Source organism: Phalangium opilio, unplaced genomic scaffold (assembly GCF_054372755.1).
Source record: "Phalangium opilio isolate 3A_F unplaced genomic scaffold, DU_Popi_V2 ptg000031l_1, whole genome shotgun sequence".
Taxonomy (NCBI): Eukaryota; Metazoa; Arthropoda; class Arachnida; order Opiliones; family Phalangiidae; genus Phalangium; species Phalangium opilio.
Window position 1 is genome coordinate 1980414 of NW_028324158.1, and position 72089 is coordinate 2052502.

The 72089-nt window shown below is 37.9% G+C and overlaps 5 protein-coding genes and 1 long non-coding RNA gene across 9 annotated transcripts in view; 4 read left to right on the plus strand and 2 right to left on the minus strand.

Annotated features, from left to right (window-relative positions):
- Positions 1–2392, plus strand: part of LOC149687463 (sterile alpha motif domain-containing protein 3-like) — a 10528-nt gene extending 8136 nt beyond the window's left edge. For 2 of the 4 annotated variants that reach the window (XM_089869553.1, XM_089869554.1), the window contains 9 exons: positions 60–223; positions 290–573; positions 642–845; positions 933–1026; positions 1107–1280; positions 1335–1532; positions 1592–1772; positions 1837–1916; positions 2092–2392. In XM_089869553.1, the coding sequence (XP_089725679.1) occupies positions 401–573; positions 642–845; positions 933–1026; positions 1107–1280; positions 1335–1532; positions 1592–1772; positions 1837–1916; positions 2092–2367 (1380 nt within the window). In that variant the 5' untranslated portion in view covers positions 60–223; positions 290–400 and the 3' untranslated portion in view covers positions 2368–2392. Of the gene's footprint in view, positions 263–289; positions 574–641; positions 846–932; positions 1027–1106; positions 1281–1334; positions 1533–1591; positions 1773–1836; positions 1917–2091 lie in introns of those variants that run through there. The other 2 variants (XM_089869552.1, XM_089869551.1) reach the window with 1 other exon arrangement.
- Positions 2393–13338: 10946 nt separating this feature from the next.
- On the plus strand, positions 13339–20775 carry LOC149687464 (uncharacterized). The gene is made up of 8 exons (XM_089869555.1): positions 13339–13853; positions 17005–17197; positions 17260–17445; positions 17511–17567; positions 17886–19634; positions 19701–19894; positions 19969–20128; positions 20236–20775. Exons 2-8 carry the CDS (start codon positions 17005–17007, stop codon positions 20532–20534), a joined length of 2838 nt encoding a protein of 945 aa, XP_089725681.1. The 5' UTR covers positions 13339–13853; the 3' UTR covers positions 20535–20775.
- A 3973-nt stretch (positions 20776–24748) lies between these two features.
- LOC149687465 (uncharacterized) lies at positions 24749–26386 on the minus strand. The gene is made up of 3 exons (XR_016383850.1): positions 26105–26386; positions 25733–26000; positions 24749–25607 (listed from the first exon to the last, which is right to left on the minus strand). It is a non-coding gene; the product is annotated as an uncharacterized LOC149687465 (long non-coding RNA).
- Positions 26387–42150: 15764 nt separating this feature from the next.
- Positions 42151–42924, plus strand: LOC149687466 (uncharacterized). The gene has a single exon (XM_089870450.1). It carries the CDS (start codon positions 42151–42153, stop codon positions 42922–42924), a length of 774 nt encoding a protein of 257 aa, XP_089726576.1.
- A 17333-nt stretch (positions 42925–60257) lies between these two features.
- On the plus strand, positions 60258–62286 carry LOC149687467 (uncharacterized). The gene is made up of 4 exons (XM_089870451.1): positions 60258–60655; positions 60715–60905; positions 60966–61087; positions 62268–62286. The coding sequence occupies exons 1-4, from the start codon at positions 60397–60399 to the stop codon at positions 62284–62286; spliced, it is 591 nt and encodes a 196-aa protein (XP_089726577.1). The 5' UTR covers positions 60258–60396.
- Positions 62287–65184: 2898 nt separating this feature from the next.
- LOC149687468 (uncharacterized) lies at positions 65185–66708 on the minus strand. Its single transcript, XM_089870452.1, has 4 exons — positions 66628–66708; positions 66445–66534; positions 65933–66368; positions 65185–65853 (listed from the first exon to the last, which is right to left on the minus strand). The coding sequence occupies exons 2-4, from the start codon at positions 66531–66533 to the stop codon at positions 65185–65187; spliced, it is 1194 nt and encodes a 397-aa protein (XP_089726578.1). The 5' UTR covers position 66534; positions 66628–66708.
- Positions 66709–72089: the final 5381 nt, after the last annotated feature.

Consider the following 72089-nt stretch of genomic DNA (forward strand, 5'->3'; position numbering starts at 1 on the left):
AAAATAAATGATGTGTGGGTAATATGTGGGAAAATCTTCACTGCTATTTCATATTCAAGACATTTCAATGCTTATGAAGTGCAAGATTCAAAGCTCTGGAAAGTCATTAAACCTGGAGACGAAATTGACTTCACCATAATGAACTCATACCTTGTTAATTCCAAACTGTTTATCAGCTTGAAATACAGTATTTGTCAGTAATACTCGTACCAATGTTATAAACGTAAATAATTAGCAGCAAGCATTATTATATAGTCCTTGTTTTAATGTATTTTTATTTGGTTATAAGGCTACTCGCAGTTATTGCGTAACATACGATGACCGTACGAAAGAAGTAACCATTGACGAACCATTCACCATCGATAATCTATCGACTAAGATTAAAAAATCCTTTAAAATTATGGATTTCAAAGGAATCCAAGTACTTTCGACAAAATGGAAGAAGTTTATTGACATCGAGAGTGATGATGAAGATAGTCCACCGGACGGCTCCGAGCTCAATATTCTTGGCGAGAAGAAAGAAGCTAAAACCAACCCCATTGCAGCTCCATTAGCAGTGCCTTCAACATCAACGTGAGCAACCAATCAAAAATTAAATTTGCATCATTGGAATATAATTCAAATATCCAAATAATTTACAGAGCAAATTTATCAGCGCCAATAATATTTGAAGAAGATGAAACTGTGTGTGAGAGCGAAAAAAGAATTCCTCTTGGATACAAAGTTCCCGCTTTACCCCATAACATAATGGAACTAATCAAAGAAAAAAACAGTCTTGTGTTTCACACAAGTAATTCATCAACAATTGTCAGACTTCTCTTTGAGGATATGACAAGATACACAATGTAGGTGTAAATCAAAGGAGAAATGAAATGAATATGAAATAGTCCAAAAAACGTTTTGCTGAGTTAAAATTGAATATTTTATTATAGGTATCCAACTCACGATGAGTATGTGAGAGTGTGCACTGCTCTCGTTAAACAACACCGATTTTTGGTCTGCAGGTGTAAGCTGGGCCCTGAATACGTAAGTACTTATCCTGAACACCATTAATAAAATATATTTTGGTGGCAAACGAAACTAGTATTTATTAATATTCAAAATAGTCTACCTGGCTCTCATCGTTAAAGTCAAAATTCAAAAGGAATAGAAAACCTTTCACGCACCTACGATGTGTTCAAGAGGCAAAAAAAAAACATACGAACAACAAAAGAAAACCTGTGGATAAAGATGAAGTGCCTATTCCCAAAAAGAAAAAAATTAACCGAATTGAACTAGCTGTATGCGTAATTATCTTTTACACTTGCTTTATCTAAACTAATCATCTTTTTCAGGATGACTTTTTGGAGGATCCAACCTCGATAGAGGCACATATCAAGGTGATATGCAGTGAGGCCAAAAAAACCAAGCCAAACGAGGCCATTTTGGACGAAAAAATGTTAAGAACCCTCCATTATCGGCAAAAATGCAACGAAACAAATTCTGTTCCGGAAACCTTGGAAAGCTTTCCAAATTTAAATTGTGGGAAAGAGGTTTGTGTTAACAAATTAAATTTAAAGTAGAACGTAGCCTTACTCCAAAATTTTTCCAGATTTTAAAAGATTTCGCCAGAATTTTGAAGGGGGATATTAATCCAGAGAAAAAGATTTTGGCATACCTGCAACCCCTTGTTCCCAGAATTTTAGCACTAACTAAAAGTTCTGCCCTTTGCAAGAAATTAAATGACCAGATGGAGGCTCGAAAAGATTATATAAATGACGCTGAAATAATAGGTAACGTTTTTTTTATCGTTTACTATATATACCCATAATTAACTAATGTTTAATATCGTTTTAGAAATGGAGCTAAGCGCATGCTTAGTGCTATTGCCGCTCTTATTCAAAGAAAACCCGGACCTTCTTTTCACTTTCAACTATGTAAGACTTTACAGTAATAAATCCCTGGTTCATAAGACTCGCAGTTACGTTTCCTTTCCCCTGTTATGCAGCCAGCATTGTCTGAAATCTTAAATCCGATATTTTATGATTTCCCGAACCAGGGCCTAGGAATGTCGTACATAGGCTAACTAATCTTTAATATTTATTGTTACAGAATAGCGAAAAACATGAAAACGCAGTTCTTAGCATAGAAGAAGATGGATTTTTATCACAGCCAATTAAACTGATGTTCGAAACTGTTGCAATAAAAGCAACAAGCACTGTAAATGGACTATGCTTACTGATGGCTTCATACTATGTGTTTGGGGTTCAGTATCCAGCTGAGCTGGTTAAAACGTTGGAGTTTCTCCAAAAGATTGTTTTCTGCATAGAGCCTGGGTCAAAGAAAATATCTAATGCCGTTAAAAATGTTCTCAACAAGCTATTGTAGTAGTTAATTTAATAAAAAAAATACTTCGGGGAAAATCTGTGAATTAGTTATAATTTGTAGTATATTTTCGGAATTATTTTTAATTCCCTGTGTTGTTCCACAAAATTGCTCCGGTACGGGTAGTATTTTATCATTAGTTTTGGTCTAAAACGTGCTTACTCAGGCCGTATTTCAGTCCTCAAAGGGTCTCAAAAAGGTCTTCATTTGAGGGGTATTTTATAGTTCATACAAGGTATTTTTCAATCATCTTATTGTGGATTTATTTCCATCTTCAAAGAGTACTGTGAAGTACCTCAAGGGGTGTAAAACAGTCCTTCGTTTGGGAGGTATTTTCTAGTTCTTTAAAGGTATTTTTCAATCATCTAAAAGTGCCTTAAACGTGCTTGTTGTGGTTTTATTTCATTCTTCAAAGAGTACTATGAAGTACCTCAAGGGGTGTTAAACAGTCCTTCGTTTGGGAGGTATTTTCTAGTTCTTTAAAGGTATTTTTCAATCATCTAAAAGTGCCTTAAACGTGCTTGTTGTGGTTTTATTTCATTCTTCAAAGAGTACTATGAAGTACCTCAAGGGGTGTGAAACAGTCCTTCGTTTGGGAGGTATTTTCTAGTTCTTTAAAGGTATTTTTCAATCATCTAAAAGTGCCTTAAACGTGCTTATTGTGGTTTTATTTCATTCTTCAAAGAGTACTATGAAGTACCTCAAGGGGTGTTAAACAGTCCTTCGTTTGGGAGGTATTTTCTAGTTCTTTACAAGGTATTTTTCAATCATCTAAAAGTGCCTTAAACGTGCTTATTGTGGTTTTATTTCAATCTTCAAAGGGTGCTATGAAGTACCTTAAGGTATCAAAAAGTTCTTCATTTCGAAGGTATTTTTTGAGAACCTTATTGAGAAGGTATTTTTCGATACCTTTTTTGGGGCTCCTATGGATGCAAAGCAAAATACCTCTTAAGGTCTGGAAAAGACACATTTTTTTTTACTGTGTAGGCTACACAAGCAGTGCTTCTTGACTCGACGGATATAACCTAATACGGTGGTCTCCCCTCCTGTGTGTTTGCATTTGTGGAGGATTTAATGGAATCGTCTATAGCAGAACGGCAGAAAATGGGCATTTTAGCCATATCGTTTGATAGGCATCTAAACAATGAGCCATTAGTTTCACTTGCCCCGTTGTAGAAGTTGTAGAAAATGTATTTTTTTGTCTTTCTACGATGGTGTTAAAATTATATTTTTCTTTCATTTGGGTTTTTTTTGTGATTTTGAAAGGGATGGCGTTAAGGGTTGCGTCTAGGCTCGAGCCTGAGGTAATAATTTTAGCACTGTAAAATAAAGCGCGACTAGTGAGTATTTTCGTTCATTGGTTATTTTCATTGATGCTTCTAAAAGGGATAGGGATTCATTTGAGATTTTCATTGGTAATTGTAGAAGGAATGAGGATTATGGGTTACATCTGGGTTACGGGTAATCATCAACGGGCTACTCAATAAAAAGTAACTCATTGACGATTTAAAAAGAGACTGGGATTAAGGGTTACTTAGGGGTTACGGGTAATCTTCTTAACTCCGTTAAAGGTTGCGCGTCAAGGGTTTACTGAATAAAAAATTGTGGTTTTTCTTTGGTGATTTTAATAGGGATGGGGTTGCGTCTGGGATACGGATAACCATTTTAGCACTGTTAGGGGGGGGGCTAAATCTCTAATGATCAAGTGATTTATTATCGATTCTTCCACTAAAGGCCAGTTTGCATAATGAAACATTCAGGAACTACCTCCGAATGATTTTAAAATTACAATTAGTTTGAAATTTCGTGGATAATTTTAAATAAGTACATGTACCTCCGACCAATCGCGTAACACCCTGCCTTTTTATTAAAAAATTCTCAAGCACGCACCGTGTCGAATGAAATTTATCGAGAGATTCGATAAAATTTGCGCGCGATGTGACAATCGTGGCTCGGGACATGGAGCGTGCCACGAGAATTTTGTTAACAAAAAGGGAGGGAGCTTGTTCTCATTTAGAAATTATTGAAAGATCGATTGATATACGAAAAAAATATTTCGTAGTTAACAAACGAGATCGATTAAAGTTACGCATTTATTATTTATGTTTGAACCTTACTTTTTAGGAATAATTTGTGATTTTTAGGAAAAAATAGAAGCCAGTATTTTTAAGATTAATATTTCATACATAGGTGAAATAATGAATTCTATAACAAGGAGTAATGATTCTTTAGTTAGTATTCTATTCTTTCCACTGAGTTCACTCGTACCCTTTTAGATTAATTTAAAAATTAAATCTTTAACGAAGTTGTGTAATATATGATTCTTTCCACCCTGGCAACCGTTCAATTAAAGCCTAATCAACTAGTAATTTTTGGGGATACACGTACAAACGCTGTAACCGTAAAAATCTCAATAAAAAGATAGGATTCGATTAAAAAGGAGGTTCGAGAAGACGAAGTGGAAAAAAGGGTTAAGTAAGAAAGAAAGAGCAAAGAAAAAGAACTTGAGAAAAGAAAAAAGCGGCTAGGAAGAGAGAAAAACTAATTAAAAGCTGGGGAAAGGATTTAACGCCCCTTTTCAATTCGTTCGCGCTTCTTCCAACTAAGACCGACGCCCTAGCGACCCCCAGTGCCGTTTCTATGAGCAAGGAAAACCTAGTGCAATAGGGTCGTAAATCACAAAACTCTAAATTATTTTTCCAACTTGGCCGTTTTATAATAAGAGTCCAATACAATAGCTGTTTTTAATATCTTATTAAATCGAACCTAACCTTAACTGAACCCTACTTATTGGCACTGTGTAATTGCGAATCTCTTATGGGAAATATCGCCAGGAACTGACTTTTTAGCTACATACCGTCAGAGTTGAGTAAAAACAATTAATTATTATACATAGTAAGTAGTTAAACATCCAATTATCAATAGTTTGATATTGAAATTTTATCAAAGAACTTGAAAATTTGACTTCACCATTAACTTTTAAAATTTTCCAGTTACAATATTTTACCACCGCGTACGTTGTATACTCTCTCTTTCATTCTCTCTCACCCCCGCCTCTTCTTTCAGCCTTCTTTTGCCGGGAAACTCAATTTCGCCCAATTATTGAGCGGGCGCGAACGTTAGCTGAAATACTTCATACAGCACTTTGGCAAATCAAAGAAAAAAGATGAGAGAGAGAGAAGAAAGCAAATCAAACCATCGGATTTCCGCTCACCATTTCTTCCTTATTTCTCTTTTTTCTTTATCGGAACTGGAGGGAGATTTCTCCTATGAGACCCATGAGTCTCAACCACTACATTACGTCGTTGCTGGTCTAAGATGGAACATGTAATGTCTGATAAAATGGTTGAGGATAAGGGACACGGTGTCGAAGTAAATCGTTGATGCACACATTTCTTGGTTTTTTTAAACAATTTATTTATTTAGATTTATTTAAGTGTCTGCATTATAGCAAACCTACTTTGATAGAAAGGTCAGAGTGCATCACGAAATGGGAAAGAATGTGTAAAAGTAATGAAGAATCTTCGTTAAATCCCACACATACAGAAAGTAAATTTATAATCAAAAACCATGAATGGCCCAAAAAGAGGACGAATTTCTTATAATTATTGATAAAAATAAATCTAAATTATCTTTTCATGGTAATGTACTGTTATAAACAGCATTATTAATAATTTGAATTTCCTTGACCATGTATTTTGTTTACACAAATAGCCAATAGTGCCATGGCACATCAAGAATAATAGCTATTTTGATCGAATTTCAAGTTTATTTTCATCAGTACTTTTACAAGAATGATTTACCCCTTAAGAATCTTATCTAGCAAACTGTAGATATAGCAAGACATAGTATAGCGCTAGAGTTAGTAGGTTTGGTAGTGGAAAGGGGCCCATTACACCTTCGTCTTGTCAACGGGAAACAAACGATTCTCCACATCTTCCCCGCCTTAACCATCGCCTCTTTTGGAAAAAGAGCTAGAAAAAAGGCGTTTCACGTCCACCCCTCTAGACGATGCACATTTCTTTGACTCACCTTTTAACCCGTAAATAGAGCTGCCTTTCTACTTCCTAAATACATCTTTTCCGCTCCATAGGCTCTTCTTTTACCGTCTTGAGGTTGAGGCATTGGGTTATAATCGCACTAGAACTACGCCAGTTTGAGAGCTTCCAACATACTCGTTTTGTCGTGTCGAAACACTACGTTTGATGTCAAGCCTAATTTGGAATTCTGATGTTTTGTGAAGTGCGTGACTTTGTAATGCGTAAAATAGAAATATCAAGATTATTTCATGGTAAATGACTCACTTAGATAAGTGTTGATCGAAGACATCACAAACATTCTCAAATATTCCATTTAGAAAGAGGATTTTCTGAAGAAAGTAGTAAGTTATACAGGCTGAATGATGATATTGCTTAAAAAAGAACAGATTAGAATGTTCAACGATTGGCACGAAAGAAATAGTTGTAACTTTTGGTCTTGAAAAGCTCTGTTATTCGACATTTCAAAAGTATTTATTGTTCGGAAATAGGATAATTTACATTCTTCTATTACGTTATTTTCGAATGTAGCCTTGTTCAACCTAATACATAGGGGAAAACAGAGTAGAAAAAGATTATAATTTTAAATCGAAAATAGTTCAGTTTTCCTCGCATTATTACATTAATCATAAATATTATAAATTACCAATGAAAGAGACACTTGTGTGCGAATTAGGCATGATCTGATCTCGGTGAAGCCCGATGGCGATCGATACCGACACCAATACAAACCGACACAGGTCAGTATCGATATTTACTTACTTTGATAAAAGTAAAAACCGATGTGAGTCAATACCTATATTTTAGGTGGCAATGCCATCTAGAATTCTAGATACATGTGAAAATAAACAAATTATTTAAAGAAAAATTGTAATTCCAGAAAAATTATATTTTAATACCTTATGATCACTTAATTGTCTTTAAATGCGTTTTGTTAGTTAGAAAACTCGTATTATCAGGTGTATTTATCAAATTCACCTTAAGTGTTATTTAGTTCATAAGAAATATTTTTAGAAAACCTTCTAGACATCAGAAATGTAAAAGCACCATCTACGTATAATATTAAATCTACATTGAAAAATGTTATGTGGCGCCATGAAACATTTTTTAATGAGTATGATGAGTATGCAATTAAACCAATTTTGCCTTTAATCGGGAAATCAACAACATTGGCACTGGTACCGGTTCTTCCCTCAAAATTACTTGGAACATTTGAATTTCTATTCTGAATTCATCGGAAACCTATTTGCAAAAAATGTATTAGTGGTGCCAAACATATATTTTTTTACTTCTTATTCAATTATAAGCGACGTTTTTGATTTACAAAAAATTGGGGAAAGTCTTATGTTGATGATTTTAACCAGGACATTAAAAGAATATATTCGAACCTTATTTCCACAATTGAAATTCATGAATAATTACTTAATCTAACCTACTAGGTGGTGAGCTTTTTTTGGTGCCTACGTCTTGGATAGCTGGGGCATTTGGAAATCTTTAGAGAGTTTCTGGAACCTTTTATTTAATTGCACAAACGTTCCGTCGGATAGCGTAGACTTGGGTTACCCTGAATTAATCTCTTATTAGCAGAAACTCCCATCATTTCCATTGTACCATCTAGTACCCCAATTGGATAAAAATCTTGGTAATAAAGAAACCTCTTAGTCGTAGCGAGAATGAACAAGACGAAACTAGCTATTCTACATCTAGTTGGGATACAAGGAAATTCCATTAGTAGTATGGGCTTAAGGGTTTGGAGGTCGACATGCAGTCAAACTCCAGACTCTTTTACAACGTGTCTAATTAACCCACTCGTTTTTGGACTTTCATTCGCTTTACAATGTTGCTATGGAAGAACGAACAAGCGTGTCTAAGAATTCTTCAGAGAATGCTATTTTTTAAAGAATATAGACTTCTCCTTAGGGAGAAGTGTCGTTATATTCCGTTTTGTACAAGCTACAATTAGGGGATATTTGAATGACATCGTATTAAAAATTATACTCAAAAACATTAAACAGAAATTGCTAACTCGTTGATTGCAAATATGAACAGTGACTTTGATATTTCAAGTCAATAGCTTCTATGTGCTAGTATATTATTCTTTTATTTTTTATGTTTGCTACTAATAGGTGTTGTTTAGCCAAATATAGCTGTAGAACACATGTCTCTTCTAGCATTTTTTTTGGGGAAATCCGGTTTTCTTGCTTGAGTGACCGTCTTTTTTGAAATAAGGGACGGACTGACATCATGATCATTAGGCGTTGGCGCCATCTATTATTTTGGTAAGTTGTTTTATCACAGCTTCCCTCTTCGTTCGTTTTCTGATTATTATTTTTTTGGCAATTTTTCTCATCCTTAAGGCTGTAAAAATATTGATAATTTTTGAGACGAGTATATTTAAATGGTGATTTCAACCAAGCTCTTGGTCGAACATGTGGTCCTTTAAATATGAGATAAGCTACTCATCTTCCAAACTTATTCTATAGGGAGTAAATAATTTGGCGTAGCGTATCAACGCTTCTAGACAGATAAATTAACCCTCCGTAATTGACATGGCTCTCGAATGGTTTTCCATTCGGTCTAATCTCTTTCCTGATGGACGTTTCCTCTAACCGAGGGGCTAGTCATTCGTTAAAATTTTGTACACCTGGCTTCTGGTTGATAAATTTTTATGTGAATTCCGTTAATTACAGAATGCATTCCTTTATTTCCGCGATTACGATTATTTTGGTGATTTCCATAACCTTTAAACTGATTTCCCGTTATTGCCGCAGATTCCTGTTTGATTTCCAAAGAATTTCGGTGCTTTTTGGTGATTGCAGCGATTATTTCTATTTCAACTGATTACGATTTTTATTTTGCGATTTTCGAATTCCTCATTTCACGAAATGTGTGATTTCCGAGCTGATTACAAAAGATTACTAGTAAATCATGTGATTTTTTCTCGAGATTCCAGTGATTATCGGAGATTTCTGATAACCGTTGAAAACCCACAAAAATGATCGTGATTACTGATGATTTTCTAAGAATTCTTGAAATTAAGTAATCGATTTTTGTGGTTTTGTAATCAAGTGACTAACCCCTCGTCTTTAACATACTAATTAGGAAAAAATACATTTTCCGATTTTTCATTTTATAATGATTTCTTCAAGCATAAATTTTTTATCCTTCGGGTGACTCTTCACTTTGTTAATCTGAAATTCTTTTTCGTTACGCTTCTTCATTTTACTTGACATGCTCTTTTTACCTTCAGATACAGCGTTTCTCCAGCATATGTTCTTTGTTATTTGAATTCACTTGAATGAGGTAAAAGCCATTTAAATTTGTTCCACTTAAAGTTTAGCTTGCTTTCTTATTCAAAGTACACGAAATGTTGACATTGAAAATATGTATTTAGCCTTACACACTCTCTTTTGAGTGTTGCCTTCAGAGCAACTGCGTACGTTGTCAGGGCAACAGAGCTAGGATAGTCACAATACATAGTTTGTGATAAATATTGTTTTTTCCCGATTTGTTGTGAAAAGAGTTTAGAAATGTTGCAAAACCTAATAAACGAAGCGTTACATTTGCATCCATAGGCATAACATCATCATCATTAATTTTAATTTTTTATTTTAAGCAATGTTTTCAATAATTTCATAATCATTAATCTCTATTATGTTTTCTTCTGTTATAATCTCTAATGATAGGTTTTATGACTGGAGTGTTTTTCGGCTGATCCCTTAATTAAATCAAAAAACCATCCTTATACATTAAAGTCGATATGAAGTTTTATTTAAGAGAGATATCGCTCTTTTACAACTAGTATTGTCTCGCAGAAAAATCTGAAATTTCCTTTTCATTAAGGCCCATATGTAAGTTAAGCCGGCGGCAAAATTTTTGATGACAATTTGAAATTGGAAAATTCAAGAAAAACCTTTTTTTTTGTAATTGTATATTTTATTTCGATACTACAAGTAATTTCTTAAAGTAAGGATTGCTAGGCTCGAGTAAAAGAAAACTGATAGTATGGATATTTTTGAAATACTTATCGGCTAAAATTCAACAAAAATTATGAAAATACATATTTTTGAACTCAATCATATAATGACACATGGTTCTAATAAAGGAATTAAAACTATTAACTTCTATGTATATTAAACTTTCGGATCACGCTCAATTGGTCATTCACAAAATCCCGTACGCTACCTGCTAAATCCAACTTAAGCGATCAGAAAACATTGCCATAATTTTAATAACTTTTCAATTAGAACGCTCAACTTTCATAATTAGAGAATTTTTCAACTGGAACTTTACTATAACAAAATAATTAGTTAAAAGCTAAAATCTATGCTTGAACACACTCCTTAAGTACTAACAAGGTAAAAAAAATAAAATAAAACAAATTGAACGAACTACAAAAAACCTAAAATTCTGACTAACTAACGAGCTGAAAATCTTTACTTGGACCAATTATTTAAAAAAATCAAAAATTTAATATTAGTTTCAAGCTTAAAAATATTTTTGAACAAACTGTTCCTAAAAATACTTTCTAAACTAGTGATGCCGCGAATACTGATTTTGCCGAATACCGAATACCGAATATTCGGCCATGCTCTCGGCCGAAGCACCGAATATTCGGGCGTGAGATATGTGCAACTCGCGCGAAACCGGTTATGAGCTGTAACCCGTTCCGCGAAATACGTACATCCCCCGCACGGACCGCAATGGGACAGGTCTCATCATGGAAGAAGAAGGGTATGGAATGGTGTGGTGATTAGGCAGACGGCTACGAGAAATGTAGAGCCGCGTGGGATTACAGCGTGGGAAATAAGGCGGTGGCACAGGGCAAATGACCAGTTTAAAAATTGCCCGGACCAGTTTAAAAATTAAATCGGAGGGGGGTCAGTGGTCCACAGGACCACTAAGAAAATTCAATGGTTTCCAGAGTCCACACATTAGCTTATATATTTTAATCATCCACTTCTTCAATTTAGCAGACGATGCGCCCTGGTCAGTGGTCATGGACCAGTTTATTTATTCCAGGCCAGAGGGGTCGCTGGCCCAATGTCCACTTTAAAAAAATTCCTTATTTCTCACCCTGCGTGGGAAAACTCTCCTCTCCTCTCGGCACTAGCTGTAACGCGATTACTGCTCTGCGCAATATTGGCGCGCAAGCAGAGAGAGGGATACACTGTTTAGATCCGCTCTTTACCGCCTCTGCTACAGCGCGCCTCGGGAAGGAGGGAATGAAAAGGGGGAAGTTACGATTTTTCAACGCGCTCTCTTTAACACTATAGGACCCGTCTATAGCATCTTTAGGTTTTTGGTTCATTTGCGAGTAGATCGTCTCACTATATGCTTTTTTTATTCATCACAACTTACCACTGGTAGATTATAAATATGAAAGTAAAAATTGTTATTGAAAAAATAATTTTTGAGTAATTTTTCCGTTTTTTTCCTTCATGATTGGAGATTCGGTATTCGGCCGAATATTACGAATTATTCGGCCGAATACCGAATACGAAAAAAATGGCCGAATACCGAATAGTAACCGAATATTCGTGGCATCACTATTCTAAACACACTACTCGTAGTCTAAAAATCGTTTTTGGATAATCTAATTTTTTTTTTGGACAAACTACTTACAAGCTTAATACATATTTTGGACAAACTGCTAATATCCCTAAAATCTTTGGTTAGAGGAACTATTTACGAAATATGGAAAAGTTCATATTACATGCTAATATCTTTTCGTGGACAAACTGATCACAAAAAAACCCCTCAAAATCCATATTATTTAAATGCTAAAATCTTTCTTAGACAAACTACATGCTAAGTATATTTTTTGGACAAACTACTTGCATTCTAAATGTATTTTTTGGACAAACTACCCCTGTAGCACTAGTGAAACGCGTTAGAGTCGGTTCACAGTCGATTCGTCGGTTTATCGTCGAGTCGGCATTTACGACTTAATTCCGACCTTTACACAACCTATTTTGCCAACTCCGCTTTGAAGTCGGCTTCGTGGATCGCATATTAGGAGTTGGCTTCTGGTAGATTTTGAGGTCGGCTGACCAAGTGAAGGTTGAAGTCGGCTGCTCGACTGTTTACCAATCGAGATGCGGTTCGTTCCACCCTGTTTATAATAAAACGTACAGAGGTCGGCACGGCCGACTACATACCGGCCACAACAAATAATAAAGATGTCGAATTAATACGACCGGTAAGTAGTCGGGCAAGCCGACCTCTACACGTTTAATTATAATCAGGCTGGAACAAACCGCAACTCGACTGGTAAAGAGTCGAGCAGCCGACTTTAACCTTGACTTGGTCAGCCGACCTCAAAATGTACCAAAAGCCAACTCCTAATATGTGACCCACCAAGCCAACTTAAAAGCGGAGTAGGCAAAAAACAAGATCGGAGTTTCAATTATCAATCATTCAAAAAAGGCGCGATTGTTAAGGTTGAGTGCACCATCTACCGTATATATGTAAAAGTTTCTTACCAATGTAAAGTAAACATTTAAGAGCCATTCGTTTATTAAATGCATTTTTAAATATTACTTGCAGTGTCCGATAATTTTTGTATAATAGAGCTAGTATACTTATGAATGCCTTTCATTACTACTGGGTCTATTTAAATATTTCTCCCTGGTGGCGAATAGCTATCAAGCATAATTTTACGTTGTTCTGCGGCGCCCTTACAGAGAGTTAGCAGTCCCTGTGTTTTATACTCAGAGAGAATAGCATATTCAAATGCGCGGGATGCCATTTCGCTATAGCTCGGCGTGTTCACCATAGAATTTACAACCAAAGAGCGTGGAGGAAGGATACGAGCTCTATAAGAGCATAGCCCACTCGATCACGCGCTCTACGACGCAAACTGCTCGCGCTATAGCTATAGCGCGAGCAGCTTGCGTCGTAGAGCGAGCGATCTAATTGGCTATGACAGGAGATGCCAACTAGTACGCACGCGAGGTGCCATAATTCAGCAAGTATCCTTCCTCCATGCAATGAGCTTCAAACAGGGCTGCACATAAGGCACTAGTTACGGCATTTAAAAAGTTTCCATTATACTACTAAATTAAATCGAAATCTGCAAGCTTAATTACTAGCCAGTTTTACTACTAATAAAATGTCTATAGTCATGAAAAGAATGCCTTGCCCTTGATTACTAAAATCACTCGAAATGTGCTGAGGTATACTATAGCCAAAACCCAGCTTGACTACTAAAATAAACATCCTTATATACTGCCCTTCTTCGAACTCCTTCCTACAGCTGTAGCCGTAAGTTCCTGTAACCGTTGTATTCATCCCGTGATTCCCGTCGCCGCGTCGCGTTTGGGAGGTTGAGAAGAAATCCTAGGGTATGGAGTGGACCGCTTAGTTTTTTTTCAATTAGGTTTCGTTTTTTTAGTATTATTTTACGCTAGCACGGCTTCAAGATCGATATAAAGAAACATTGTTAAAAAGGTAAGAAAATTATTTGTTTTTTTTTGTTCCAGGTTTATTTATTTATTTAAGGGCTAGGGCTTAGTAGCCCTACGTTTTGGCCTTTCATTAAGCCTTGGGCTGATTATTGGTCAACGTGTTTGGGCCGGAGCAAACTTTCAATACTAAGTCTGGCTTACAATTATAATTCTAAAATTAGATTTGAAAATTATCATTAAAATTACGAGAATCAAATCACATGGTAAGGATATTTATTTTCGAAAGGGTTACTAATATTATCTGGTAAAAACTACATTTATAGTGTTATAGCATTAATGTTAGGTAATTAAGTGGGTGTTTTTGTTAAAAAGGCAAGATGAGTGAGAATCATTCTTCAAGGGGTAGTTACAAGTCCCTCGATGAATTAAGCATTAGGCAGAAGCGCCGAAAAAGAGCTCGATATCTTGCGAATGTTCTAGAGAGAGTCGAAGATACTAATAATATTTTGGAAAATCAGACCTGTGCGTCAAGCACCGCTAGTTCTTATACTTTGGTTTCCCAAACTACAACACGTGTTGGGTTAAATCATGATAGTCCAATTTCAATAGGTTTAAATTTGGCGAGCTCTCATCATGGTAGTTCAATTACAGGTGATCATAATATTGACTCTTCTGATATGGGTAGTCCTCAGCCTCATTGTTCAGTTAGGGGTAGTCCTGAACGTAAATGTCTAGATAGGGATGGTCCTGAACGGAATTGCCTCGATAGGGATGGTCCTGAACGGAATTGCCTCGATAGGGATGGTCCTGAACGGAATTGCCTCGATAGGGATGGTACTGGACCTGAATTAGGTTCTGATAGGGATGGTACTGGACCTGAATTAGGTTCTGATAGGGATGGTACTGGACCTGAATTAGGTTCTGATAGGGATGGTACTGGACCTGAATTAGGTTCTGATAGGGATGGTACTGGACCTGAATTAGGTTCTGATAGGGATAGTCCTGAACCTATGGGTTCAGATAGGGGTAGTTCACATTCTAGTGGTTCAAATATTGGTAGTCCTAGCTGTTCCTCTCAAGGTAGTCACCATTCCCTTGGTTTTCATATCGAGCGTGGTTCAGATCCCAGTACTTCAGATAGGGAGGATTCTGAGGGAACCTCAAGTAGCTCATCCGAAGAAGAACAAATAGACTTGCAGTCTGGTTTGCGAAACTGGGCCATAAATCACAATGTTAACCATGTAACTCTTAATGCCCTTCTCGTAATGTTGCAAGGTAATGGGATGAATTTACCCAAAGATGCACGTACTCTGTTAAAAACTCCAAGATCAACTAGTGTTTTAACAATAGAAAATGGTGAATATTTTCATGCCGGATTAAGTGACGGTTTGGAAATATTCTTACATGAAAATCCAAATTATGACAGTGAAATATCTTTCGCCATAAACATAGATGGCCTTCCCATTTTCCATAGTTCCGCTAAACATTTTTGGCCCATATTGGCCTGCGTTTTTAGTTTTTCATTGGGTATGATAGGAAAGCCTTTTGTAGTTGGAGTTTTTTGTGGAGAGGTTAAACCGGGTAATTTAGAGGAATTCTTGAGGCCCTTAATAGTTGACTTACAGCATTTGGAAGTTAATGGCTATGAATATGAAAACCGACATTACATCTGCAACCTAAAAGGGCCATTTATTTTGGACACTCCGGCTCGGGCTTTTGTTAAAAACACAAAAGGTCACACTGGTTTTTATTCATGTGACAAATGTTCTATAAAAGGAAGTAGACATCTTCGTCGAACTATTTTCAATGATGACAGTTTTAGTGTGCCACCACGTAGTAATGAATTATTTCGAATGCGAGACGATGAATTTCATCATTTAGTTGGAAACATGTCCCCCCTCGTAGACTTGAATATAGACATGGTGAGGCAGTTCCCATTGGACTATATGCATCTGGTTTGCCTTGGAGTGGTCCGAAGAATAGCAAAATGTTGGTTAACTGGAAAACTTTACGTTAGATTAAGTAACCATTTAACTGATCTTCTGTCCGAAAAGCTCGTAAACTGTAGAAAGTATGTTCCGACTGAATTTGCACGCAAACCCCGAGCTGTGAAACATATTAAACTCTGGAAAGCCACGGAACTGAGACAGTTTCTTCTATATACTGGTCCCATAATATTAATAGATATACTGAAAGATGATGTTTTTAAACACTTTCGGTTACTTCATTGTGCTATTTATATTCTAGCACACCCCACTCTGTATAAAGAATACGCCGATTATGCAGGTGAATTACTTAAAATGTTCATAACCATGTCCAAACAATTTTATGGATTAGAGTTCATTGTTATGAATGTACATGCTCTGTCGCATGTCGTTCAGGATGTAAAGATGTTTGGGCCTCTAGACGCATATAGCGCATTTCCTTTCGAAAATCACCTCCATTTCATAAAAAAACATTTGAGAAGTCCAAATAAACCTCTTCAACAGCTAATTAAAAGAATAGGCGAATCAAAATCATTTGCAAATTCCCGAATTCGAAAAGATTTAAGTCTAAAAAAACCGATTTCAGTCAATTTTACATTTTTGCCTGCAAATGCTGAAACTTTTAAAAAGCTTCATACGCCAAAATTTGTTGTTTCCGTATCTAACGGGGATAATTGCTTTCAGTTGAATTCCGGTGAAACTGTGGTTGTGAAAGTAATTTATAAAAACACAGACAAGGAAATATTTGTTTGCGGATGTGTTTGCAAATTTGTCAAAGACCTCTTTGATTATCCATTAGCATCTTCCAAATTAGGAATATTTGTTGGACGTCTATCAAATCAAATTAACACTTATAACTATTTAAGTTTAAAAAGGAAATGCTTATTAGTGCCAAACGAGAGTTTTTTTAGCGTTGTTCCATTGCTACATGACGCCTAATAAATATAATTGAATATAAATAGTCTGCAAGGTAATATATCTAGCTTTTTAACAAACAATCTCTCTAAAGTAGTCGGCGTTGGGTTGGAGCGACGTTTTAAATATTTTACTGCACATGGTTTGGGAATCATAAAAGACGTTCGAATTGCCATATCAACCAGGATTTACCCTCGGATACCAAGTGCAAGGCCATATTTCAAAACATTAGTTCAATTTCCTGGTGTGGACTACTTTACATTCCCTATAATAGTTTTATTTGTTCCCCATCAGATGTATGCCATAGTTAGTTTTGTGGATGAGCCCGGAGCTATAGATATTGTTCCAACATCTTGGTGTATTGGAAAAAACCAGTGTTTTTGGCCATCAAAAGCTAAAAGCGGTGAAATTACGAAATTACAAATGGCTTGTCAACCTCCATTAACAAACTGGGTAACCTACCATATCAAAATTCTGGCGAACGCTCGTAAGTATTACAAGGGGACCAAAAGTCTGGATAGAAAAATAGGCATAGTTTCTCTTTTAAAGAAACATATGAAAAAGCAAGACAAATTTGTAAAAAAGCAGAGGATACATCTGACTTGCAAAGTGACAGAGAAATTAAAAGAAAAAGAAAGCGAAGTACACTTGTTGACAGTGAGCAAGAAAGTGATATAGGAGATGGGGATGAGTCGAACCGTTCAGGTGATGAGAAGTGTAGTGGGGAAAACAATCGTAAGTTAGCTGTACTCTCTACGTATTTTGTCTTTCTTCTGCCTAAAATTAGTCAAAATTTATAGGAGTGACACAAGGAAGAAAGAAGCTAAAGAAGAAACGAAAAAGGGATTTCTTAAATGGTGAATAAAGAGCAAGTTATTTAAATTTTCAAATTGAGAATTATACCTAAAAGCGGAAACAAAACAAAAAGTTACATAATTTGGTAATCGGGTGTTTGGGCTCAAGTTTACTAAGATAATTCTTATTAGAATTTAAATAGCATTATTACTTAGATATTAAATCAGGATTATCTTTAGTTACTTTTCTGTCAGCATTACGGGTTTAAATTGTCTCATAATATGCTTGCATGTAAATTGTTATGAGATTAGTTACAGAACCGTTCAACTCCTTTAAAGTGCCATTTAACAAGCGAACTAATATTTCTCCATAAATTTTAGAAGCTTCACTGAAACAAAAGGCCTCTACCTGCATTCAGTTGCCCACAGCTCCAGAATTTGTTCCTATTAATTGGAAAATTAATCGAAAAACCATTTCACAGCCGCAGCATATATTGGATTCTAACGAAAAAGTCGAGAAATCGGTAGTTATAAATGAAGAAACCCCATATACGATTCATGAAAGTTCCAGTTTTGTGTCAGACAAATACAATACATCAAATCTGTTGGAAAATACCAATTCTACCGAAACCCAAGCTCAAATACTCAAGGGTAATACTGAACAGCAAAGTCAGATCGACGAGGTCAGTAAAGCGCCAGTAGTGTACAAGTGCAGTGAACATCAAGGAAAAGTTGAGACAGATAAAGGGGTTACTTTCGATGAGAATGAAGAAAGTGTTACCACTATTCAATCGTACGAAACACAAGCTTTGAATAAACCACAAGAAATTTTCTCTTCAATCGTATTGCCTGAACCAAATTGCGTAGTGCCTGCGTTAAATTCAGGTGTACCACCTCCAAGTTTAAACAACATACGAGAATCTCCAGTCGAAACTATCGATCAATCTTTGCAGCAAGAAAATAAACAAACATCATCTCAAATGGAGTTAAACGAAATGTCTCCTCAAAATTACATCCAAGAAGACTTGGCTACTGTCAGTTCTGAAACAAATCAACCAAGAAACAGTGAGGAAAAAGAAGTGCAAATTGGGAAACGTCAAAGTGAAACCAGCACTATAACAAAAACTAGACGTGGTTGTTTAGGAAGTAAAATAGTCGATAAACTAAAACGCCGTAGTCTAGCCAGCAGCGGATCATCCCGCACCAAGTCAAGCTGCAATGAGCTAGTCAGCACCAAGTCAAGCTGCAATAAGCTAGTCAGCTCCAAGTCAAGCTGCAATAAGCTAGTCAGCACCAAGTCAACCTGTAATAAACTAGTCAGCCCTAAGTCAAATCGTAATCAGTTAACAAGCCCCATGTTACTACGTAATCGGCTATTTAGCGCCGGCTTGACCCGTAAAGAAAAAGAAAGTCCAATGTTAAGTCCTAATCAACAAGTCATTCACAGTTCAAACCGTCCAATCAATAGAGGGCCAATCCGTCCAGCCACTGCAGGGTCAACCCATAAAATCATTAACGAAAGTCACCTGACCACCAACGCGTCAAGTCGTCCAGTCACCAACGCGTCAAGTCGTCCAGTCACCAACGCGTCAAGTCGTCCAGTCACCAACGCGTCAAGTCGTCCAGTCACCAACGCGTCAAGTCGTCCAGGTACCAACGCGTCAAGTCGTCCAGGTACCAACGCGTCAAGTCGTCCAGGTACCAACGCGTCAAGTCGTCCAGGTACCAACGCGTCAAGTCGTCCAGGTACCAACGCGTCAAGTCGTCCAGGTACCAACGCGTCAAGTCGTCCAGGTACCAACGCGTCAAGTCGTCCAGGCACCAACGCGTCAAGTCGTCCAGGCACCAACGCGTCAAATCGTCCAGTCAACAATGGTTCAAGCCTGGACGCCAATAGTGGGTCAAACCGACCACTTAGCGTGTTAAGCTCTACCAACAATAGAGGGTCAGACCGTCCAGGTGGTAGCGGGTCAGACCGTCCAGGTGGTAGCGGGTCAAGCCATAACGTCATTAGCAGACCAAATCGTTCAATCAGTAGCGAATCAAGCCATTTAATCATCACCGGATCAAACCGTCCAGTCAATAACTTGTCAAGCCTTAATGTTTCAACTGGTAATTTAATGTCTGAAGGTAATAAATCTTACTGTCATTGCTTTTGTATTGTCGTTTCAATACACAACTTGTTAATTTTTGCAGAGAGATTTCAACAAACTGTCATTATGATGTTGACTGATTTAAATTCAAAGTTTGACGAAATGTCAAAGGGTTTTGTTCAAAATGTGGAATTTTGTTCAACACAACCCAATAGCTTGAAACTACCAATTACGGATGAACCTGCACTACGAACTGTCGAAGAACTTCTTCAAAATGAAGAAGAGAAAAAGAACGCCGTAAGTGTATCAACAATTTGAGAACGATGATATGCGTATACGTTAGTTAAAATGCATTTGATATTAAAAATTAGATTGCGTTGTTTAAATCTTGGGGAGGAAAATTTTCCGACGACATTATCAGGAGAGCTTTAAGAAAAACCTTTGACCATGCTTTAGTGTTACAAATGAACTGGAATGGGGCGAACGGCAAAATTGCCTTTTCAAAATTAACTTTGAAGACTGTGATATTTGGTATGCTATATCTTTAAAGGGATATATATAATTTAAGTTCTGCAACAAGCTTATTTACTTGTAGAATTTGAGTATTATTTTCATATATTTTTTTGTCTTCAATATAGCTGCTGTTATGGCACATCCCAAATTAAGGAAAGCCACCGAATATGAGGTCGAATCCGTAGTTATAAAATGGCTTAAACATAAGGCTGATCGTAATGGCGGAAGACTTAAACGACTGAAAAAAAATAAGAACATCCATATTGTTGACTCTGTAAACAGCGATGATGATGGACATTTTAATGAAGAAAAAAGCTTTCGAGATGACATAAACTCTGACATCGGGGATTTTCATGATGATAGAAATAGCGATAAAAATCGAAACAGTGATGAACATTATTTTGAAAACGAACTCTCTGATTGATTGTTTAGATCACCCTATTTAAACTGCTGCCAAAAATAAATCTCAAACTTCAACAATTATTTTTAGCTAAGCGAGAAATATATTTTTAAGTAAAAAACTCTACTTGCATTTTGTTAATTAACCCAGCAAATGGCGGGTAATTCAGATGTCCTCCGAAGCTTCACATTCAAAAAGTTAGCAGTTTAAATAGTTTCAAACTTCAAATGTTAAAAAAAATAAAAAATATCATTTTTCACATATATTATAGCATTTTAATAACCAAAACAAATATCACTATTTTTAATAAAAGCTAAAACAGGTGGGGAAAGGACGACCAACTAGAAACTGGAAAACTTACTATAAATAGGGCAGTGAGCCCAAAAGTAAATGAATGGTAAACCGACCATTTACGCTCTAGTTAGCCAACCATTAAGCTGTCTGGTCGATAACCCTGTGGGACCCGACCATTAAAGTGTGTGCAAACCGACTTTTAATATACTCGTAAGCCGACCTTTAATGTACCCGAAAGCCGACTATTAAAATATGTGTAAGCGGACCCGACCATTAAGTTATGTGTGACCCGACCACTAAAGTATGTGTAAGCCAACCTTTAATATACCCGTAAGCCGACCTTTAATGTACCCGGAAGCCGACCATTAAGATATGTGTAAGCGGACCCGACCATTAAGTTATGTGTAAGCCGACCTTCAATATACCCGTAAGCTGACCTTTAATGTACCCGTAAGCCGACCTTTAATGTACCCGAAAGCCGACCTTTAATGTACCCGAAAGCCGACCTTTAATGTACCCGAAAGCCGACCTTTAATGTACCCGAAAGCCGACCATTAAGTTATGTGTAAGCCGACCTTTAATATACCCGTAAGCCGACCATTACCCGTAAGCCGACCTTTAATGTACCCGTAAGCCGACCTTTAATGTACCCGAAAGCCGACCATTAAGTTATGTGTAAGCCGACCTTTAATATACCCGTAAGCCGACCATTACCCGTAAGCCGACCTTTAATGTACCCGAAAGCCGACCATTAAAATATGTGTAAGCGGACCCGACCATTAAGTTATGTGTGACCCGACCACTAAAGTATGTGTAAGCCAACCTTTAATATACCCGTAAGCCGACCTTTAATGTACCCGGAAGCCGACCATTAAGATATGTGTAAGCGGACCCGACCATTAAGTTATGTGTAAGCCGACCTTTAATATACCCGTAAGCCGACCATTACCCGTAAGCCAACCTTTAATATACCCGTAAGCCGACCTTTAATGTACCCGGAAGCCGACCATTAAGATATGTGTAAGCGGACCCGACCATTAAGTTATGTGTAAGCCGACCTTTAATATACCCGTAAGCCGACCATTACCCGTAAGCCGACCTTTAATGTACCCGTAAGCCGACCTTTAATGTACTCGGAAGCCGACCATTAAGATATGTGTTAGCGGACCCGACCATTAAGTTCTATGTGACCCGACCATTAAACTACGTGTAAGCCGACCTTTAATATACCCGTTAGCCGACCTTTAATGTACCCGGAAGCCGATCATTAAGAGTTTAAATAGAGGCTAATACCACTACTTACGGACGATTAAGCGACTCTTAACCAACGCGTAAACCAACCATTATCCAACTGGTAAGTACACCATTAAACGACTACTAACCAACCTGAAACAGTCAATTAAAGAGACCATTAACTGTTGAGAAAGCCGACTTCGGTTGGTAATCAAATTCCGGTTGGGGTAACGTAGTTATCGAGTCGGCAACAGCTAATTTTCAGTGACGGCAAAACAATGTCGGTCGACAGTCGGGCCGACCTTCATATGACCCGGACATTTCGACGGTTCAAAGTAAAGCCCACCGACGCTTTTGCGTTAATGTCGGTTGGACCTCTTACCGACTGCGTCGGTCCAACGTCGAAATTGCTACAGGGGTACTTACATGCAAAATATCTTTTTTGGACAAACTACTTACATGCTAAATATCTTTTTTGGACAAACTACTTACATGCTAAATATCTTTTTTGGACAAACTACTTACATGCTAAATATCTTTTTTAGACAAACTACATACACAAGCTTAAAATTTTTTTTTGGACTAACTACTTCCTAAGTAGCTAAAAACACTATGAACCTTCTTTGAACAAAGCAATTACCAGGGTAACTGTAATTTTCGATTTTCTCGGGTAAAATAGGAAAACTGTAATTACCCTCGTCATTACCGTGTTAATTGGTAAATTAACACCGAAGTTTCATTTCTTTCTCTTCGAATGGTTAAGAAGAAGAAAGTGGATGTTGCTGTTCAAAAGCATTTTGAGCTGCAAACATAAAAACTGTGTTTAAATAATGTACGATACGATATGCTATAAAAAGTATAGCTATGTTCAAGTGATATTTTTCATTATTTAGCTTGTAAACGATCAATATAATTAATTTTTGAATTTTCGTAAATTTCCATGAACGGTAATTTACGGCATAATTTTCGAACCCTAGGCTTAACTCGTTTACGAAGCGAAAAAATACCGTAGTTTAGTGTGGACAGTGCTTCACTGACGTGCATGATTTTTCATGCACCAGTTTTAGTATCTGAATATGTTCCATTTGAAAAAGTGCAAATGGCAGATTTTTGTCCCCAATAAGAACATTTTTTATTGGTTAAAAATATTGATATCGTACTATCAAAGTTAAACGTTCAAGAAATTTAGGCTAATTTAACGGAAAAATTTACTTAAATTCGAATTTGACCAATTCATTCAACTTATGAGATTTAAGAGTACACTAAAATGTGGATTCTGTTAAAAATGAGTGAGGGTCAATTCCGTTCGACTCTCAAAAGTCTATTAGCACGTGGTTAGTGAAAATATTTATTAATATTCGAATGTTGCAAAACTACTATTGTCTGATCAATGCCTGTCAGGGTATTTCGGAATTTTTATCGAGACACATTTGCCATACACTGATCGGAAACGCTAGACTAGCTATCTCGCAACTTCGCTGAGAGATGGCACTTTGAAGGTTTAAGAGCCGGTTTTAGACTTTTCTCTCACATAGAGCCGCGACCGAATCCATCAGGTTGAAATAGCAGCACCATTGATGTCAAGAGTGTGTTTCACAAATTCCGTATCCGTGAAATATGACTGTCTATTTATTTTACAATTAATGAGAAAACAGAAAACACGAGCTGTTTTACCCTGGACGTCTGGTAAAAGTAAAGAAATAGATAATGTAAAACAAAATATCCACTTTTGAAAAAGAGTCTGTAACCCTTTATGGCTGGAGATGTCCGGGAAAAAAAAGTGAGCACTTATGTTTCGCGACTGTATTCCGGGTGACACTTAACTTTAGGAGGTAGAAGTATTCATTTTGTCGCGAACGAAGAGTTAACGCTATAAAGCGTCTTTTACGAAAGCATTTTCGGGTTTCATTGTCTTTTCCGAGAGCGACTAATGATCTATTTTGAGTCGTTTAACTTTGGCGGACTTCCGTAAAGCGTTTTGCTCTTCTTAAGATCATAATGGCCACCGTTTAAGTATTACTGCTAACTATCTTTTTGAACTACACATCGAAACGTTTTTCTAACTGTCCTTTCTCCCACGTGGTTAATGATCTATTAGAGCTAAAAAGGGTAATAGTTGCTTCCTATGGCATTTCCGCTCAGGAAGAAAAACGATATTTCCATAAAGGTCCATTGCTTCGTCAATCAAAAGCATGATATAATTTCAAAAAATGTACAAAACTTAGATGTATTTGAAAGTGGGTTTGGGCAAATTCTGATGCGAGTTTATCACAGATTAATTTTCTGAAAGCGTCATAACCGTAAGGGTTAAACTGTTCATCTTTTCGGAATGAGTGTTAAATTGTGAAAGTATGCTGGTTTTGTAATAACGATCGAACACACAGCTAATTTCGGTTTTGTGTTCAACAACTGCAAAGTTAAAAATAATATAGTGCACCAGGTCCAGCACAAAAAACAACGCATGAAAAGAAACCTGTTTAATAGCATAAAAATTATCAATCATACATAATATTAGTAAGTTTATGCAGTTGAGGCCAACGCCCCTTGACCAATAAAAGGAAAATGACAGTATTTTTTAGACTTCGGTTTTCCAGAGTAGATAGTATTATTCATATTCTACTGAATTCGAAAAAAATGTATATTAAACTTCATCATGTTTCATTCACTCTAAAATTCTGTCATTTTCGGCCATAATTGTAACTCATTGTGCACTTGACTTCGTTTTAAAAAATTATAACTGGAAAACTTAGTGGCATAACATTCGAATCTTTGTATTTGAAGGGATTTCCACAAGTTCTTGAGATAATAAAACAACGCCTCAAAAGATTGAGCATCATCTGAGCCACACTTATCTGAGTCACATTTTAAGTTTTTGAAGGAACGTATCGAATATATCAGAGTTAGGCGATATATGAGAGAAACGTACTCAAATTTATACAAGAACTCGCTTATATAAATTGATTTAAGTAAATCGTTGACATGTTAGCAGAACTAAACATTACGGATAGAAATTTTCCAAATAATCAATTATTTTGGCTTGTTTTTATCTAAGCGTATAAGGTGCCTTTTAACCTATTATGAATGAATGAATAAATAAATACGTAAGATAGTCAGCCCCAGTTGATTGTACTGAAATTATTTCGAAACAATGATGGAAGCCGACATGAATTTTCTCTTACGAAATTAACTTCAATGGCTTTCACTGTTATATATTTGGATTCAAGTTTTACCACCAAGTATATGTTTCATAGTTAGGCTTTTACTTTATTCATTTTGTTGTGTTTGTCATTTTGTTACCATAGCAATGATTATCATTTGGCTATAAAAGTAGCTGATTTATTCCTTTAGTCAGATAAATTTTTTGAGAGGTAAAATGGACTGTATTATGCTGTGTGGAAATCTCCGCGGTTGTCTAATATCGATATTTTTCTCGATATGGTTATTCGAGGTCAGAAGAATATTTACAGGCTTTACATAGAAAGTCGGGTAAATTGCTAAAACTTGTGCTTTGAAATCTTCTTCTGCCTGTCTAGCAACTACACATTCCAAGCGGTATTAGGAAATAGGAAACTATTTAAAAGTAAAAAAAGACAAATTTGCATAATTAGGTTTTTAAAGAGCTCTTCAAACGGAAATGAAAAAATAATGAAATAAAACGGTAATTGAAAATCATGTTTATGAAATAAATTGCTCACTACGACTCTATTTCTTCTGTCTTGCAATATGGTATTTAGAAGTTATTTGAGTGTGAAACTTTTAAATCCATTATAATCAAAAGGTCATCCACAGTGAAACTGGCAATTTGTGCTTCAAAGTACGGAAATCTTTGATTTATTAAATACGATTTAAAATGTTCAATATTTGGATGATTTTCAAGTTATAACCACGTATTTTTGGCTTATAGCTCTCCGTAAATCTATAATTGTCAGGTAGCTCAAAATTCAGAAGAGTCCTTCTGAATCACTGATTTTGTTTAACGAAAAAATCATTGCATAAAAATACGAAAATGGTAGCGAGAAAAAGTTAAATTAGTTTTTAATTATTTATACTATTTTATTATTACTTACCAATAAAGCCATTGACTTTAGCGCCTCTTTACTAATAACTTCAAGAGATTGTGATGTCATTAGTGTCTCGCGTATTAATTCGCTAGCATTACGTCCAATGACAAGAAAGCGGTAAAGTTAGCAAACAGCTGGATTCTCTCTCTCGTTTCGGAGCCAACGTCTAAGCCTCGGTTTTTGCGGTTTTCTTACGGTTTCCTCGATCGATCAAACTCCTCTGCCTTATACTCCGGTTCAAATTCATATCCGGTTACTCTCGTACCTCGATTTATATTTTGTTTTCAGTCTCGTCTATTTTCTTGTTCATAAAATCACAGACCGATGCAGAAAATTCAACTTGTACAATCATCTCAAATCCTACAATATGAGGCGTTAAAACTAATAATACAACAATAGCGCCATCACGTGATAGCGAAATGACGTTGCCGAATAAATTTCCAAATCACGAAAAATATCACGTTTTTTAAAAAAATGTAATGACTCCTCATTTCTCTCCATTTTAATTTGGTTTTAAATTAAAGATTAACTAAATTTAATTCAGAAACACAAGCTAATAGAAAATTTTGGTTCTTCATATCATGGATTTTGATTTAAAATTAACATATAAAAGTTGTGGTACTTTCCTGCCTTTAATTTGGTATCTCTAAATAGATGAAAATTAACGAAATCTATGGAATTTTAAAAAGCCCTCATATGAGCGGTTCGAGTATGAGCTGACCCCTTCGTAGCGGTTTCCCGAAAACGTGGTTTACCGTTACAGCAGTTCCCTAAAAGCAGTGTAAAAGGGGTGTGAAAAACGATAGTGTTAAATTTTGTTCTTTGAACTCAATAGTACTAGGTCAGGTCAAATTTGGCTATAGGTTGCACTTCATAGGGAAGGTTAGGTTCGTTGTACTTGATAGGTTATGATTGTATTTTATATTTAATAGGTAAGGTAAAATGTACCTGGTTAACAATTGTTTAAAATTCTACTTAAAAACTGCTGTTTACCAAAACAGCAGCAGCTATTTCTAAAAAAGGAGTTTTGCATTACGGAGCTGTTTTTCATAACCGCGGTTGCTATTTCGAGAATTGCTCTTCCAGGGACTGCTGCTACATGGTTCACCCGGAATATTATACGGCAAAGCTAATCATTGTAAAAAGTATAGTATTCATCTAAATTAGCTAAATAAATCATATTAAGCGCCCCTACAACCCTGATTAATATTTTTATAAACTGCATGATCATACTGCCATCTTTTTTCATCATTAGTCCAATTGAATTTAATGTTACGCTTTAAAATATAGGTTTTTCATATGTTATTAAGGTTATTTAAGTCTAATAAACTTAATCTTGTTTTATTTATATGATTACATAATTTTTTAAACTTATTGATTTTGCCTTGTTCAAACTTGTAGAGAAGGTCGATATATCGACCAAGTTTCGTTAGTGTATTTTCATAGTGCCACCTGTTCTAGAATTTAACAGATTAGTTTTCCAAAAAAAATTCTATTGCAGTGATTAAATCACATGAATTATATAGGCTAATGATATCATAATAATTAAAAAACATCATACCTTGAAAAGGTTTTTGCAAAAATATAATAATTTCGTGGTTAATATTTTGACGTAAATTAAATGGTAATCTTATAATTAAAATAAGGCATCTAGTTTAAATTATACCCGAAAGATTTCAAATTTACAAATTTCACACCAAAGATAGCATCATGCTCTATGTTTGAGCCTTGAGCTAATTCCAATAAGATCGATTTTTCATACCAAGACAAGAAACGGATTAATACAAGAAATGTCTGACCTTAAGAATTTCCTCCCAATTTTCTACAGCTTTGTAAGTTTTGAAGAGTGTGGTTTATATTCTCATTCTCTATCGGCTTCTATTTCCTTATATTTGTGGCCTTTAAAGATAGGGACACTAGGATTCAAGATAAATTTCTTTCACAGGAAAAAAAAGCAATGAGATTAAAGCGTTACCTTAAAGAATTTACAGCCCAATAAGCCCAGTGCTAAATGTTTTTTCAACCGGTTTAAAACGTATACACTTAAAATTGACAAAGATGTTCACAAAATTTGGGAAGCAATGATATGAACCGTTCCCGTATAAGCGGATCCGATAAAAGCGTTCTCATAAATAACCGCAGCTCCCTAAATTCCGGTATCCTGAATACGTAGTTTACTGTTAATCGATCCATTCCCTATAAATTAATTGAAAAAATTACATATCTACGCTTTTTCAAGAACAATTCCATATTCCGAAAACCTTTTATCATGAAATTAATTATTTTGAAGGGAGTACGTATTGAGAGATCAATATTGAATATTATAAAAAGAGCAAGCGAACTTTGACATAATTCGAAAGGAAAATGTAAATGTTTAATAATGGATGCCAAACCAGGGTGTTGCACGAATTTATACATTTAATTTCGTATATCGAAATGCTACATTTCTAATGTCGCGACTACGAAAGAAAGGTTGCACAGCAATTTCCCTTTCCGTATTTTAGAATTTCTTGGTGATAACTCAGTCTTCATTTGAATCGTCTCCACCCCTTTCTACATTGTTGGCGTTACTTGTACACCTGCTACGTATTACGCGTAATCATTTTAGCACTCGTAAAGAAAATTTCGGAAAACACACAGGGGCGAGGCCACCATTGGGTATTCTCCCTCGCACCAAGGGTCACCGCCAGACGGTGTCAAAGTTGACTACGCGCAGGAGGCTAGTCAACTCGCTTCTAGGCGAGATAGAGAAGGCCCCAATGGCGGCATTCTGTGTATGTAATTTCTAAAATGGTCTACTCACTTACAAATGTACACCGATTACACTGAGTGATCGGTCCTTCAGGCGCTAGCGAGTGTCAAGCCAAAACCATAATCATTCATGAACACCAATGTTTTATAGTGTTAGGTTATTAAGGTTGGCGGGCAAGTCCGGAAAGCCATGTACCGTTCACTGATGTGAAAAGGTTTCGACCTATATTGTAATACTGGCTGAATGTGTTACGACGTCTCAGATGACCCATACACTGGAACCACTGGTGATTTTAAAATTTTATACATTGGAAAAAAAGAGGAAGGGGGGGGGTCGGCGTTAAGTGTGACTTTCTTCGCATTATTGGTAATGAATGATGTGTATACCCATATTGTTTCCGCAGGAAGTGAATATAACAAGTTATTGGTTCTGAGAAGTATTTCTTTTAATGTAATCTTTACCCTTACCTTTGGTTATATCAGAAGTGAGATGAGACTAGAAGTGAAGGGCTCTAGCATTGATAGTAGATCCTGGCACCAGTGAACAAATTTGAGGATTTTATGCCGCTTCCCACGCGCTAAAACTAGAGAGAAAAAAATTGGTCGAGTTCCAAAAACATTTCCTACCCACTTCCCCTCAACCTAAAGCCGCGGAACACGAACGCGGGTGCTGGAATCTAGTTCGGCCGTCTACCGCCGCGAGCGTCTCACGTTTTGGAGGGAAATTCAGAAACCGCTACCAGAGGGCCAACTATTGGTGTGTTATCAAGAATATTCACATTCACCGAGTTAAGAATTTGGTTAGCTCAGTACTTCTTGTCTCATCTCACTTCTGGTTATATTTATATCGATATCATATGTTTCATGTGCTACAGAGAGCTACATACTAAATAAGACCACAAAGAATAAACGTTGTTGCTTTGTCTTTAGTAGACGACATTAGTTTATAAATTATTTTGAGCAAAATAAGTTATTCATCATATTTTCTTAAATATCAGTCATCTCAGCAACTTACAACAGATTTAAACTTGAAAATTTTTCAAGCCAGCCACAATTAAAACTTTGTCCGTCAAGGTGCTTACAAGTTAGTGATCAATCCCTTCAAAATAATTAATTTCATGATAAAATGTTTTCGGAAAATGGAATTGTTCTTGATAAAGCGTAGATATGTAATTTTTTCAATTAATTTGGAGGGAATAGATCGATTAACAGTAAAATCAGTTGATTGAATTTAATATTGATTAAGGATTAAATGGATAAAAATAACTAAAACAATTGCAATATCTGAACTTCAGTCAAATGATAAACCTCACACATATTGTTTGTTTTTTCGACCTTGGTCGAAACCAAGACATTTTTTTATAATATCTGTCTCTTCAGTCTTAATGTAAGTAAAATTTGAATAATTTTATGTTTGCTTTACCGTCATACATTTGGGGTTGTTTTTTTCTAATAGCTTAAAGAAGTACTTAAGTATCGTTAATTACATTTAACTTATATCCAATAGCATGGATTTTCGATAAGCATAATATTGTACTTAATTTATGAAAGAAGTTTAAAATTACAGTATTTGAATTATACAATGTTTATTTGTTTCGTACACTCTATACATATACAGTGTGGTCCAACACCTTCCTTTATGTACAACCCCCAATACTGCCAACGGGTGATGTCATCCTAAATTATACAGGGTGTTAATAAATGTTTGGAATTCATGTTTTATTGTATGCGAGTGACAAGGTACTGAAAAAAATACTGTAGAATATGCCTGAATGCAACGAAATATTTTAAAGCACAGTCCTATACTTGGGCCTCAAAATTAAACCTCTAACGTAAATATTCGATGTGTCTACCATTTTGGTTGAGGCACTCTTCCAGACAACTGTCCATGTCTTGCAATACATTTGCAAGCACTAAACTCATGACACATGGTAAGACTAATGGTATTGTCCGTTAAGGCTTGATGTAGGGGGATATGATAATGGCGGTAGTAATGCTCTTGTAAACCGGCAAAAACAGTAGAATGGCTTAGTGCAACTTCTTATTCCACCGCTCTACTACTAGCATGAGAATGGATTCAAAACTTTCTACGATGTGAAAGTCTCTATCCTCATTACAGACAATACAGTCTCTTCTACGTTCACGATCTTGCACTACCGAAATCACGAAGGTGCTCGCCAATGTCGGAAAAGGTGCTTCGCACCGGATGTTGTCGGTGTGGAGACAATCCTTTAGTTGAACGTTACCGCGACCTTCACCCAAAATAAACATGCTGTCCAATTTGTCCTGGTTTGAATAGGTTGGCATTTTGCTAAGAAACGAGACTAACTACTGTAATTCTACTACTTAGCTGCTACACTGAAAGACCCGGAGTTGAGTTTTCAAAGATTGCCAGTTCGAGCAGGTCATGGTGTGTATAGTGGTGAAGGTCGCTTTAACGTTCGACACGTGACACCGCGGTATGTTTGGTCCTCCAATGTCCTGATCCGAAAGGTACAAACAATTATCATCCTGGTTTTTTGGCTCAGTCTTGCGGTATTTCCGGTCCCATTATAAATACAAGGTCTGTAGAGTTTCAATTGTAACAATACGTCTGATAAAAAGGAACATGTACTGTAAACCCTCCTCCAAACTTTTAAAATTCGCGCCTTTTCAATGGCTCTCTTTTCAATATGGTAAAAAGACGTTTAAATGACAATTGTAAGAATTAACCAGGAAAATGGAGGCTGGGTGAAAGACAAGTGTAGTTCTAATTTTAATTTGTTAGTTTAATTATAAGGTATCCATGAATTTACCCAAAACATTCGTGTTTGGGTTTATTTCACATTAACTTGATTAAGTTTAATGTAACGGCTTATTTAAGCCAGTCGACAGACTGGCTGATATATACGGGTCGTTCGAGTTTCCTGCCTTTGTACGGGCAAATTTTTGGAACGGGAGAGTAGATAATTTTGACGCCAGAAATGGCAGGCCTATGGCTTCAAGCGAATAAACGCCAATTCATTTTTAACCGTTGTGTTGCAAACAGGACCCCTCAGCGTAAGTATTTTTGAGGTGCAGAAATGGCAACCCTACGACTTCACGCGAATAAACGACAATTCGTTTTCAACCCTTGTGCTGCCACGAGCGTATAGGTCGCGTAAGTCGCGTAGGTCGCGTAGGTTTTTCTCGAGGGTAGGCTCTATCTATCTCTTATCATGGTGGGGGATCTTTTAACGACGTACTTGAGTTCAAAATTCTCCTAACTCCAAGGCATTGAGGTTAAAATGCACGTATCTTCGATTCGTTTATTGAGACTTGGACTCTCTTTGAGTTACAATGCACGTATCTCTGTCGTTCTCCGATTTGTTTCATTATCAGTAAGACCAAGCCTTTCATGGAAGGGACACATAAATATCCATTCCGTTTGAAATTAATCATTTCATATTTCATTATTAGTAAGACCAAGCCTTTCAAGGAAGGGACACATATTATAAAAAAACCGTTTTTACAAACGGAAAAAACCTGATATATACTACATCGTTGATTTTGGGTCGCCACTCACTGTTCTTGTCACGGCTTCTAAGGGACAGATATTATTTATTCTAACCGTTTCATATAACACCACCATTTATTAAAGCGGTAACATTGCGTCATGACAATTAATATCACATGTCATGACAGCACCAACTATTAATGCGGTACTCTTAACACATTTTCTTTACTTTTTATTTCGGCTGACATTTTTACCATAACTTCGTTGTTATGGTAAAAAATATTTATTTTTAGCTTCAAAAAATGTCAGCCGAAATAAAAAGTAAAGAAAATGTGTTAAGATTACCGCTTTAATAGTTGGTGCTGTCATGACATGTGATATTAATTGTCATGACGCAATGTTACCGCTTTAATAAATGGTGGTGTTATATGAAACGGTTAGAATAAATAATATCTGTCCCTTAGAAGCCGTGACAAGAACAGTGAGTGGCGACCCAAAATCAACGATGTAGTATATATCAGGTTTTTTCCGTTTGTAAAAACGGTTTTTTTATAATCTTGTTTATCTAGTGTGGATTTAGTTTATAATACAAGTTTCAATAAAATATAACCTTTAATTGCAATTACCCTAAAATATGTGTGCGCTTTTGATGTATTTTAATAATGAATTGAATTAATTCGAAAGTGAAATAGGAAACTACTGCGTGGTTTGGGAGAGTGGATTAAGCTTAAAAGCATAATTTATTAGAATTTTTTACCCTAATTGCAAAGTTTAGTGCAGTTTAACATTTTTGACACATAGTCATTATTTTACCCTAAAACCTTTGAATTTCGCGCCAATCAATTTACTTTAAAGAGAGTTTAAATTAACTTAAGTGTGAAATAGAAAACATTGGGATTTACCAACGGCTTGGATAGTTCTAATCTTAATTAAACAGTTCTTTTAGAAGTTATTAGAGTTTTTATCAAAAAAATGAATTTTTTTCGTTTTATTTCACGTTAATTATATTTAATTGAGTTAAAATGAACGTAGGTTTGCTTTATGGCAGTGTACATTTAGGTTATAAAATGAGTTTCAATATATACCTCACCTTAATTGCAATTTTTGGTGGAATTTTTGATTCTTATTTTATCGTAAACTTTCGAATTTCGCGCGTATTAATGTACTTTAAAGATAATGTAAATTAAATTAAGTGTGAAATAGAAAAAAATGGGGCTTTAGCAACAGCTTGTGCAGTTTTAATCTTAATTAAGTAGTTTATTTAAAAGTTACTCGAGTTTTCACCCAAAATATGTATATTTCATGCTTAAATTCACGCTAATCATATTTAATTAAGTTGAAATTAATGAAGGATTGAGGTTTGGCAGTGTTGATTTAGCTTATAAAATGAGTTTCAAATCATCTTAATTGTAATGTTTAGAAGAGTTTTTAATTTTTTGCCAACGCATTGCGTTCAAGTTTTATCATACCCCGTGCTAAATTTGCGGTAACACAAAGATAATCTATTACACAAAAACGAGTTTTGCTTCGCAGTCCTTAAAAAACTGCATTTATACACAATCCTTGGCGACACTTTTTCAAACCCACAAAGGGCCAGAAATTAGAAATTCTTATATGTATTGCAATTTGAAATTAACTTTAATCAGAAGTGGATCATATTACAGCTCCCTAGAAGTACTGATCGCTGTGCATCAGCATTGTCTCCCAGCACTGAAGGGAAAAGGGTATATGCGAAACGCAGCGGCGAATTTGTGAACTAAACCAGAGGAATGATTTTGGCGCGAAAGAATTTTTAATAAGCGGGGCAAGCAAAAGGAAGTAAAGTGAGGAAAGATTTGAAAGACAAGAGCGCGAAAGGAAACCAGTTGTTCCATACACAGTGTTGGGCTGTGAATATAATAGTAGATGCCCACTTTATTTTTCCGAATTAAAAATTAATTGGCGGTCCAGTACTTATAGGGAGCTGTAATATGATCCACTTATGTTTAATATTTCTCAATTTAGAAACGGGCCGGTTCGAAATGATATCATCCATAGTTGTATGATCAGTAGCAAAAACATTAGGAGAGTAAAGTAAAATTTAACCCTGGAACTGAATATCCTTTTTTATGTGGCCAATGTAGATTTGAGAAATTTACGGTCGTTCGATTTTAAAATTCAACACTTTAGTTTTAAAACTTTCAATCGTTTCGCTTATTTGAAATAACTTGTTCTTTTTGATAAATGTTTTGAATTTACATCGAGGAACCAGTTTTTTTCTTTGACTGCAAGGCTGGTTCGCATTTACACAAATTACTCAAAAACCTTAAAACATTTTCTCTACATATTAATATTTAGTATTTTCCATGAAGGTATAGGCAAAATTTGGTAATATGTAAAATTGTTGAAACGATATATCCGGATAAAAGTATGTAGAAAGACAGACGAAGATTTCTTAAACCAAGTTCTGCGAAAACTGGTTCTCCAAAAACATTTTTCATTGCCAACAGACAGTCTATACCACCTCGTAGACTGTCCTCGTTATGTTTATGAAATATACCGGTTTCCCACAATGAATACCATCTGTTAAGTAACGAAAATATAGAATGCAATGCCTACCGCTCTAGACATAACATCTTTCTAGTTTGGTGCGAATTTAAAAATTTTATTTTCAAATTAGACTCAGTACTAAAAGTTCGTCTAAAATTCAGACTGCGGAAAGTCTACGGTGCTATTCGTTCTGGAACAAAATAACCAGTTAAACGTGCTTTATATAAAATGTAACGTTTTGAAAATGTCACTAAATGTACATTGTATTTTAAGAACTATATTGAAAACTTCGCCAAACACAAAACATATAATTTACTGTATATTGCATGATATATATTTTATAGCACATTTTACTATGCATCGATGGAAAATCGCAATAAAATCGTGACTCTACTGTTGGCTCTACCACAATATTGTCGCGCTATAGAGCTCGGGCGGGCAACGACCCGAGGTCGAAAGACAGACAAAAAACACAAACACCTATAAGCCCCCCTTTATCTGTCATCCCGCGGCTATAAAAGGGGCTCGCGCTCCTACCTAAGGGACGCTTTCCTCTCCCGCGTTAAACGAGAAGGGACTAAGGTTGAACAAACCGAGCCTTTCGAGTTGGGATAACAAGGTCGCCGGCTGAGAAAGCTAGCCCTCGTTATCAAGGCCGTAGAGACGGGACTAAGGTTGTAAAAACCGAGCCCGTCGCGAAAGCCGCTTCCTTCGGGGAAAGTATTTAGTCGCGTCCTCGTTTACGTCCGACCCTTCGCGTTATATTACTGTACGTAGAATCTAGCACAATAAAGAATTTCATTAAAGTAAATACAGTCTCTTTACTGGTGTAACAACTGGTGGAGTCGCCGGGCACGTTTCCATCCCTCAATCGGCACATGCACTACTCCTCCGATACCGAAGATTACTCGGACTGCGCTAGCTCCCTCTTCAATCTTAACCCTGAGGACGATCTCTCACCGCCACGAACGCTTGAAATTACTCGGTATTCCCGACGAACGCAAGGCCTAGAACCTGAATTCTTCCCTACGGAACTCCCGATCAGGACTAAAAGAGCTACCGCCCAGTCATCTGCCTGCCCGCTATACCCCATGGCTACAGCCGCCGATATCGCCGCCGCGGTCGCTGCCGCTTTGGTGCTTTGAACATCGGACAAAACCTCCCAGCTTTTGATCCTGACATACAGGAGGTTACCGGCTGGATCGAACTTTTTGAGCATAGTACTCACAATCAAGCAGATACGTCACGAGTGGGTCACCTTTCCAAAGTATTACAAGGCAAAGCTTTGAAATGGTACACAACTCAACTCATCACTGACCCCGTCATCCGTACTTGGGCTCAATGGAAAGCTGACCTGATAGCAGAATTTAGCCGTTCCAAACGAGCTATATTTAACGACCTTCTCAACCACGAGCAAAAACTCAACGAAGATCCAATCCAGTATTATAGAGACACGCTTTCTCTTTGTTCACTCGCAAACGCCGCTATGACTGATGCCGAGAAAGTCAACTACTTAATTAAAGGTTTACAGCCTCACTATAGAGATAGAATGGTCCTTATGAACCCAACTACCGCCCCGGAGTTCCTGGAAAAGCTCCAACTAATTATGACTATGTCCCCTGCCTCGAGTTTGCACGGGTCTAACGAAAGTAAACTAATTGATGTCCTGACCACTCTCACCAAAAACTCCACCCCCGCTGCCGAGACCCCTACGAACACCGTTCCACTTCTATACCATACGTCCCCCCAAGATGACGTACGCGCTTTACAAAGAGAAGTCCGGGAGTTAAAAAAGGAAATGGAGGACATCAAATTCTTGCTCCAACGACGCGATACGACCCACTCATTCCGTTGCCATCATTGTGGACGCCATGACCATCTCCCATCCTATTGTAACGAACGCTCGAATTCCGGCCAACTTCGACCTCGCTCGCAGTCTCGCGATCGTCGCGATTTTTCTCCCTACCGGGACCACCAAGACCCATCCTCTCACCGAACAGGTCGGGACCCCTCGCCTTATCGGGAACGAAGCCAATCGCCTTTCCGTGGCCGTAACAATTCTCCCCATCCGAACGCTCGTAACGCCCGCCAGGGAAACGGACCAGGGCGGCGGTAACCGGAGGTCCCCAGCCGTCTTATCACGTCGAACCCTACCTCCTCAGTTCTCCCGATAAACTCATAACCATCCCTACATCTATACATAATCATCAATTAAATGTCATCCTCGACTCTGGCAGCAGCAAAAATATTATAAATCCTCAACTTTGTACCGCAATTGGACTCGAAATTAAGCCCGAATGTTCACTTCGGCTCAGGGTGGCAGATGGCACCCTTATTACACCCGCCGGAGTCACTACTCTCACAGTCGCGATGGGCAGCGCCAATTTTACCATTCAAGCACTAGTGGTGCACAACTTCAGTCATGATTTATTACTCGGCTTAGAATTTTGCTATCGCCTCGGAGTGGACCTTAACTTTCGCAGTCGCACCGTCTCTGTGGGTAGTGAGACCTTCCCCTTACCAGATACAATCTTCGATCATTACTACAACGTGCGCTGTACGTTTGATACTACCATGCCACCATTTTGCGAGGTCCCACTGGAGGTTACAATACCAAAACTGTCGGACACTTTCCTGATTGAAACCGCTGACAATACTTTTGAACGGTTTGGGCTCCTGATTTGCAAAACTCTCACCCGATTCCAGAACGGACATGCGGTCATTAGGGTTGCGAACCCATATAACCGGCCTATCGTTCTCCCTCGGAACGCCCGTGTCGCTACGGCCCATGAAATGCTGGAAATCCAGTTTTTAACTACCGAAGCAAACCATAGTGCAGAAGGTTCGATACCAGAAAACCTAGACTTTGGGGACCATCTCTCGTCAACTGAACTGGACCAATTAAAATGCCTTCTTCAGAAGCACGCGTCGGTATTCTCTCAACACGAAAACGACCTTGGGCGCACGTCTCTGGTTACCCATCAAATACATACGGGTGATGCCGCACCCGTCCGCTCACAACCATATCGTAAATCGTTTAAAGAACGAGAAATTCTACAGAAAGAGGTTGAAAAGCTACTCAAGGCTGATATCATTCGACCATCATGCAGTCCATGGGGTGCGCCTGTCGTCCTGGTGAAAAAACGTGACGGCTCCTGGCGTTTTTGCGTCGACTGGCGTAAACTCAATAAGGTCACCAAAAAAGACGTGCATCCACTCCCCCGCATCGACGATACTCTCGATCGCCTCGCGGGGTCACGACTCTTCACCACTCTTGATTTAGCCTCCGGCTACTTTCAAGTTGAACTATCGGAGGCCGACAAAGAAAAAACGGCTTTCGTGACACCGGACGGCCAATTTGAATTCAATGTGCTCGGAATGGGGCTTTGCAACGCCCCAAGTTCATTCCAGCGTCTTATGTATAAAACGCTTGGTGGACTTATGTGGACCGTCGCGATAGCTTACTTGGACGACATAATTATATTCTCTACCGATTTTTCGACTCATCTACAACATCTCGACCAAGCGTTAACTAGCCTTGCCCATGCCAATCTCAAAATTAAACCTAGCAAGTGCTCCTTCGCAAAAAGGAAGATCCGGTATCTGGGCCACATTATTGACGGAAAGGGCATCTCCCCAGATCCCAAACTCCTCGATGCCGTAGCCAAATTTCCGACTCCCAAAACACCCCGCCAAGTTCGCCAGTTCACTGGCCTAGCTGGCTACTACCGGAGATTTGTTAAAGGATTTTCGCAAGTAGCCAAACCACTGTTCGAGCTCACAAAGAAAGATGCCCCGTTCGTTTGGACTGATGACGCCGAAAAAGCCTTTCAATACTTGAAAGGTTGCCTGACATCTTCGCCCATTGTCCAACACCCTCAATGGAATCAACCTTTCGAAGTGCACACCGATGCTAGTGCTTTCGGTGTTGGGGCTATTTTGAAGCAAAGGATAGATGGCAAAGAACACGTCATTGCCTACGCAAGCGCCTTGCTCAACGCGGCTGAAAGGAACTATAGCCCAACAGAAAGGGAATGCTTAGCCATTGTCTTCGGTGTCAAGCAGTTCCGACCCTACATATTTGGCCGGCAGTTCACCATTGTTACCGACCACCATGGCTTATGTTGGCTAACCACCGTTAAAAACCCTAACGGACGTCTCGCCCGGTGGTCCCTCGAGCTGCAGGAGTATAACCCGATTATCAAATACAAGGATGGCCGTACCCACCTCGATGCCGACGCTCTATCACGCTCTCCGTTAGACCAGCCAGCCACCGCAGAATCCTTGCTTCTTTTACACACTCACACACCACCATGCGACTTCCGGACCTTCGATATTCAGGCCCTCCAACTAAAGGATCCATTCATGCTTAACATCATCCAGCTCCTCAAGACGTCACACGGTCAATCCGCACGGAAACTGCGACGTGCATCGGACTGCTTCGAGATAAAGGACGGCCTTCTCCATCGAAGGGTACGAAATCAAACCCAATTTATAGCCGTAGTGGTCGCACCAAAGGAAATGCGATCCAGTATCCTTCATGGCCTTCATGATGACGTCCAAGCCGGTCATCTGGGGTTTCGGAGGACGTGGGAACGTATCCGCTCCCGTTTTTGGTGGCCGAAGATGCTCTCCCACGTTTCGAATTATGTCTCATCTTGTCTTGGCTGCCAACAACATAAAACCTACCCGTTTAAACCCGCCGGACTCCTCCAGCCAATACCACCAACAACGAAGCCGTTCCACCGTGTGGGGATTGACAAACTCGGACCCTTTCCCGCATCGAACGACGGCAACATTCATATCGTCGTCTGCACAGACTATTGCACCAGAATGGTCGTGGCAGCTGCCATTCCCAAAGGCACGGCGGAGGAAGTGGCCAAGTTCTTAACATCAAACGTTATCCTCCAATATGGCGCGCCAAAGGAAATAATAAGTGATCGTGGGACCGAATTTAATAATAAAACTGTGGCTGAAATAACCCGCTTGTTTAGCGTGAACCATCGTCGGACGACCGCGTATCACCCTAGAACGAATGGTTTAGTGGAACGATTCAACAAAACACTTTCTGATATGATTTCCCAATACGTTTCGGAAGATCACAAGGATTGGGACCGGTTCCTTCCTCACCTAGTATTCGCGTATAATACTTCCATCCATGACATAACCGGCTATAGACCGTTTTACTTACTGCACGGTTATGAGGCCGATCTCCTTCTTGATGTTGCCCTCCAGCTACCATCCAGTGCAGTGCAAAGTCAGTTCGGCTTTGAAAATATTCTCTACGCCCAGAGAGCTCGAACTATGGCTGCGGAGCGCCACGCTATCTCGCAAACAAAAAATAAAGAACGGTTCGACAGAAAGCGACGAGAAGCCACGTTCAATGAAGGGGATCTCGTGTTCTTACGCACCCCCAGTGATGGGCACTATCATATCTTTTTTGAATCTGATACTTTATTTGATAGTTGGAAAAAAATCCACCTATCATTTGACCGATTTTGATAGTGATAGATCAGCCTATAAATGATAGGCATGAAAAATTGAGTTTGAAAGTTCCGATTCCTAAGGAATTTTTTTGATACTTTTCCTGATTCTTTAGTTTTTAAGAAAATTTAATTTGATTTAAATTTGATAGGTATCGCTACCTATTAAAAATATTTAAAAGCAAAAATGATATTTCTAATATATTTAATAAAATTTTAGTGAATTCCTTCCCTCTTCCCGGTAGGTCTGGAGAGAGATCTACCCGAGGCCGACTAGTAGCTACTACGCATCAGCGGTGCGCAAGTACGTCATCACTGACGTTAGAGAAAGAGAAAACCAAGTTTCAAATTTCTAAGCCTAACGACTTGCGCCGTCGCGACTCACGCGAGAGTAAATTTTAGCAGGGATAAGGGAGTCAGATGGATTGGAAATGATGATGGGCGACCTGCGGCACCATATCTCTCCCAGTGTACCTCGCGCACGCCCCTACCCTTCCGTAGGCGATTGCCAAGTGCTGCCGCGTAGCGCCATTTTATTTGAATGAGAACTAGCTTCTATTTTTGAGATAGAGGGAGCGTCCTTTACGATTTCGTCCGGCACGACCCTACCTAACCGCTGGGGATGATGGGAGGACTATGGTGCCGTAGGTGGGGGTACAAAGGCTACGCTTAAGGTATGGGGGTTTCCACTCCATTACTCTCTCCTTCAAGATTTTAGCGGCCGACGGTCCGGAGAAAAAAATCGCGCATGCGCCTGAAAAAAAAGAGCCTCGGTTAGGTCTCAGGGCTCTAACCCGGAATCTGCTAACTCTCGCCACCCCTCCCGCGAATCGGTTTATTTATTCTAGTGATCAGTCAAAAGAAATTACACATAAAATTAATCGGAAATTTCGCGGTAGTAAGTTAGTAACTAAGCTCCTTCTCCTTATTTCTGTTATCTATTTCATCACGGGAACTTGTAAAAAACCTATCCTTGATAGGTAAGAAATTGATAGGTGCAAAATCCAAAATATTTTGATAGGTAAAAAATTGATAGGTGCGAAATCCAAAATATTTTGATAGGTAAAAAATTGATAGGTGCGAAATCCAAAATATTTTGATAGGTAAAAAATTGATGGGTGCGAAATCCAAAATATTTTGATAGGTAAAAAATTGATAGGGGCGAAATCCAAAATATTTTGATAGGTAAAAAATTGATAGGGGCGAAAACAAAAATATTTTGATAGGTAAAAAGATATATCGAAATAAATGTGCCCAACACTGCGCACCCCCCGTCGAATTCCAGGAAGGTCTGAAAAACTATTACATCAATATGCCGGTCCCTACCGAATACTACGTCAAACCGCTCCGAACGATTTTGAAATCATTGATTCTACTGGTACTAAAACGGATCTAGTATCAATTGAACGTCTCAAACCATATTTTGCACGAACGGATTATGAAGAAAATCTTCCTTCCCCCGCTCCGAAGAAAGTATCTTTTCAAACCGCCTCGTTAACCTGCCAATTTGACCCGGACGACGCACCTGCTTCCCTCTCTCGGTCTCCACAACCACCTGCGGCAACCCCCGTAATTCCTTCCCCCGTTTCACCAGTTCGACGGTCAGAAAGACGAAGGCGTTGCCCGGATCGCCTCGTGTATCCTACTCCCTAACGGGGCCCCTCGGCGAAATGCAAAACAACATCGCGAACAATAGCCGGGGTAAACCCTTTTGCCACGGTCCCCGATGTTAGTGTATTGGAATCGAAAACACTTCATTTTCCATCCATTTTGGCTGCAACGCGGACAGTTTTGATATTTGCTCTCACACCACCATGAAACCCGGCCAAAAATCACGTCGCGTACGACATCGTGCCCATCTTAAAAATCTTCGACACACGGACCCTCTACACCCCAGCCTTGTTCACTTGCTGACTAAACAGGAACGTCGCCGCGAACGTAAACTTCACGCTCGGACCCTTGCCTCTGAACCATCAACCACGAATGGCGTGGCCTTGGTTGTTCCTGAGTGTTTGACCCGCTTCAACATCACCCTCTCGCGTGCGGACCTCAACGCTCTACAGGCCCAGTCACCCGGTTCCACGCCCGTCAACGCTTTGGCAATGTACCTCCGCGTAGTATCCGACCCCTCGACATCCTTCGTCTTCCCATGTGAGACGGCCAATGAACCTTTTGCCTCGGACGCCATAACGCCCGTTTGTTCTACCACCGAACACGTTACCGATCTCTTCGGTTTTCATCGGCTCATCCTCCCGCTCAACCTGCCGTCCGGATGGAGCGTTGTATTTATCGACCTCCCAGGCACTACAATAACTCACGTCGACCCTCTACAGGACTCTTCCCCAGGCGTCATTTCACGTGTCCGCCATTATCTCTCGGAAGAGGCCCGAATCCGCGGTATTGTGACGTTCGACGCCGATGATTTTCGTACAATGCGTCCCGACTTCACTCCAGCGCTGCGCGCCGCCGACTCGGGCGTTTTTGTCGGCGAGTACGCTCGTCGTTGGACTCGAAATCTCCCGTTGACGTTCGACGCCTCCGCTGACCTCCGCCGACGTATGATCCTTGATCTGGTTCAGGACGCCTAACAGAACCTTCACCATTTCCTGCCACCCATCATCATCTATTCGTTATTTTCAGTTTCAGTAATTTTTGTGCTTCCTTAATTATATTTTTTTTGTTTATTTGTTAGTATTTTTGTTTTTATTATTTTTGTTTAACGCCGGGTCGGCTTTTAATTTACGGGGGAGCTGTCGCCCTATAGAGCTCGGGCGGGCAACGACCCGAGGTCGAAAGACAGACAAAAAACACAAACACCTATAAGCCCCCCTTTATCTGTCATCCCGCGGCTATAAAAGGGGCTCGCGCTCCTACCTAAGGGACGCTTTCCTCTCCCGCGTTAAACGAGAAGGGACTAAGGTTGAACAAACCGAGCCTTTCGAGTTGGGATAACAAGGTCGCCGGCTGAGAAAGCTAGCCCTCGTTATCAAGGCCGTAGAGACGGGACTAAGGTTGTAAAAACCGAGCCCGTCGCGAAAGCCGCTTCCTTCGGGGAAAGTATTTAGTCGCGTCCTCGTTTACGTCCGACCCTTCGCGTTATATTACTGTACGTAGAATCTAGCACAATAAAGAATTTCATTAAAGTAAATGCAGTCTCTTTACTGGTGTAACAATATAGCTCAAAAGTAGTTTTCGCGCACAGCTTTCGCCAATCTGACAGAATAAAAATTATTTGTAAAGCCAGATTTCCATCTGCTAAAATCATATGGCAGGCTTTATCAACCGGGGTGAGATAACGATCGAGTGTACTCATTCGATGAGTGTTCGCACCTTGAAAATTAAAATGCATTTTACACTCGGTAGTTGAATAACAGGTCTAATAAGGGTCCTTAGGGGATGGAAAATCTGGGCGTTCCTTCGATACATATACCACGTCACGCGTAAGGGTACCCTGTAGCACGTTCATTCCCAATTAAAGTCGGGATTGAGTCTCAGTAGTCGGGCTAGAGGCGTAAAATTATGAGCTTTCATTTGAGGCCAAAGCACCTTGTTGGCCGACTGCGTTTTCAGTGTATTGCTACAACCCATTTAGGCTCTAATTATATGCGGTCGGCCCATACTCCTTTTCTTGGCCATGTTTTTGGGGAAACTGACCATTCGGCCGACTAGTTGATTGGTAGTCTGCCCGACATTGCAACTACAGGTACATATTGGGTCATGTGGATGGCCGGTGTCGAGTCGAAATCTCCTACCCGCCAAACAGTCGGCCGACTTCTTCTATCTTGATTAAAAACAAGACATTTGTCTTTCTCTTCACGGTCATGTTGGCCGAAGAGAATTGTACTAGTTAACCGATTCCATATATGCGAGAAAAAGGTTTCATTAGCCGACTTTAGTATCTTAGGTCTGCCGACTACTGGCTGTAAGAAATCTAACCCTGTGCCTAATTTTTAAATGCCGTTATAAAATCAATTGATCCGAACTTGATTCATACCATTGCAAAGTAAAACGTTCTTTTCCCAAACACTGTTCTGTTGAACAGGGGTTAACCAGACCGGAAATTAAAATTTTCTGTATTTACTTGCTTGCAAGGCTATGTTACAATAGTTTTTGGTGTGTTAAGTCTTTAGTTTGAATGAAATAGAGAATAAAATAAAGACAACTTGGCTGCTTCTAATTGTGCAAATTTAAAAAAAAATCAAAATAAAATGTAATTTATCAGTTTTATCTTTGTAGAATAATAATGAATAATCTGTTTTTACACGCCGTATTATATATTTCTTGAAAACTTACAAAAGCCTTCATCTAATCTGATAATATTAATCTATTCAGTCCCGGTGTTTTCCATAAACTATGAGACAATCGGTGATAAGCAATGTGAAATTATTGTTGATCGCATGTACTCGTCGGCTAATGGGATTTCAGCACTATTGTAGGGAATCCTTACATGTGCGTTGGGGCTAGCTTCAACAGAGAATTAGGCCATCGCGCAAACAAGAAAAATATCATCATTACGAAAGGCCTATCGCATGCTATTTAAAGGCACTACAAGAGTTGGCCGCAATCTGTAAATTGAGTCAAGAAGAAGTGTTTTGGAAATATTTTCAGTGGACAAACCTATAAATCAAGGCCGGCCCAATTGATTTTATACAGGCATTTAAGAGTCTGCCACAAGGTTATCTTCGGACGCGAAAAAGCCAGCAGACCTAAAAAATTAAAGTGGGCTTTGCTTGGATATATGGAATCGGTTAACTAATAAAATTCCATCACCTAGCATGACAGTTAACAGAAGGATATTTGTTTGTTTTTAATAAAGATAAAACAGGTCGGCCGGCTGTGGGCCGGGCAGGACATTTCGACCATCCAGATGACATAATATGTTCAGTCATTGAAAATTCGGGTACACTGCCAAATGACTAAGCGGCCCGACGCCGTTGTGTAGGGATAGGTTAGGATTCCAATTCATGAAGGTTATTCTAAATTCTAAATTTGAAATGGTAAGGCTATAATGTTTCAGGTAATTAAAAGACCCTCGTAATTTCAAAACCCTGTTTAGAGGTAGATGCCATGGGGGAGTAAATAAGACGAATTGTGCTAAAATCACTGTGATCAGGCCCCAAAAACTATTTTCTATGTAGTCCTCTTTAGAAATACAAAATGCATGGATGCTAGAATAAAATGCACTTACGTCTTATAGTAAATGCTGGTGATATCTTTGTGGCTACCTTTGGAAGTTGGACAACCATAGTATAAAAATACAATCGTTTCTTCGGAGATATGAATATAGTTTTCGGGATATATGGTTTGGCAGTTTTTACCCAAATATCCCAAAATAAAATTTGAGACTGTGAATAAAACAGATTTTCCTTTTTTGACATTTTCAATTTCGTTAAATAACTTCGAGGTTTGCGTTACGATGGTCTGGTATTCAAGGGCTCTTCTAAACACCTTTTTTTGGCTGTCTTTCTTATTTTCCTGTTAATGATTAAGAAATCGTGACGCTGCATGTACAAATGTGTAGATTTACTCTGTGAAACCTTAAAATAATTATATTCCATCGTATTCAGTAGAAGATAAGGTTTAAGCCCGTTCCTATTTGCAACATCTTCCACGTTGTTTATGAACTTAATAGCAGATGGTGTTGATAGTTTAGAAAGAAGTTTGCATTGATAAATTGACGGTATTAAACTCATCCCTAATAGACAAAAGCAACTGAAGATCCATATTCTGAATTTTTCATTGTGACCAGCAGTAATCCCATCTTTGTCGCTATCTAATAAAATTTTAAAAAATTAATAATGTAATCGGCTCCAGGGATAAGATGCGAGAATACGAAGTTTAGCTATGGGATAATAAACAGGGAATGTTTAGAAAAAAGTCTCAAGAGATCTCATTGCGATGTCTTCTGCACAAAATCCAACTTTAGCGTTCCTTTGTGACGTCAGTAGGGTCAACAGAAGGCTAACAGCAATCTAAAATTTCAACTTGGCTCCCCAATGAGACCCATATACGAAATTCATAAATCAGTTAGTATGGACACTTCCATGGTCGAAAATAGAAGATCCACGTTCTCTTCACCTTCAGGGTCAAGGAGTATTTCGTCAGCATTCGGTGTACTAAAAATCAATAGACTAATCTAGCTTTGCGCGTCTCAAAGTTAGATCCCATGAAAGTCATGACCGTGTCAACATCGGCACGGTCGACTATGCATTGTTTGTTAGAAGATCGATTTGCCTTTCGCCTAGACCTGTGCGAGCGCTCGATAAACAACTTTAGTCTTTATAAAGGCTCGACAAGTTTTCGAGCCTCGGTAAAAGTAAATGATCGAGCTTCAATCTATGGGCAGTGAGATTCAAGATTAGGTTTCAGGTCAGGAATTACCATCTAACACAAAGTGCTGAATGTTGAGACGCTTCTGCTGCACGCGAAATAGGAAATTATTATTGGTAAGATTCGAATTGGCCTTTAAAGTTGTTTTACGTTTTATTTCCACTTTTGAAGTTTTAGTTTTACTTTTACTTTTGGGTATAAAAAATACTCTTGGTTTGTTTTATCATTGCAATGCACTGGTTTGTTTTATCATTGCAATGCACTGGTTTGTTTTATCATTGCAATGCACTGGTTTGTTTTATCATTGCAATGCACTGGTTTGTTTTATCATTGCAATGCACTGGTTTGTTTTATCATTGCAATGCACTGGTTTGTTTTATCATTGCAATGCACTGGTTTGTTTTATCATTGCAATGCACTGGTTTGTTTTATCATTGCAATGCACGTAAGTACTTTTGATTAGTGATAGGATAATTCAAGTGTAATTATAGTCAAATAAAAGTCTAAAAAACTTATTAATTCGTATATATATACGAATTAATAAGTTTTTTTTTCTTTATTAAGGGCGGTAATTGAAAGTATAAAGGAAAAGCGTTGAAATTTAAGAGCTAAAATAGGAAGTCTTTAAGGCTCGCCGTAGAAATTGTAGGCTCGATAAATGCTCGAAACCAGATTTTCAACATGCAGCTTAAGGCTCAGGGCTCGGATCGAAGCTCGATAACTGAAAAAAAGCAAGGCTTGAGGCTCGCCTCAAACCCAAAAAATCAAGGTTCGCACAGCCCAAATTTCGCCTTGAACCCTTTTCTTGGAGGCCCAACCTTCAATGACTACTGGTTTTACAATACAAGTTACCCTTACCAACACCGATTAACATAACTATAGTTGAAATCAGTTTTTCTAGATAACACTTCAACGTATGCCTTCCGTTAGTTCCACGAAAAATGACACAGCATAAAGGTAGAGTGATTAGTATTAAGAGTATTGCTATCCAGCACTATAATAAAGAAAGAGGTGTTGAAATTTCTTTCGATCAATTGAACCTAATTACTTCACCTTGTAGTGGAAGATTGTAACTATTTCAAACAAGCCAAACTCAGGATCTGCGTAGCCTCCACTAACGATATTAGAAACGTCAATGTGTGGAACGCTCCCGATGTTAACATACGAGAAAGAGTCTGGATACATGTGAAAAAACGGGAACCCCAAGTCTGATTCCTGGTAATTTTAATTCGTAAGATTGTGAGGATATTCTATTTCTATGGATTTAGTAGCGTTTTGTTTCGACTACTTTAACGCATTGATAGTTTAAGGTACTTCAAAATGTGACAATTTGGCAGTAATTAATTAATTTAGTTTTTCTTAAAATATGGGAGATGAGGACATGATTATGTCGCCTTCTGGTGTAAAAGATCTGTAAATCCGTTCTGGCGTTTGCTCTTTCAAGTTAGCACCCGTATCTGTAACGAGGGGGGAACGTGCCCTTTTCTCTTCAAGATGTCACCGAGTTTTACTAAAAAAAAATATATCTTTCTCAAAATATAGCACACATATATTTCAATGGCTTTCTTTTTATCCTCAATTTGAAAAAAAAATCAAAATTGAATAGTCGATTTATACGCTACTAGTCCCTTATATAAATCCTACAAACATTTTGGTAAAGGGAGCGTATTGTCCCGTGAAGATTTCCATCTATGTCTTTAGCTTCAAAATCTCTGCTTCCATGTGGATAGGTGGTTAATACAACTCTGTAAAATCTAGATGAATGAAACGTCTCTATAATCGTATTCAATTATACATTCTGCCTCACAATATTTGCCAATGCGAATAATGCACCATATCTTTATCACGTTTTCATTGATTTTAAAAACCATATTTCGGCAAGGTACAGCTTACAAGAAATTATATTCACTAAAGATATATGTTTAAATGACCTTAATGAATGACGTTTTAGTGACTTTAGAAAATGAAACTTGTTGAGGAAATAAAAACCAAATTTATCCTCAGAGCGGCATTTTTAACTAATGCTTTTATTCCAAGGTTCTGAGTCAAAGGTTAACAACTTGTGTTAGAAACTTCTGTTCATTTCAAGCTAATGAAAATTGTGATTGAACCCCTTCCCCTGCAGCAGACATAGTTTCAAAAACGGTCCGGCTATAGTCTGAGCAGTCGGTTCAGAGAGGGAAGCAAACTTTTGAATTTTCGTTTGCTGCCAAAACATGTGTTAGCCGACATCTGTTTTAAGGCTCTTTCGTTATTGTAATAAGGCCGACTCATCTTCACATGGTCAGTAATTTGTTGGTTTTAGTCCAACAAACCAACCAATCAGCCAAAATGTCTTATTTATGGTCACATATACAAATTTGAGTTTCACAAAAACAAAATTCGGTCGACTATTCTTTTGATAGTAATATACAGTGTGAATGAGATCAAACCAACACCTTCCTTTGTGGACAGACCCAATACAGCCAACGACTTCACTATAATAAATTACGGACCTCAATACAGGTTACAACATCATTACCATCACATGGAATGAAAGTTAAAGGTTTGGGTGGGCTTTCTTGGAAACTGAATTATCGCTTGGGACCACCACTGGTCATTTAATTGGACTTCCTGCGTCATGAGTTTAGTGCTTGCAAATGTATTGCAAGACCTGGACAGTCGTCTTGAAGAGTGCCTCAACCAATAGACACATCAAATTTGTACCTTCTGGTTTGAAAACAATAAAATCTGAAGTCAAAAACGAATTTATTTACAACCTGTATTAGAGGTCTATATTTAGTGTAGTGACGTCATCCCTTGTCGGTATTGGGGGTTGTCCACAAAGGAAGGTGTTGTCCACACTGTATACGGGGTGTAACTAAAGGTTGTGGCAATATTTCACGGGTGTATTCTACGGGTCAAAACTAGCCAAAAGCTCCAGAACCATTTTGTCTAAACCGTCATCATTCGGAGATGGAGGCCATTCAGATATGGTATGGAAAATCATACTATTGCCCTAAATTATACTGTCGTAATCACCTTGTTTAAATTGAGTTAAAAATCTATTTGCAGAATTTTTGGAGTACATAACAAGGCGTTATGAAGTTATAAAACTATAAGAGATATGTTTTTGAATTGAGGGTCAAAAGTTAGAATCAATCGAATGTATAAGTTCAAATCACATTGTATATTGTTTCTGCTGAGCAAAACCACTCCACTGCCGCAAAACCGGGCCGGGTAGAGTAGTAGGTTTCCAGTTCGCCCGACTCTACATCGACTGGTAAATTTTGCGTCATGTGGAAGGCCGATGCCGAGTCTTAAGGAAAGCGCACATCTACCGTCATCGGACGGACCGCACCTATCGCACACATCGTATTTTATTATTATAACCACTGTTTTAAATGAGAACGCGCTCATCTGTCCGCATCGTACGAATCCGACGAGGATTCCCGATAGCGGCATACTTTCCGTATAGTCCGTACGGAGCTAAGACAAAAATCTCTAAGTGAATGCTCAGATTACTATGATAATTTACTGATTTAGAACCCTAAGCATGCAGTATCAAGTTTTCAACGTGTATCGAAATTCAAAACTTCCAAATACCTAATGAGTTAAATGAGCCTAGTCGCAATTCATATGAAAGTCTGAAATGGTATTGAGATGGAATACTTACTTTTTTCTATATTCTTCTATTATCAAATTAAATATTTGGCCAATGATGCCACCTATTTTTGGAATCCCATTATAGCGTTCAAGAACTTTGTATTCCGTCCCTATTAAGTTCGGCGAAATTATTCGCACGGTTTTATTAACATCCATCTGACTCATGTCTTTCGAATTTGACGGGACTAGGTTAAAACCTTTCACTTCGTCGTTGTATAAATTGAAATAAATTCCGTGACTTCTAGAACCAGACCCTAGCTAGGTAAGAGCAATTTACTGTCTGAATTTTTGTCCATTGAAGTAGAACCAATTGTCAGGAGTACCTGTTGAAATTATTGTAATTCGTTTTTGCGTGGGACACGTCTTGACTTTTTTCTCCGCTTGTAGTTTCTGTCGTTGTTTTTGGCATGGTAGATAAACTGTGGGAACTACCAGGTGTGCAGAGTGTAGAAAGTCGACACGCAAGTATCGAGAAAAACAACCGCACACACAACTTGAGAAAGAAATTCCACATGTTAGAAACCACTTTAATTAGCAATTGATCGATGTCACCATGTGTATAGAGAACTACGTGGGCGTAAGCGGATACCTTATAAAATGTTTTTTAATATTTGTAGCAACTAATTGCGTGAAAGCCCTATCTATGTTGTGATCCTTGTTTCTCAAAACTGGTCGTGGAGGTGGAGTTGTATATGTACACAAAGCCGATGCCTGGTTATGCTCATTGACAAAGGCATAGTTGAGGATAGGTTCGTCCGAAATTCCCAGGACCTAGGATAATTTATTCATTTCTTAATGCACTATTAAGGTGAATATTATACCATGACTCCGGCTCCTAACTTGCAAATGGAGCGGAAATATGTAATACATAATTTAGCATTTTATATTCCAGACCATATCTTGATCAAAACACACGAGGGGTTGGTCACTTGAATAATCAGGTGTACATAACCGCAAAAATCGATTACTTGATTTTTGGAACTCTTTGAAAATCATCAGTATCAATAATCAAAGGTAATCAGAAAACTCCGATAATAACTGGAAATCACGTAAAATCTTGAGAAATCAGAAATAATCACATGATTTACTAGTAATCTTTTGTAATCACCTCGGCAATCACACATTTCGTGGAATAGTCACATAATCAATCGAGGAATTCGAAAATCCGAAAGAAAAATCGTTATCAGTTGCAATAGAAATAGTCACTCTATAATTACTGCATTCATCGTAATTCACGAAGAATCCAGTGGTAATTATGGCATTCACCAAAAAATCATCAGAATTCATTGGAATTCAAACAGAAATCACAAGCAATGTGCGGCAATACCAATAAAGGGAAATCAGTGTGAAGATTATGGAAATCACCCAAAATAATCGTAATCACGGAAATCAAGGAATTCATTCAGGTATCAACGGAATACACATAAAAATTCAGAAATCAGGTGTACAGAATTTTGGCGAATGACTAGCCCTCATTGTCAGAAATACATAGTATGTATTCCTGTTTTTGTCATTAGAATAAATTGTTGAGATTTCGAAAACCTTAGAAAGTAGGAACAACTTTTGTTAAGTTTTCATACTGATTCTATTTTATCACCTATCAACGATTTTCTGTCCATTTTATTCTCCTTTATAAGTCGGAATGCATATACCTGTCACAGCCGGAGACTATTTTGTTTTGGCAATTCGTGCAGCACTTTTTTTGTCAGTAATACATAGTATGCATTCCTGTTTTTGTCAATAGAATAAAGATAAAATAATTTATACCTGTTGTTGTTACACCCCAGAGGACCAGGTTCTCAGTTTGCAATTCCGGACCGCATTTACAGTTCCCGGAAATTTGGAAAATTGTATTTCACTTACACTGGCTGTTAGTCCATTGTCTGTCGAACACCACTATCCTCTGGTCTTTTGTCTATCCCACATGGACACCAGTCTGTACTTACTGGCTTCTAAACACCACCATCATCTAGTCTTTTGTCCATCACACATGGACACCAGTCTGTACTTATTGGCCTCTAAACACCACCATCATCTGGTCTTTTATCCATCCCACATCGACACCTGTCTGTACTTACTGGCCTCTAAACACGACCATGATCTAGTCTTTTGTCCACCCCACATGGACACCAGTCTGTACATACTGGCTTCTATCTCCATTGTTAAGCTTAAGACAAACGCGGCGAGAAACGTCTAGCCTCCTAATGGTGGGGCTTCCACCAAAGTTTCACGTAATTGCGCTGTTCTTATCCATAGGTAAGATTCGAAACCTTTATATACTATCGATGTGAGTAAGGCAAAACAACAGGCGTATGCTTCATTTCAAACGTCAATATTAGTCAAGTCTCTAAAGAATGTTTAAATGATCTATTTTTACCTCTCCGTGTGACGTAGTCCAGGAGAGGTTCTGTAACGGCCGTGTCTGTGTGTCTGTGTGTCTGTCTGTCTGTGTGTCTGTCTGTCCGTTGTTACACCCACGTGACCGCGTTCGCAGTTTGCGTATCGGAGCAAACGTGTTCGCCATTTCCGAACTGCTTTCACAGTCACGGAAATGGCTCCTCTACTTGAGTTCTCACACCACGATCTTCTGGTCTTTGTCCATCCCACACGGACACCAGTCTGTTCTCACTGACTTCTAATCACCACCATGTTCTGTTCTTTGTCAATCCCACATTGACACCAGTCTGCACTTACACTGGCTTCTAACACCACCATCCACTGGCCTTCCGTCTATTCCACATAGACACCAATCTGTATCATTGGCTTCTACTCCATTATCATCGTTTGGTTTTAGGATATACGCGGCGATCAGCTAGGGTTACGAGAAACGTCTAGCCTCCCTAAGGTGGGATCGCCACCAAAGGTTTTCGCAATTGCGCTTTTTCCTTACTATTATAATGGAAACGAATCGTATATATACCCCAAATTTGAAAAAAGCCGGCAAGAGGGGTACCCTTCACTTTAAACGTCAATATTAGCAAAGTTTGAGAAGATAATAGGTATAACTTTATTTTAAACGATTTAACTATTATTAATGTTAATTATTGAAGATTAAAATAATTAAAAATAATTATATTTATTTAAATATTAAAGATAAACCTCTCGTGCAAAGTGAGAGATTATCATTGCCTCCTATATCTACCAAGGCCCGTGCATGCGATATATTTCCTTCATTGCCTCCTATATCTATCAAGGCCCGTGCATTGTGATATATTTCATTCATTGCCTCCTATATCTATCAAGGCCCGTGCATTGTGATATATTTCATTCATTGCCTCCTATATCTATCAAGGCCCGTGCATTTTGATATATTTCATTCATTGCCTCCTATATCTATCAAGGCCCGTGCATTGCGATATATTTTTCAAAACAACAACAAAAATGGGAAACCCCAACTCAGAAACATAGTAACGTTTTCATTGGATACTTAAGTTTATATAATCTTCTTGACACGGAGAGGTAATATTTTGGTTTTCCCAACTTGTTACAACGCTGTATCGTTCAATAAGGTGACCAACTAACGAAGAAAATATATAATATTAATTATATTTATTTCAGTATTTAAGATAATCTTGTCTCTCAACTCAAATTTAATACAGAATGAGTTAAAATTAGTGTGCCGTATTAGCAGTTGGACTTGTGTTGATGCGTAAAGAAATGCAACAAAACCTTAATATTTCCTTTTTTACTTTTGCGCTCTTTATTTACTTTTGCGCTCTTTAGAGCTCAAAAGTATTTGTTCCGACCTCTGTTGGCTGGACGGCTGGTCGGCTGGCTGGATTTGGTGTAACCGCATAATAAGATTCTTCATAAACAAACTTTGAATTTCAAATTTCCCGCGAATTTTCGACTCGAAATTCACTCGTAGTTCACGTTGCACCTCATAGGTGGCGTAACGTATTTAATTTCAATTGAAATTATTTTTCTGCCGAAGCCGAGCCTCGAACCTGCGATGTCCCAATCCATACGAGACGCCAGTGAAGGCGCCCGCGCGTGCTACCACGAAGCCACGCTTGCTTGTATTATAAAGCGAGTTAAATTATAGTGAAGAGAAGAGAGACGTAGAAGGATATGGACCCCCCCCCACCTCCCGCCACTTTCTGCGTGGCTTTAGCTGGAGACGAGAGAGAGGGCTATGGAGAGGACTCGAAATTCACTCGTAGTTCACGTTGCACCTCATAGGTGGCGTAACGTATTTAATTTCAATTGAAATTATTTTTCTGCCGAAGCCGAGCCTCGAACCTGCGATGTCCCAATCCATACGAGACGCCAGTGAAGGCGCCCGCGCGTGCTACCACGAAGCCACGCTTGCTTGTATTATAAAGCGAGTTAAATTATAGTGAAGAGAAGAGAGACGTAGAAGGATATGGACCCCCCCCACCTCCCGCCACTTTCTGCGTGGCTTTAGCTGGAGACGAGAGAGAGAGGGCTATGGAGAGAGAGAGAGCTGTTTGGCTTTAAGGTGGCGGGGAGCGTAGCGCTCCCCAATTTTTTAATTTAGCAATATTAATTAAATCTATGAAACATACTCATTTAAAGTTAAATAATTATAATTAGCTAATATGATTATTATAATTAAAAAAATTATATTATTTAAGTAATAAATTTAACGATAGTTCTTGAGAGATAATCAATAGAGGGCAACATGAGATGTCATAAATAGACTGCAAACTTCGTCTAGTTTGTTGTCTGCCTATTGCAAGGTCTGATGATCGATGATTAGATAGTTTAATCAGGTGTTTAAATGTAACTTAATTCCGGCGATACCATTAATGACAAACGCAATCAACATACTCACGGTTTAATTAAAGTTAATTAAATTGAATTGCTCGAAGATAATTATAAAATTAAACAACAACTCAACTATCTGCTCAACGATAATTTGGCTAGTTTTTGTCAGTTTTGCTGTTTATTTAAACGTAATTAAACAATGGTTAAATACTGCAGCGTGTATGGGTGTAAAAATAATGCCACAATGAGTGGTGTCCGCTTTCACCAATTTCCATGCGACGTTAAATTGTCGAAACAATGGGATATAGCTTTAAAAATTGGTAAACCACACACCAAGTCCATGGTTGTCTGCTCCCTTCATTTTAAAGAAGAGGATTACCGCCCTCAACCGAAATATGAACAGTCAGGTATGTTTTAAGCGTATAATATTAATTTAAAACCAATTATAATAAGAGTTATTATTGTAGATGAGTTAAGTTACCCTCCAAAAAACTCCCGTTAAGGAAACATGATCAACAAAAGTTCAAGGCTTATGGGAGATTGGAAAGACTGAAAAAAAGGAATCAGCTCTCTCACAATCTCCAACTTTGCATGCTAGTGAAACAGCTGAAATAAATGTACCAGCAGACGCAGAAATTCTAGCTGAAAGATTGGGGATTGATGCTGTTCAACAAACTACCGAGGAAACTACGACCAACAAATGCACCACTCCAAACCCCAATGATAAATCAGGGTTGCCACGGGTCAGGGAGAACCTGTAAAAGTCAGGGAATTTGAAAATGGGTCAAAAAGGTCAGGGAAAAGTCAGGAAATTTGAAAAATTTCAGCAAAGTCAGGGAATTTTATATTAGTAGGTAAAATTTCTGGGGATAAGTCTTAATTGAAAGAGTAATGAAAGTTTCTTCTCATCCTCTCTTAACACAGAAAACTCTAGAGCAATCCTAAAAAATGTCTAGAATTGTTTTTGTAAAGTTAATGCTCTCTAAAGAAATCTCTCAGACTGTTATTTATAGTTAAAATTTTTCTTAATCATTTTGGTGAAAATGTTTCTTAATCATTTTGGTGTGAAAATATATTGGAATAATGTAGAGACTTTATTTAATTATAAGCACTTAAACGTGCTGTAAACATTTACACTTTCGGCCTAAAAGGTCAAGGAAAATCTCAGAAAAAGGTCAGGGAAAACCTGGAAAAGTCAGGGAATTTGGTTTTGAATATTCCGTGGCAACCCTGTTAATGCATTATGGTCAACACCTTGGAAAATCATACATGTTATGTTAATGCTTCTAATGGAATATTGAATGCCACCTCTATAATTTCATTAACAGGATTACAAAGTACTGATGCGATCATTAAAAATATTAACAGTAAATTCATACCCCTTTTCATGGACAAATAAGGTAGAGAGGAAGCATGGGCCAAGATTGGGGGAAACTACGAGTCTCGGGATAGGGTATTTTTGACACTTATGAAACTAAAACTTGGCATTTCATTCACCGCTCTATCAGCTTTGTTTGGAATAAGTAAAGTTCAGACCTCAAATAATTTTAAATTAATTTTAATTAATAACGCAGTTCCCAAGCTTGTTAAAACCCGTGAAAAAAATGCAAATAAATAATGCACCCAAGACTCCTGAAATTTTGTAAAACAATTTTATTTAATAAATTTGTAAGATTCTATCACATTTTAAAGGAACTTAAAAATATCACTTCAGCCTTATTTGCGCCATTACATTCTGTCCTTTTTATTCCATTTCAAATAATTTGGAATGTAGTAATTAAAATAGGCAAAAAACCTTTTGAAATAAGTAATTTGTAATCTTGGTAAAAGATTATTAATAAATTTTTGGTCTTTAGGCACATCAATAACAAAACAGTCATCTTCCAGTTTAGAATAAATTACTTATGACAACTTTGAAGTCCTAAAATTCCAAACTAAGTTGCACTTGCCCATAATACATTTGTTAGGGTTTCAAAGAAAATGTTCCGTTCTTCTTGATTACGTAAGGAGTTTTCTTGAGGACTGTTTCTAAGTTTCCTTTTTCACCAATGACTGGACACTTCATTTCGACCAAATTATCGTTGACTAGACCGTCAGGGGAACACCCCAAGAATGGATAAGAAGGGTTGACTTCAAAACCAATCTTCGTTACTTTTAAATTAGACTCTTTTTTAAAGCAACAAGAGTTTTTTCGTTTATAATTCCATACTGTGTGAATTCATTTCCCTTAAAGTTTGACTTAAGAGCTTTTCGAATTTTTTCAGTAGGATCTTTTGGAAAATATGTGTAATACTCGTAGCAATTTTGACAAGAGAGAGAGGAAGAGGTACTAAACAAAACGAAAACAGTATTAGTAATTTTATACTCATGTTATGACCAAGGCTTAAGAGTTTACATAACTAATTTGGTTAATATTAGGGTGATTAGGTTTTCAACACTTACCATTTTTGAAAATATTCTCTTCTGAAAATTGTGGTTTATCCATTGCAAGAAAAATGGAGCACTAATTTTCATTTGGGACTGAATTATCAAACGTCACATACACTGCCGCTGATGCAGGTCTCAGGCCTGCCATTTTTGTTTCCCCTAGATCAAGCTTCGCGTTTTCTCCGCACGGTGGCACTAGTGAAACTTTTCGTTCTAGGCGCGGAATCTGGCAGCCCTGAACTAGGAAAATTTTGGTCCAAAAAGGGAAATTTTAAGGGTTAGAAAGGGAAATTTAATTTTTCCCACCTGGCATCACTGCTTTGAAGTTCCTTTCCTTTGTTCTCTTGCGAACATAGAGATACAAGAGGAACAGTTGAATTTTCAGCTTTAATTCGGGTTCAATGGAAGCGCCCCTTCGTGTGTGTGATTGTGATAGGGTGAGTTGCTTGTAGCGCCATCTACATAGGGCGAGGTAAACTAAAATATTACTAACCCCATGTTAATACTCGAAGTTAAGCAGCTTTGAGCGCGGTCAGTACTTGGGAGGGAGACAACGCGGGTTCAAATCCCGCCGGGGACGTTTTATTTTTTATTAATTTCCGTATTAATTAATGGCAGGAAAAGTGTTTGTAAAATGAAGAGATGTTTATTAACAGAGAATTAAAATATTTGCAAGATGAAACATTACGGTATTTATTTTTTGTTCAGATTGAATAGCTCCTTCGCTCGCCGATAGGGGCGCCACGTATCAAAAACCCTATCACACACGCGAAGGGGTGGTATGGAAATTTTACACAGGTAGTTTTGTCATATATTATTATTTGTTAGGCCTATTTACGCGTAAACCAAGATTGTTTTTCAGGATATCAAACAAGTCATGAACTAAGTTAGGACATTTTCAACGGTCTGAAATCAAAATAGACTTTGTGCCTGTTTAACTCGGCTGTTTTACAAATATGAAAGAAACATCAGCGGAAAAGATGAGAAGGCTTCGTTTGAATCCAGAATACAGAGAAAAAGAATCAACTAGTCAGAGTACAAATATTAGGTTCCAGTTCACTCATAGAACAGATTTTGTTAATTACTTATTTAATTAAACTGTAAACCAAATTCTTACTAGATTGGTTTTATTCATAATCGGAATGCTATTTTATAAACAATGGAAAAAACCCCGAAAATTTTAAATTTGCCGGGGTCAATGAATATAGTAATACTAATTCTAGTCACTAGAGGGCGCGCAAAAGTGTAATCTGGCCGGGGCCATCTTGTTTCATAATATAAAATAAATATATTGAAATATTTTCGTCATTTCGATGCCTTTAGAAGTTAGTTTTGTAGTTATAAAGCCTTGTTTCATTTTGATATTCCAAGAATATTACTTTATATTATTATTTGAAATGGCTGTTTATATATTACCATAAGGAGAGAGAGAGATAATCTCCTTATGATATTACTTAAGCATTAACCTTTCTTTGTAGATCTCAAGAAGAACGCTGACAATGGAGTGAAGTTGCATTTGTTAATATACTTAGTGAACCCAAAAGTAATTAGTTAAGGGTTGAGTTGAAATAAAATATGGGTTTTGTTTTTCGCGTCTGTAATGAAGAGACATTAAGTGTTCAGAGTGAGAAGAAAGTTAAATACACACAAATAATCGGGTTTAGATTTTATAATAGAAGAAAGAATTGTAGCCATAGGTTTATAGGTTTATTATGATTGCTGTACATAGTACACCCCTTTAAAACGGCTTATACCCCATTGGATAGAATCCGTTGGGCAGAATTTCATTCGACAGAAATCCCATTCGGCCGAAAATCCCATTCGACAGAAATCCCATTCCGCCGAAAATCCCATTCGACAGAAATCCCATTCGACAGAAATCCCATTCGGTCGGAAATCCCATTCGACAGAAATCCCATTCGGCCGAAAGTCCCATTCGACAGATTGGTCATGTGAATGAAATCATTAAGTACAAAAAGAGAATCCAACCGTACATGGGGCAAGCAGCCATTCTCGTTCTGCCAAGAGCCAACGCTAGAGGTAGTGAACGATGACTGGCGTCGCTTTTTGGCCCAAGCTTGAAGCTGCTGTTAACGACGATTCCGGCTTATTTATGGAATAAATGAATTCGTCTATATCCGATTCCACACATCGAACCTAACCTAACCAAACCTAACCAAACCTAACCTAACCAAACCTAACCAAACCTAACCAAACCTAACCAAACCAAACCAAACCTAACCAAACCAAACCAAACCTAACCTAACCTAACCTAACCTAACCAAACCTAACCAAACCTAACCTAATCTAACCTAACCTAACCTAACCTAACCTAACCAAACCTAACCAAACCAAACCAAACCAAACCTAACCTAACCTAACCAAACCAAACCAAACCTAACCTAACCTAACCAAACCTAACCTAACCTAACCTAAACTAACCTAACCTAACCAAACCTAACCAAACCAAACCAAATCAAACCTAACCTAACCAAACCTAACCAAACCTAACCTAACCAAACCTAACCAAACCTAACCTAACCAAACCTAACCTAACCTAACCTAACCAAACCAAACCAAACCTAACCTAACCTAACCTAACCTAACCTAACCTAACCTAACCAAACCTAACCTAACCTAACCTAACCTAACCTAACCCACAGACCAGAAATAAGAAGGACATTTCAGTACCCGCATTCCCCTTAAAATTCCCGGCCTCTTAAAAACATTTTCTCTCGTTCTCGTTCGGGGGGTGAAAGGGGCTAGAAACGGAAGTGTAACACGCTCCGCAACGCCGCCAGGCGTCAATTCCGAAAAATACTAGAGCTTTGACCCGGTTGCTGTCGACTGCTCAAAGTCTGAACTGTCTGTAGTTAGGGCACGTGTGTGGTTAGAGTTTGAATTTTACGTGAAAAATATTTAAAATAATGGGTGTAAAACACTGTGTGTTCCCAAATTGCAACAGTGACAGTCGGTATTCAACGAAGCAGTACATGCGAGGTGTATGGTTTATACCTTTTCCAAAGTACAAAACCAAACCTACTTACTGTACTAAATGGGTTAATTGGTTGGCCAAGTATAAAAAGGGATTTTCAGTAGAGAATGTCGGTGTAAATACGTATCTCTGCTCTAATCACCTGATTGACGAATTTTTTGAATCACAGCTATGGCTTAAAAAGATAATGCGTGAGTTTATTTACTATTACAATGATTTGAAAATATTCAAACGTGTATTTATTTCTAAGCACGCGCTGATGAGAAACCAGAAATTACAATATTTAATACAAATGTTAAACCTGTGTCAATTCTGAATCAACACTCTTCAGTTGTAACGTTTGAGAAGGATGAAGCATTTGATTTTCAAGGAAATAGTACACCACTACATAATATTGAAAAATCTCGTTGCTACGATTTATCACCAGTGGAAATGGTTCCTGTATGTTTTGTTTTTTTGTATTTATGACCATTTCACTATTTATATTTTAATACGTTTAAGATCTATACTGTTGGATCATCATCAATAATGACACCATCATATATTTTGGACCACAACTATTTCCAAACTAATACAGAAATACACCAAACAAAATCTGGGAGCACGGCAGTGCTCCCAGCCAAGTCGAGCACTGACATCCTTTTCTCGAAGCAACTCGTGGCACTTTTAAGCCCACTGTAACTTCGTGATGGGTACAGGTAAAGGTCTGAAATTTTGCTTGCCGCGAGGACTGTCAATCCTAGCTATAGTTTCCAAATTTCAAGTTCCTACCCTATATACTTTTCGATATATCGAAGGTGAAATTTACCTTATTTTGTCACTCACTCACTCACTCACCGATCATCAAAATTCTAAGGTACTTCTAGGGTAGATAGAAACTTAAAATTCAGGATTTAGTTTTAATTTATTTTATAAAGCACAGAAAAATTAAAACATCCCGAAATTTTTATAAAATTGTTCTTTAGTTCTTAATTTTAAAACTAGATGGCGCTGCCGTCTTTTCAACAGAAATAGTGTGTGTTCTTGATGAAAGGACGTAATGGTCCAAAGTTAACCGAAAGTTGTAACTGATGCTACATTCTTATATTAGGATATCGCGTACAATCTTTATTACATATTCTCTGCGGGTCGAAAGGGGTAATTCAGCGTAAATAAGGACAAACGTTAGCGATTACATTGGCGAACGAAGTACCACGAGAGGGTCTTGTTTTAATATAACTACCGAGGGTCTACAAAAAGAAGTGAGATCCTATGAAAAACATTAACATGTACAAAAATGGGCCAAGCCTCGCCTCGTGACCTCTCCGCCGTAAAACGTTCTGAGATCCCATGTAGAGCCAAGTCTGCCTTTTGTTCTCATTCAATCGCCAATTGAACAATTATGTTATAAATTAAGTCCTTTTCCTAATTAATAACCAATATTCTTTGACTCTATCATTATTATACATCTTTGTTCGTATCAAAAATATCGTGACTTGGCAAGAGCAGGTCATCCCCTTCGATTATTTTAAAATAGGCAACGATTTAGTGAATATCCCCTCGACTTCCTTTTAATATTACTTACCTGCGATTGCCAAGTCACGATATTTTTGATACGAACAAAGATGTATAATAATGATAGAGTCAAAGAATATTGGTTATTAATTAGGAAAAGGACTTAATTTATAACATAATTGTTCAATTGGCGATTGAATGAGAACAAAAGGCAGACTTGGCTCTACATGGGATCTCAGAACGTTTTACGGCGGAGAGGTCACGAGGCGAGGCTTGGCCCATTTTTGTACATGTTAATGTTTTTCATAGGATCAGACTCTACAATTAGCTCGATGATGGACATCTTTAATCCTATGGACTCACTTGACCATGAAGAAATAGTTACTAATACAAATGTTGTCGAGGATATGTTTATGTCATATGATTTCCCCAAGGATTGGTCAATTGTCTTTGATTCTGCGGGTTTAAAAATGTCAAAAATTAACCACGAGATCGGATCTGTGCTAATTTCAATTACTATAAAGTTGGACTTTGTTTTAACTCTTCAAGTATTGAATCATACGGTAAAAGAACACGTTCTATTACCGGAAATCCCTTCAAAAATATATTGTCCTGAAGAATTGACAAAGTTACTGAGAAAGCTGGATAAACTCAAGGTGTGTTCCGGAAATCACGAAAAAATATACAAGGATTTTTATAAACAGAAGCCCGTTCCAAATGGTGTAAATTGTTGGTTTACTAATTCCATCAGACACGTTTCATGTTGCCTTCTTACACAAATGAAGAGATGCGGAAGTTGTATCAAGTTAAGAAGTTTTTTTCGTGGTGCGATATTTAGAAACAAAAAAGAAAAAAGGAGAATATCATCGTTTAAAAGCCTAACAAATGATGAACTCATAAGTGAATTGAGAAAGGCTAAGACAGAAGTAAAAAATCTAAAGAGAAAACTTGGAAGAAGAGAGAAAAAAATAAGCCGCTTAATTATGAAAACAGGAGAGACAACAGGTGAAAACGCAGGCGATTGGCTAGTCGATGTTCTTAGCAAAAATTTCAATCAAAATTGTGAAGATCTTGACTTTCCAAAGCTTTTCTTAGCAACTCAGCTGAAAATGAGCCAATTAGCAAGTAAAAAAAGTAGACGCTGGCACCCATTGGTAGTTCATTGGTGTTTATACATGTACCACAAATCACCAACATTATACAATTCTCTGGAGTCCTCCGGCATTCTTCATCTACCAAGTTATTCAACTTTACACAGACACACCCCTGATGTGGGAAGGAAACCAAACTTCCAACCAGCCATGTTCAACAAACTTTCATCTGAAATTAAGATCGACACTCTCAAAGACTATCAAAAATATTTTTCGTTACTGATAGACGAAATGAAGATAAAAGAAGATTTAATTTACAACAAAAAAACTGGAGATTTAATTGGCTACACTAAAATAAGTGATCCATTTGATAAAATAGCCAACATTGAGCACGAGTTATTTGATAAAAAAGAGAAACCAATCGCCACACATGTATTAGCATTTATGGTTCGAGGAGCGACTATGAATGTAAAATTTCCTCTGGCTCATTTTCCAACTGAAACACTTACTGGTGATGAACTTCATTTTCTTGTGTGGCGAGCTATTGCCCTGCTTGAGCTTAAGGGCTTTAAAATAATTTCCGTTATTGGGGACGGTGCCTCCACAAATCGAAAGGTTTTCACCAAACATGAGCGAGGAGGGGATTCCTACAAGTGCCCTAACATTCACGCTTTAGATGAAGAGCGGTACATTTATTTTATATTCGACCCCCCACATTTAATCAAAACCGCTCGGAACTGTCTTCTAAATAGTAGAGATGGCTGCAAAATCCGTTTAATGTTTAAAAATGGGCAAAATTTAGTATGGACTACCATCATGAAGTTATATGAACTTGAGCGTAGCCGATCAACTCTGAAAAAAGCGCATAAATTAAGTGACGACCACGTTTATCCACAAGCTCAAGCTAAAATGAAGGTCAAATTAGCTACTCAGGTATTGAGCGAGTCAGTAGCTAATGCAGTCGAGCAAGAGTTTGGTGAATCGGTTTCAGAAACTACATTATTTTTGAGAATGTTCAACCGATGGTTTGACAGTATGAATGTTAGAAACTTCAAAGACGGACATTATTCACGTAATTCTTGGGCGAAAGCATACGAAAAACCAGACGACCCAAGATTAACAGTAAGAAATTATAAATGCAAAGCATCTTAGTATTTTATATCCTTGTAACTTTGTGAATTTTTAACAGTGGCTGGAAAATGACTTCCTTAAATATCTTAATGATTGGGAAGATGATGTGCGAAATAGAAAAAACAATGTTGGCAAACCATACAAACCCGAAGAGAGGAAAAAAATGCTACTTAGTCAGGAAACATTATCTGGATTGAAACAAACAAGTTCGTGATATAATTCTATCTTATAGCTTTATAACTGCCACTTACCTGCCTTAAAGTGGCTCGCCGGAGTTTTTGGGGTGAAGTCTGCTGTTAATGTTGGGGAAAACGAAAAGCTCTTTGGCGATAAGGAATGGCGCTACCGTCGCGGCGGGAGGGTAGACAATATGCTTAACGACAGTTTGACCACCCTTCACTCCAAAAGCTCTGGCGAGTCCCTTTAAGTAGTTTATAGGCTTTACGAAAACCGATATATTAAATTTCAAAATGTTATTTACAGCAAAAGCCATGGTTGAAATTATACCATTTCTGCTATCAAAAGGAGCTAAATTCATCCTAACTGCTAACTTTAACCAAGATCCCCTTGAAAATGAATTTAGCCGTCACAGGCAAGCTCTTGGATCTGGACAGAATCCAACGTATCAGCAGTTCTGTAACAATGGCCCTAAACTTTCTGCTATAAAAATGGGAAATATTAAAATAAAATCCTTGGGAAGAAACTGCCAATGAAACTTTAATTTTATCTGTTTAAAAACTTAATACAAAAATGTTTTATATCGCATTAACAATTTTTAATTTGTCATTTACTATAATAAAATATCTCATACTTGAGAATATCACTGTTTTTAATTTTTAAATTTATTAGACTAAATCTGATGGTATTAGAAATATCACATAGTAATTAGTCTCTTGAGGAACCTTTTTTTAAAAATTTTCTATTTATTGTCCTAAATGGACGTTTAAAATATCACGTAACATGGGAATTTGTTTGTTGAGGAACTTTGGTTTTCATTTTTGAATTTATTTGACTAAACTGAGGTTAGAAATATCGGCCAACTCTTTACGTAGACTTTTCTTAGCTCTTGATTTAGTGTTTTTAAGCCTCTGTTTCTCTTTCATATCATTTCTTTCGTGTTTCACGTGTCCATTTGCATCCGTATTGATTAGTTTGTCAACCATTTTAACAAAGATCTTTCTCCTAGTTTCCTCGGGAACCCCACACGTTTTGCAAACTTTATTCCAGTGACTTGTTATGCCATGATCTTGGTCCAAAAGGTTTTTGACTTCAGATTTTCGGTTAAGTTTTTGTTTGTTTGTTTTGTTATATATGCTTGAAATTATTGCGTGTATCTTCAGGTAAAAGTCGAAAGTTTCCTGTTTAGCATATATTAATCCTCCTCTATCTTGCATTTCAGTCCAATGCCTAATTTTAATTTCTACACTGTCTTCTTTGTCATCTTTATCACACGTTAGTTCCTTAAAAATCAACAAACCATCTGAAGTTGCTTGTAGGGACCTAATTACGGTTCCAACAACATAAAAAAACGCATCAAGGCTTTGTTCCTTTTCTGGTTTTCCTTCATTAATTCCAATTTCAGAGGGTCCATCGTATCTTTGGCCTTTAATAAATATTTCTCCTAATAAAAATTGGATAGCTGCTTTCTTTTGATGATGCGATATATCTGGCCCCTATTCAATAATAACAGTAATGGTCAGTTATGGAAATTAATTTAGACAAATATTTTTCAATTAAATATGCTTAGATTACGTTAATATGGGACATGGATCCAATTATGTTTTCCATGAATCCGCTTGAAAACTTGATGGAGTTAGTTTCAGCAACAAATTTGTCCATACTTGTGTTGGTGAAAAGCATTTGTAGTTCAGTTTTCAGCATTGCTTCACTTATGTCATTTTTCAATTTTGAAGCCCAAGAGAGTGCGTTTAGTACTTCCGTTTCTAGTTCCATACTTTCCATCGCAACTTCTAGAGACCCCAAAGCGAAATTAAACGTGTTATGAAACATTCGATCGTAGTTATCTAAGTCCACTATTCTTTGTTTTGGTTTCGCTCTTTTGATTTTAGATTCAGATAGTGTTTTAATTGGTTTTGGACTCTCAATCCGTGCTTGAACTGTTTTACTCTTTTTAGGTTTATTTTTTCTTTCATTCTTTGGCCGTTTAGATTTTGGTGGATTGTTTTCACTGCAATTACAACACAACTTTTAACTAGAACTGATTCCCAAAACTACTGTATTAAAATATAATATCTGTTAATTACCACTCAAATGAAGAGGTTGAGGGTTTACCAGGATCACTGACTAAACCTTTTGAAAATTTTGTTTGATTTTCGCTACTGGATCTACGCATCCTAAATAGATAGAAAATATATTGCGCCTTCATCATAGAAAATCCATTTTTAGAAACACAAAATGTCTATCTTTGATAATAATTAATGACTTACTTTTATCTATTGAGGGAACTTATTTTAGAAGACATGTGAAACGGCGAAAGCTTGTTTTCAAGAATCCGGTGTTTTAAAAATGGCTATACTGCGACGTAACCACGACCAACTTAAAGACGAAAATCTAATTAAGTTGGCCGTGACCACACTTTCAAAACATCACGTGTCTGTTACCAAAATGACGTATTTCCGCTATTTTAAAAAATACCGCTGGGGGAGCCACAGTACCGTTTGTGTCTCTCGCGGTACCCTTTTAACGGGTATTGAAATGTCCTTCTTATTTCTGGTCTGTGCCTAACCTAACCAAACCTAACCTAACCTAACCTAACCTAACCAAAGCTAACCTAAGCTAACCTAAGCTAACCCTAGGCCAACCTAGAAAATAAGAATATTTTGGAAAAGGCCCATGTTTATTTTTCAACGACCTTAATTAATATAGCATTATAAAATGCGAAATCGCACCAAAGGGAAATTCGCTCCAACGAGACTTCTCTCCAACAGGAATGGGAAGTCTGCTCAATGGGAATAGGATAAAATGCGAAATCGCGCCAATGGGAAATTCGCTCCAACGAGACTTCTGTCCAACAGGAATGGCAAGTCTGCTCAATGGGAATTAGGTCCATTGGGAACAGCCGGCTAGCTTCGGTCAATTAGAACAACTTATTTTTTATTTCGGTCCAATGGAATTTCGTTCCAATGGAATTCTGTTCAATGGTTATATACCTTAAAACGGGGCGGCTTCCCTAAAAAGTCAGAGGAGCTCAGCAAAATATTTAAAAAAGACAAGTGCAAAATATTACAAATCAGATCAGTGAAAGGTCGGTTTATAGCTATTAAGAATATGGTTGAGTTGAAACGAGAGGATGGTGTTTACACGGCAATCCAGTTGTGAATGTAGCTTTGATCATAGAGGGTATACAATTGAGGCGTAAACAATTGGACCTTTACAAACATTTGTAGGTAATATCTCTCCAATATTTACACTCTTCATTTCCTGTTTTTCCCCATTGACTGATTTCCATGTGTACAAGACATATCCTTACTGGATGTAAATTGTAAAATGTCGTCTGCTTTAATGTATATTAACTAAGCTTTGAATACTGTTTTAATAATTCACAAATTTTAACTTCTGCTATTCCTCATCAAATCAAGAGAAATAATTCCATATCTGCGTAGATAAGTTTGTAAGTAGTCCTTTTGACTCGGAGAGGTAATATTTTAGTTTTCCCAACGTATTGACATTTTGGATCTATTGACCTAAAAATATCTTGGCCCACAAGCTACAATGTTTTTAATGCGTGGATGATGATTAAAAATATCGTGGTCTGACGTTTTAAACGGCTTTGCAAAAATGATGGACTATTAATCGAAGCATATTTCAAGCTAGTTTTTTGAAACTGTTAAGTTAAGCGAATATAAGTTATCTCAAGTTACCCCCCTAAAGAAAACTGCGCTTCCCACATTTTTTTATTAAGTTTCGCCTTATTTCCATTTTCTTGGTTTTTTATTTTAGATTTCGAATTTCGTGTTGATTATTATATATCTGCTGTCAAATTATATGATTTCAATGTAGTGTTTTCAAAGTATAAGCATCTAGAAAAACACCCAACCCCATATGATTGCTAATTATTTCTAATATTGACAATTTGGAACGTCAGTAAATTTCGCTTGCATTAAGGACTCAATAAAACCAGTAGCAAAAGCTTGTCGGGCCGACAACAAATCTGATCCATCGGCCCGATATCAGACTGTCCGTCGAACACACGACTTGGTTTGAAGATATTTACCGACAATTACCCATTCGGACAACTAACCGCCTGTACCGACAATAAACCGGCTATAAAACGGATAGGAAATGCTAATGGGAAGTTATTCGCGAGAAAAAACACACTCATTGCTCGCTTGGCTAAATAAAGTTCTTATGAATTGGCTCTTTAGAGCAAACTTTAGGAAATTTTCCCAGAAATGATTTATATCACGCAATTGCTTTGAATAAAGCGGGCTCAGAGTTTTACTTCATTCTGAATTGATTACCGTATTAAATCACGTCCAACCAGAAAAGCTTATTTCAAGATTTTTGTTCTTAATTGCAAAGAAACCTTTTGCGTCACGCGAAATTGCTGAATAAAGCTTTAGCAATTTAATTATACAGAATTATGCTATTTTTCTGACCCACGGGTTGCGCAATAGCGCGCTGAAGCATATCGCGAATAGATGAAGCTCATTCGCAATCTGTCATCTATCCATTGATAAAAAGTGTCTTTGTAGACAAAGACGCAAAATAAATAAAAATAAGTGTAGAAAATTAATTGCCTGAAGTAACCGATACTAAAATTTTTGGTTTTTGAAGTCATGATTATAAAACATGAATTATTTAAAACAATTTCTTATCGTCGTTAATTCACCAAAATTCCATTTGCTAAAAATATTTTATTATAAACTTTTTCCAGCATTAGAAACGTTGGTGTTGATAAAGTGCCCACTTTAATTTCTCTTAAAAAATTCACAGTTAGGTTTATGCATTCGTACTTAAAAGGGAAAATAAAATGGACAGAAAATAGTTGATAGCTGATAAAATAAAATCGGTATGAAAACTTATCACAAGTTGTTCCTACTATATAAAGTTTTCGAAATTTCAAAAACTGACGTGTTGTAAAGCGCACGCATGGGAAAATCTATTTTAATTTTTTACTCTCCCTAACTATTTGTCCAAGCTCTCGAGGTATTAATTATTTTGTCTTTATTCTAATGGCAAAAACAGGAATTCATAATTTGTATTTCTGACAAAACTAAAAAGTCTCCGGCTGTGACATGGTGTGCTTGTGGGTGGACTTACAGCGTTCTGGCCACCTTCACTAATATAAATTCCAGCACGTAAAGAAATGAGTCAGGGACTCAGGGTTGTAGTACTAGGAATGTTAGTTTCCTCATTCCATTTTGCTGTTTGTTAAGAGGCTTTGGAAACACCATAGACACTAATCATATTTGATGAAATTATAATCGTGGTTTTAAATTAAACAGTCGTGAATTTTTTCAGGTTTATACAGTGTGGAAGAGATCAGAGCAACACCTACCTTTGTGGAAAACCCCCAAAACCCCTGACGGACTACTTCATTGCAGTACATTTTCGAGCTCGTATACAGGGTGTGACATGTGTCATTGTATGCAAGTGAGAACGTGCAACAAGTATCATAGTGAATATCGTTTAATGATACGCACTTTGAAACGTGATAGACCTACGATTAAGCTTAGGAACTAAGGCATCACACTACAAATTAAAGGGCTGTTTGGTAAACCCATCAGCCTAAATGTTCGATGTGCCTACCGTCGTGGTGAAGGCACTCTTCATTCTTCAAGACGATTTTCCATGCCTTGTATTACGTTTTCTAGCATTTGAGGAGTGATTCGTTCAATTGCGCTTCGAATTCTAGCCTTCAAGTCGTCTACATTTAAAGGTTCTGTTGCAAACACCTTCCCCTTAACATATCCCCATAAGAAGAAATCAAGTGGGGTTAGGTCAGGGGATCTTGCTGGCCACGGAATTGGTCCACCTCTACCGATCCAACGGTTTGGAAAGTGCTCAGTTAGCCATTGGCGAACATTGACCGCCCAATGTGGTGGCGCACCATCCTGCTGGAACCACAGGTCCCGCATCACTGCTAATGGTAATGCGTCTATCGCATCACTAAACTCGTGGCGCAGAAAGTGCAAATACCTGTCACCAGTAATGTTGTCCTCGAAGAAGAAAGGTCCGATGATTCTGTTCCCCAGAATGCCATAAGAAACATTTATCTTCCATCGAATTTGATGGTAATGTTGCCGTAACCAGTATGGATTTCGTTGGGTCCAGTAATGTAAGTTATGTCGGTTTACCGTACCATCCCTGTGAAATGTCGCCTCATAAGAAGAAAGAACCTTTCTTAAGAACAATGGATCGGTTTCAATTAGCTCGCGCATGGCAAGACAGAAGTCTTGACGTCTTAGGCATTCATCGTCCGTTAAGGCTTGATGGAGGTGGATATGATAGGGCCGGTAGTGATGCCGATGTAAAATGGCAAGAACGGTTGAATGGCTTAGACCAACCTCTTCTCCGACCGCTCTGCTACTAGTATGAGGATTGGCTTCAAAACGTGCTAGAATGTCGACTTCCCTATCATGATAACCAATTATACGGTCTCTTCTACGTTGACAGTCTTGCACGACGAAACTCCCGAAATCTCGTAGGTTGTCTCTAATGTTCGTGAAGGTTCTTCGAACCGGCCTTCGTCGGTGTGGGAAGCGTTCGGCATAAAGCAATGCCGCTTGTTGAACGTTACCGCGACATTCACCCAAAATAAACGTCATGTCCAATTTTTCTCGGTTGGAGTAGGCTGCCATTCGTCTACGACACAGGACTTACAACGTTTATACGAACTAAGCTACTAGTAACGACGCGTACGTTTTATTGAATAATGTGCCGAATTCTCAGTGCCGCGGATAATTCTGACCTTCGTAACCTCGTATGGATTCCTTATCTAAGTAGGCCAAAGCCACGAGTTTAGTGATGCGATAGACGCATTACCATTAGCAGTGATGCGGGACCTGTGGTTCCAGCAGGATGGTGCGCCACCACATTGGGCGGTCAATGTTCGCCAATGGCTAACTGAGCACTTTCCAAACCGTTGGATCCGTAGAGGTGGACCAATTCCGTGGCCAGCAAGATCCCCTGACCTAACCCCACTTGATTTTTTCTTATGGGGAAATGTTAAGGGGAAGATGTATGCAACCGGAGCCTCCGAAATGAACTAGGCCCATGCGTGTCGCGAAGCGAGAATATTTTTTTAACCAATTTAGTTCGCCGTGGTTTTACGCTTGGGGGCGCTTATATTACCGTAAAATAAACAAAGTTCAACCCCTGTCGACTGCTTAAGTATTTGGGCCAAGGTCGCGGATTGTAAGTATACGTTTATATTACTCTTACTGAATTATTTTTATTGAAATAATTTATTTTGTTATCATCAATACAATCTAACCGAAATATTCAATAAAAACTGAATAGCCCCAAAAACATTTACGTTAATTTTAGGATGAAACATTTCTCTATCATAAACATTTTATGACTGACCCGTAAAATATCAACGATAATTTAAGGAAGACCCCTGTCACAACGGTAATATAAGCGCCATCTCGTACACATATATGATGAAAATATTTTCCTTAACAAACTGGATATTTCCCCACATAAAATTTGACATGCATGGGCCTAGTTCATTTCGGAGGCTCCGATGCAACAGAACCTTTAAATGTAGACGACTTGAAGGCTAGAATTCGAAGCGCAATTGAACGAATCACTCCTCAAATGCTAGAAAACGTAATACAAGGCATGGACAATCGTCTTGAAGAGTGCCTTCACCACGACGGTGGGCACATCGAACATTTAGGCTGATGGGTTTACCAAACAGCCCTTTAATTTGTAGTGTGAT

What these genes read in the sequence shown, in the direction of transcription:
- LOC149687468 (XM_089870452.1), bottom strand. Translation starts at nt 66,533, where the DNA reads ATGCGTAGATCCAGTAGCGAAAATCAAACAAAATTTTCAAAAGGTTTA. An exon ending in TCAACCTCTTCATTTGAGTG is followed by an intron (nt 66,369 to 66,444) that starts GTAATTAACAGA and finishes TTGTAATTGCAG; the next exon opens with TGAAAACAATCCACCAAAAT. An exon ending in GATCCATGTCCCATATTAAC is followed by an intron (nt 65,854 to 65,932) that starts GTAATCTAAGCA and finishes ATTATTGAATAG; the next exon opens with GGGCCAGATATATCGCATCA.
- LOC149687464 (XM_089869555.1), top strand. Translation starts at nt 17,005, where the DNA reads ATGTATGCCATAGTTAGTTTTGTGGATGAGCCCGGAGCTATAGATATT. An exon ending in TGGTAATTTAATGTCTGAAG is followed by an intron (nt 19,635 to 19,700) that starts GTAATAAATCTT and finishes TAATTTTTGCAG; the next exon opens with AGAGATTTCAACAAACTGTC. An exon ending in TTTGAAGACTGTGATATTTG is followed by an intron (nt 20,129 to 20,235) that starts GTATGCTATATC and finishes TCTTCAATATAG; the next exon opens with CTGCTGTTATGGCACATCCC.
- LOC149687467 (XM_089870451.1), top strand. Translation starts at nt 60,397, where the DNA reads ATGGGTGTAAAACACTGTGTGTTCCCAAATTGCAACAGTGACAGTCGG. An exon ending in ATGGCTTAAAAAGATAATGC is followed by an intron (nt 60,656 to 60,714) that starts GTGAGTTTATTT and finishes TTTATTTCTAAG; the next exon opens with CACGCGCTGATGAGAAACCA. An exon ending in CACCAGTGGAAATGGTTCCT is followed by an intron (nt 60,906 to 60,965) that starts GTATGTTTTGTT and finishes AATACGTTTAAG; the next exon opens with ATCTATACTGTTGGATCATC.
- LOC149687466 (XM_089870450.1), top strand. Translation starts at nt 42,151, where the DNA reads ATGAAACCCGGCCAAAAATCACGTCGCGTACGACATCGTGCCCATCTT.